The sequence below is a fragment of the Rhamphochromis sp. 'chilingali' genome (genome assembly GCF_963969265.1).
Source record: "Rhamphochromis sp. 'chilingali' genome assembly, chromosome: 15".
NCBI classification, from domain to species: Eukaryota; Metazoa; Chordata; class Actinopteri; order Cichliformes; family Cichlidae; genus Rhamphochromis; species Rhamphochromis sp. 'chilingali'.
In genome coordinates, this window is record NC_137942.1 from 21,399,332 (window position 1) to 21,471,420 (window position 72,089).

The following is a 72,089-nucleotide window of genomic DNA, read 5'->3' on the forward strand; positions in this document are numbered from 1 at the left end:
ACCCTGGACCCCCACCAATTCGCATACCGCCGGAACAGGAGCACAGAGGATGCAGTCTCCATCGCAATGCACTCTGTCCTCTCACACCTGGACAACAACAACACCTACGCCAGAATGCTGTTTATAGACTTCAGTTCAGCGTTCAATACAATCCACCCCTCACAACTCATCAGGAAACTGACAGACCTGGGCATCAGTTCCCCCATCTGCAAATGGTTACTGGACTTCCTGACCAACCGCCCCCAACATGTCCGGCTGGATAACCGCTGCTCATCTACCATCACAATGAACACCGGTGTACCACAAGGCTGTGTGATGAGCCCTTTCCTCTACTCCCTCTTCACCCACGACTGCAGACCTGCTGATGGTTCCAACACCATCATTAAGTTTGCAGATGACACCACGGTGATTGGCCTCATCAGTGACAACGATGAGGCCGCCTACAGGGAGGAGGTGGATCGTCTGGCTGAGTGGTGCGACAGAAACAACCTGCTGCTTAACACCGAGAAGACCAAGGAGCTCATCGTGGACTACAGGAGGAATGCTGACCCACATCCACCCATCCACATTAAGGGGACGGCTGTGGAGCGTGTGAGCAGCTTCAAGTTCCTGGGAGTCCACATCTCCGAGGATCTCACCTGGACGACCAACTGCTCCAAGCTGGTCAAGAAGGCTCACCAGCGCCTCTTCTTCTTGAGGACTCTGAGGAAGAACCACCTGTCCTCAGACATCCTGGTGAACTTCTATCGCTGCACCATCGAGAGCATCCTGACCAACTGTATAACAGTCTGGTACGGGAACTGCTCTGCCTCGGACCGGAAGGCGTTGCAGAGGGTCGTGAAAACTGCCCAGCGCATCGCCGGAGCACCACTTCCTGCCATAAAAGACATCTACAGGAAGCGGTGTCTGAAAAGGGCTGGGAAAATCATCAAAGACCCCAGTCACCCATCACATGGACTCTTCACCCTCCTGCCCTCTGGGAGGCGCCACAGGAGCCTCCGGACTAAGACCACCAGGTACCGGAACAGCTTCTTCCCCACAGCTGTCAGACTCCTGAACTCTGCCTCCTGACATCTGACCCACGTTAAACTCATGGACTGAACATACACACACCCACAATGGACAACTGTACCCTCAAACACAATAATAACATGGACTGAACCACCACTCACAACCACTAGCACTTTATATAGCCTCTGTAGAAACTATCTACACCCTCACTTATCTTAACTGCACTACTGTATAGCTCTGTGTAAATAATCATTCTGTACATTCGATAATTTTTAATCCTACAACTGTTTACAACTTGCATAGTTCCCATTTCTGTATAGCTGTATATCCCAGATTCTGTAAAGTTATTTATTTCATATTCTGTATAGTTTTTCATATTTATATCCTGTTCATATCCTGTACATAGCTTGTACTCACTACAGCCTGTACATACTTATAGTTATAGAATATTCACAACATACTTCATACCGTGTACATTATAACATACCATAATAGACCCATTTCTGTAATATACTCACATATCTATATTATTGCTAATATATATTGTAATATATCTATATCACTAAAGCACTTCTGGATGGATGCAAACTGCATTTCGTTGCCCTGTACCTGTGCATGTGCAATGACAATAAAGTTGAATTCTATTCTATTCTATACACACACACGTACATATACGTATATACACACACGTGCACCCATGCTATCTTGCATAGATAGAGCACTTTAGGTTGAAGTTGTAAAAACACACATACATACACACATACATACATAGCCTCTAGTCCAGTGTGACCATCTGTTCTGACAGGATGCTGATGTTATTGTTTTATCTGAAGATGATTCTGTGTCCAGTCCACTCAGAGGCAGATTAATTGTATTTGAACAGATTAATTCAATCAACAAACCAAAAATATCAGACACGATTTCTAACTGCTTGTCAAAGAATGACTCAGAACAGATTTCAGTTCCCACAACCTAAAAGAGCATGCAATTGCAATGCATGCATTTCCTTACCCTTTCTATTTAAATCAAGATTTTTGCTTCTAGTTAGACTTTAAACAAACACAAAAGACTCACCAGCAGTTACTCATGACTTACTAAAGTATCACATGAATGCCGAGTCATACCTACTGAACGATAAAGTAGGAGGTGAGGACAAGTTTTTCACTCAAACACTAAAAGCTCAGAGTACAGTGAAACAGTAAAGGCATCAGAAAACTGGACACGCTGGCCCGATACACTCTATAAAGATCTCTCTTTCACACAAATCAGTGCATTTCTGTTTGCTCAACAGCTCTCAGTGTTTCAGCAAAGGAAGCCAAGCTTGCAGGGTCTGGTTAATGGACAGTAACTATTACTGTCACGCAGACCATTACAGTAAACAAAGCTCTCTTTTCCCAGTGGGGGAAAAAGAAGCTGGCATTTGGAAAGAGCGGAATCCTATTAATAGAGAGAAATTTGATTTATTCAGTTGAAAACTGGCTGATGAGAGCAACACAAATACACACACATAACATAATGCCAAGATAATGTGAGTTCATTTACAAAAGACAGAATTCAGCAATTCTGAATTTCTTTCAGTCTTGGGAGAACGGCCTACATCCATCTCAGTAAAAATAGCTTATGAAACTGAGATCTGGACTACAGTAGCATCATAATGAGAAGCAAGGCACATATAATGACACTGTAGCTTCTTAATAAGATGCTCCACACAAACATGCATGGCAAATAACTTACCATACGGTACATGGAGAGGATGTGTAATTGTATGGCTATAATCACATATGACTATATTTATGTTCAAACCAAATTAGTTCAGACATTTAATTACTTCATTACAATAATAAGATGTGACTGGACCTCTGTTCCATGTGGAAACAATGTCAGTATCGGTCTGTTTACGATTCACTGACCAGTTTTGACCAGGGAGATGATGTCATTGTTTCAGCCATGTTTCCTTAGAGCCTGTGCAAGAAGGCCATGGTCTATTTTTGGTGAGAGAAGTTATTTCATTAGAATACCACTTAGCACTAGTTAGAATAGATCTGTGTAATGCACCCCTACAATCTATGCAAGTACCTTTCTAACCAAGCTTTACTTAATAGGAGAGAATTTAGCAGTACACTTTCATCTAAACACTGTCACCCCTTGCTCCAAAATACAAAATGGGCCAAAACTGAGACTTTGCAAAAGCAGCAGTTGGATAAGATGGACATAGCTACTGTGATGTCACCCGCAGGTTTCTAAAGTCCTGTAGCCTCGAGATGAGACTATAGTTATTAGCTATACCACAGATAATCCTCTATTTTGAAACACAGTATCACTAAAGACCATTAAATTCAGGCCCTTTGCAAAAAAGTTTAGATTTTTCAGATCCAAACTCAACACACTTGCATTTTTGCGGAAAATACGTCCTCAAAATATGCACTATGGACAAAAAAATTAAGTTGGCATCAAGCAATGATGAACTGGTCATGATGTTTCTAAACAAGAAAAGGAAGAAACTGGGATTCTGGGTTCATCCGATTCTCACGAGAAGCCGACAGCAGGGAGAATTTCATGTTTGAGTCCGAAAAATATTTTTAACTCACAAAATATTTGCACAGATTTTTACAGATTTTACAGAGCCAGTGTGTAAAGGCCTCAAGATTTCTGAAAAAGGACTGAAATTTTTGTTCAATATAAAACAAAATGAGTTCTTACACTCAGTAGAAAAGTGTGACTGCTATGGGATGCAAGACTTGTTGCAACCAAAGCTATTGCCATCTGGTGGCATCTGGAGAAAAAGTAGTTTTAAGGCTTGATTTATTCTGTATGCAGTCCATCTTTGATATACAGATTATGGTATGGAATTGGCATTACTTTACTATTTTTGTGGTCAGATTGGCATCAGACAAAATTCAATCAATTAAAACAATTAAGAACAGAACAAACAGCTGATATTTTAAAAAGTGTGCTTTTGCCTTAGGCTACAGTGAATTTTCAGCCCCTGGTTGTAGTGGTTAAAAACAGTGGGGTTTTTGTTTTGGTGGGTTTTTTAACTCCTGTGTTCTGAACCAAAAACATATGAGCAGCCTAAGGCAAAGCAGACTGCTGGCACCCCAGAGGCAGCAACAGAAGTTTCAACAGTGCTAATCAATGCGTCATCAAGATGTGAAACAGCTAACACCACAGCAATTCAGATAAAAGTCTAGAGGTGGGGAAATCTGCCATGGCTGTATCTTGTGGGTGTTCTGCATTACACATTGTTGTTTTATGCCAAATTCTCGCCAAAATACACCATGCACTCATGCCAGTGCTTTTTCACTGGACATCTCTTGATACTTGGTGGAAATGCAGCTGTCAGAGGTGAAAGTGCACAAAAGCCTCTCAGTAGTTACTCTGAGTCAGCATCTGTTCATGTCTGTACCTCAGCATAGTGTAATTAACACCAAGCAAGCAAAGATTAAGAAGAACATAAAAGTTCATCTGAGTGTCACGGTTGTTGGTAACTTGGTCTGGTGTGTGAGCAAGTTTGTTAGAGTAGAAACATTCTGTGCTGAGAGGTTTTTTTTCCCCTCAGTGCCGAACCAGATGGATTTACATCAAATTAGAAACTGAGGAATACGTTTCCAGACTTAGAAGACAGGAAAAAAAATAAATAACGAGGGAAAAAACTGTAGATAAACGCTTTTATTCAGAGCACTCATCTGCTGTATGTTGCTGTCACAACACTTTGAAAAGAGGAAACCGCATCACGGACTACTTCTCCTTCTGCGCACACTTTTCCTCCAGTGTGCGCAGAAGCATTTGCGTGTGAAAATCTCTCATATTCACCCTTTTTTGCTCTCTCCAGTGGTTGCGAAGCTTGTCATCCAGCCGCCGAGCAGCAGAGGCCCACTGTGCTGCCAGCCTGCGTATGCGTCTCTTCATGAAGCTCAAAGATTCCTTCCCGGTGCCCACCTGCTCCATCAGAGCCCCGATGTCAGACTGAAAAACAGCCTGGATGACAGGAGAGGAAAGGTATCAGAAATGGAAGGAAAATTAGATGTGGCTTTTCATGAGCCAATAATTAATTTCATTCTTTTGTTGTAATAATTCCTTACTGAATTTTACACCAGGAAATAGGGATTATGCTGGTATTGAGATGAACGGGTGAGAGATATTAGAAAAACGTTATGATGGCTGTTTTTTCTTAACAAATAAAGCAGTTTTCATTGAATGTAGTTTAAAATCTATAGGTGACAAACAGTGTGCAGTGTCTTGTTATCCACCGTTAGCCTGAGGTAGACTCCTTGGATAGGACACACGAGATTCCCAGATTTTCCTCTTTCACCCACTCTAATCACTGCATTATAAGGCATAACCAGTATGGGATCGTTAATTGAAGGAGAGACTGCATAGAAGAGCTGAAAGGATTTAGAAGCGAATAAGCTGATAACCACAAACCCAAACTGTCTCTCTCTAACACACATATACTATAAAAGAAAAAAAATACATAGAGCTGCACCGTCTTCTCTCAATACAGGTGGATTATTGCTCTCAAGAGCAACTTGTGTACAGCAAAACAAGATGCAGAGCACTGAAGGCACGCATTGGGAGTATTCCCAGTGAGTACCGGCTGGCAATTACAGCAGAAGGCAGAGCTGCAGAAAGACTTCACGTCAGGGCCCATCATGCTGGCAGTGCATTACTCTGGGGAGAGACACGGGGGAGAGGATGGGGGCGAACGGATGGGTAGACCTAGCAGAGCGATTGTAAGCTCAGCGCATCGCATGTTGATGCTGAAAATAAAAATCAAATGAGGCAGGAAAGCAAACAGCAGTGAAAACTGGGAGCGACACCTAGCACCGTTTAAGCGATAATTTACAGCTGCTTATTCTCCTCCGCGGGGAACTTATCAACAAATATCAAATTCAAATTCAAATTTTATTTGTCACGTACACAGTCATACACAGTACGATATGTAGTGAAATGCTTGGACAACTGCTCGTGACCTAAAGAAAACAAAAAAGGAAAAGGCTATGAATAAGATAGGAAATAAATATGAAAAATTAAAAAGGGTAAATTTAACTAGGAAGGAATAGAATATAAATTAAGGTTAAAAATGAAATAACTTTACAACACAAATTAGAATGAAGGGTAAATTTAACTGGGAAGAATAAGATAAAGATAAATATATAAATTAAAGTTGAAAATAAAATAACTGTACAACAAAATACACAATACACAATATAGAACTATATAAGAATGTATGAAGAAATCTAAATATAAATAAATATATACACAATAACAGCAGCTGTACAAGTATTAACTGGAAATGAAGAATATAGTGACCAGTGTTGTGCAAAACCAAAGTCCAGAAAGTCCAGTGTGTGTGTAAGAACTGTATGTGTGGGTCAGTACTGTGTGGTGGTGTGATTGAGAGACCGTATCGCCTGCGGGAAGAAGCTCCTCCTCAGTCTCTCTGTGTTGGTCTTCAGGGAGCGGAATCGCTTTCCTGACCTCAACAGAGAGAACAGTCTGTTGTTGGGATGGCTGAGGTCCTTCACGATCTTCCTGGCCTTGGTCCAGGACGCTGTCGGGCCTTTTTCACCACGGTGTTGATGTGACAGGACCATGACAGGTCCTGCGTGATGTGAACTCCGAGGTATTTGAAGCTGTCCACTCGTTGATGACGGGGGTCTGGTAGTTCCTCTCCTGCTCAGTGCTGAAGTCCACTATCAGCTCCTTTGTCTTACTGACGTTTAGAAGGAGGTTGTTCCTCTGGCACCAGTTCTCCAGATTCCTAATCTCCTTCAGGTAGGCCGTCTCGTTGTTATCAGAGATCAGGCCCACCACGACGGTGTCGTCAGCAAACTTGATGATGGTGGTGGAGCTGGTAGTGGCCACACAGTCATATGTGTACAAAGAGTACAGCAGGGGGCTCAGAACACACCCCTGGGGGGCTCCAGTGCTGAGAGTGGTGGAGGCTGAGACATGTCCGCCCATCCTTACTGCCTGTGGTCTGCCAGTTAGGAAGTTGGAGATCCACTGACACATAGATGAGCTGAGTCCCAGATGCTCCAGCTTGGTGGTGAGTGTGGAGGGAATTATGGTGTTAAATGCAGAGCTGTAGTCTATGAAGAGCATTTTAACATAATTCCCCCTTCTAGTGTCCAAGTGAGTGAGTGATGTGTGGAGGAGATGAGAGATGGCATCGTCTGTGGAACGATTTGGACGGTAAGCGAACTGTAGTGGGTCCAGTGTGTCTGGTAGTGAAGAAATGATGAAGTCTCTGACCAGGCGTTCAAAGCACTTCATCACTACTGAGGTGAGGGCTACAGGGCGATAGTCATTGAGAGAAGCAGGGTGGGGTTTCTTCGGGACAGGAACAATGATGGACTCTTTGAAGCATGTGGGGATCACCGACTGAGATAAAGAGATGTTGAATATCTCAGTGAACACAGGAGCTAGCTGGTATGCGCAGTCTCTTAGGATACGACCTGGGATGCCGTCTGGTCCTGCTGCTTTCCTGGTGTTCACTCTCTTGAAGGCTCTCCTTACTTCATGCTCGGAGATGACGAGCACGTTTCCGGTGCTGGCAGTATCTTCCTGTCTGCAGCCGTTAGCGCCGCTAACACTAGCATTGTTGGAGACCTTAGCTGCAGCCTCGAAGCGAGCATAGAAAGTGTTCAGCTCGTCTGCCAGAGTCACGGCCGCGTTCGTCATACCGGTTGTTGGTGCTTTATAGTCCGTTATTGTCCTTAGTCCCCGCCACAGGCTCCTAGAGTCACTCTGTTGGAGTTGTGACTCTAGTTTCCTCCCGTAGCGCTGCTTCGCCTCTTTCACCGCCCTCCGCACGTTATATGACGCGGCTTTGTACGGGTCCATGTCCCCCGTCATGAGTCCCGTGTTGTAGGCAGCGGTGCGGGATCTCAGAGCGTCGCGGATGGTTTTATCCACCCACGGCTTCTGGTTGGGAAACGTTGTGATAGTCTTTGTCTCCACGGTATCATCCGCTAGTTTCCCGATGAATCCCACAACCGCTTCCGTAAACACGTTGACGTCATCGTCGGAGCTGTTTCTGAACATGCCCCAGTCTGCGTCATCGAGTGCGTCCTGTAACGCGGCCACCGATTGATCCGTCCAGCGCGCGACCTTCCTCTGAACCGGAACTTCCTGTTTCAGCCTTTGTTTGTATTTTGGCATGAGGAAGATGGCGGCGTGATCAGATTTGCCAAACGGGGGGCGGGATTGTGCCTTGTAGCCGTCCTTGACCGTAGTGTAGCAGTGGTCCAGTGTCCTTTCACCCCTGGTGGGGCAGGTGATGTGTTGATAAAAGTTCGGCGCTGCGCGTTTGAGGTTGGCGCTATTAAAGTCCCCCGTCACAATAAGCGCAGCGTCCCGGTGTTGTGTCTGGTGCTGTGTGAGTGCCTCATGCAGCTCGCATAAGGCGGTGACCGTGTCCGCTTGTGGTGGAATATAAACGGCACTTACAATGACCGATGTAAATTCCCGAGGTAGATAAAAAGGACGACACATGATGGACAGTAGTTCCAGATTTGGTGTGCAGGAGCGTGTGAGAGGAACAACGTTCGCACTGTTGCACCAGTTGTTGTTCACCATTAAACACACGCCGCCTCCCCTTGACTTCCCCGAGTCCCGTGTCCTGTCCATGCGGTGAACCGAGAAGAACTCGGCCGGCTGGATGGCGTGGTCCGGCACCGCTGGGTTCAGCCATGTCTCGGTGAAGCAGAGGAGATTGCAGTCCCGAATGTCTCTCTGGAACTTTATCCTGGCCCTGAGGTCGTCAAGCTTGTTCTCCAGTGACTGGACGTTGGCGAGCAGGATGCTAGGCAGAGGTGTGCGGTGTGCACGAGCTCTCAGCCTGTTCCTGACGCCGGCTCGCTTCCCTCTAGGCCGCCGCCGCTTCCCTTTGTTCTCCCTCGAGATCTCACTCGGCCAGCTCGGATCCGGAGTTAAAAACTTCGAATTGTGAGTACATTGTAAACCAATAGAAACAAGAGTGTCACTGTCATACCTAATGTACCCAATGGTGATGATTTTGCCGATTTAGAAACGCTGAAAACTAACTTAAAAAACAAAGACAAAGAAAAAGTGGTCGGAGCAGTCGTGACGGCAGCCGACCTCACCGGCGCCTCTGACACTTGGCCACAATATGGCCACTGAATCCTCGAACATCGAAGCACGAACCACTCACCATTTCACACCATTATTTTTTATTTGCCAATTTCACATATTTTCTTATATTTTTGCCAATTTCAGGCTTATGATAACTTTGAGATCGACACCACAGGTGGCATTTCATGCGAGTGCAGATTACCATGCACTTCCTCAGTGGAGCATCAGCCCCTTTTTTGACCTGCCGGTGAGAATTTCGACTTTAAAAACATTGCACTCCCCCACCCTCTTGAGTTCTTCTTCATCAATGCACAGCCGTGAAAACAACCCAGCAAGATTCCTTAGTTCAGCAACAGGAATTCTCCTTTATTCTGCAGAAAAGCTTCTAGCTCTTGTACATGGCTGGGCCATAGTGGGCGAATGTTTAGCCCCTAAATCACTGTCACTTTGCTCTCTGTTCCAAATTATTGTTCGGCTACCAGAAGGTCAGAAGCAATTGGAAGAAATGATGTGAAAATATTATATTACCTGTCTCTTGGGGGGAGGCTTTAAGGTAGGTGTAGTGGTCTGATTCCTCCAGGCCAGTGGGGGACAGAACCACTCCACCTCACTCAGGTAGATAAGGAAGGAGCAGTCAGAGCCGTCAACGCCATAAAAGGCGTAGCAAGGGTCCGAGGTCCAACGAGCACGCATCCACTGGAAAGAAAAGTTGGGGTTGAATACTAAAGACATACTGGCCCAATACACCACCAACAAAAGAAGCTGTTACAGAATTCAGTTTTTGTAAACTGTCCTTCATGTTCTCCTTGACCTGAGGAAGGCCTCTTGTCAACATTATTATCACGTTATTATTACTTTTTTGCATTACCACAACCTCAAAAATGTTTTTTCTAAAAAGACAAAAGCCTGAGTAAAAGCATGTTATAAACAAAAAACATAACATGTGGAAATACTTGTGACTTTAGCCAAGAATCACCATCTCGTAACAGGAATACAGACATTTCTGTCAACTAGGCCAGTTCAGACGAAAGCATACTGATCAGATAAGGTGATCAGCTGTAAATACAAAACAATAAAAATTTCCAAAGATATTGATGGTTAAATAATCCATAATGTTGGATATCACCATGGGAGTGTGGCTTTTGCCATTTATCAGTGGGGTCTACACATTTCTGCTTCAGCGTGATGCCACTTTTCTTTAGTTAAATTAGTCTGATTGGCTTTGCATCAGATTGGTGACCTGTCCAGGGTGTACCCCACCTCTCGCCCTATGGTAGCTGGGCTCCAGCCCCCACCTGACCCTGATAAGGATGAGAGGAAGAGAATGGTTGGCTAGATAGTCTAATTAATCTTAGATTAAATAATCTAATGATCCCCGTTATGAAACAAGTTTAGGATGCTATTAACTTAAAAAGAAAAAAGCTTTGGAAGTCTGACTCAACAAAACTTTTCACGTCCAGTGTTCTCTACAGTAGGCTGCAGTTACTGAACTCCATCCCAAAGATCAGTTTTTTTGCAGACTCAGTAAATGCAGCGTTCCATACTTCTTCTGGCGTTAACGTCAGAACAAAGAATTTACACCAGGAGCTTCGTGGCATGGATTTTCCTGGCTGAGGAGATCCTCCAGGTGGTCTAGTATTTTTGTCACATAGTCTATATTAAATACATCCATATGGCATATTACTGATGATGGATGAAGGTCTGCTTAATACATACAAATAACTATTTTCTCTGTATACATGTCTGGTACACAGCTATACTAGCACACTTCGTTGCGACAGCAGTATACTGAACAAGCTTAGTTTTTTCATAAAGCACAATGACTTTTTCTTTTATTTACCCAAGCTGTTTTTATTAAACAGTATTTTTTTCCCAAACTGCAATTATGAAACTCTGTTTACTCATCTGTTTTTATAGTCTGCTTTTCTTTGTTTTGATTAGTAAGTGCAGTTCATTGCTTAGACAACCCAGTTTTCTGCTAAGAGCCTTTAGCCTTCACGTGGCCAAATGGGGTTTTTTATAGCTTTTTTTTTTCTCTTTCTTTTTTTTTTTTTTTACATATTGTGATGTTTTCAGTCATAAAAAATGTTTCCTACTTTGAGTTTTTAAATTGAGGTCTCCTGTGCCTTTCATTTCCCCCCCCCACACTTTCTTTAACAAAAACTGTTGTAGTGAAGAAAATGGAAAGAAGTGGTTGTTAATGAAAACAGCTCATTGTAACATATATTTATGTATGTTTAATCATAAAATCTTTTAAATATTAAAGATCTACAAGTATTTAAAGTACAACGAAGCATATAAGTATCAATTATGATCGCTATTGTATTACAAAGCCACAGGTTTTATAAATTTTGCTGGTAAAACAATATAAGCACACTATAAAATACATTTCACACAAACTTCAAATACCTTAAATTTTAAAGTGTATTTTTTTTTCCAGTATTATATAAGCAAAGACATTTTGTTTTTATAATTCGTATTCTTAACTCCTTTTGGCATAAATGGGTTGTAAACCATAATTATAGTAGAACATCTTAGAATATCTATCTATCATAGAGGAAATCTATATGTGTGTTATAGCTTTAAATAGAGCCATTAAATAAAAGGTCTCTGTAGTGTTCTATAGGACCTCACTTTAGACACTAAAATACCTCGGCCGCTTGAAGGTTAAACATTCCCTTATCTTATTAGAGCAGATTTATATTGGCTTGCACCAAGGTGAAACGCCACAACACGACAAATGAATGATTGCTCTCTGCGTTTGGACTTAAGTGAGATATAAAGACTTACATCCATCTTACTGGGGCAGTCTGGATAACGGGGATCTTTAGGAATCTCACACTGTCCGAATGCTCCGTCCCTAACTGGAGAAAAGAAAAAAAAAAGCAGGGTATTTATCAATGCTTAAACACACTCTGACAAAAGACTACACGCATTAGACACAAGCATTAATCAACAAAGAAAAGCTGCATTGTTGAGATTTTTTTTTTTTTCCACGCTGTATATTGCTACACAAAGCCTAACACATATACTAGGGGTTTTTACTGTCATTGGCACAGCTGTATAAAAATCTAGCTATGCAGTCAATTTTATTTATATAGAGCCAAGTGGCCTCAAAGTGCTTGATATTGTAAGGTAACGACCTCACAATAATAGACAGAAAACCCCAACAATCAAAAGTCTCCCTATGAGCAAGCACTTGGTGACCGCGGGAAGGAAAACCTCCTTTTTAACAGGAAGAAACCTCCAGCAGAATCAAGGTCAAGGAGTAGCAGCCATCTGCTGCGACTGTTTACATTTACAATAAGAGTCCTGAAGCGTTCACTGTATTTGAGCATGCTACAGTAATAGGACGCCGCCATTGTAGCAAGTCAGTTTGTGAAATTTTGTCACTCCAAGATTTTCCACAACAGCTGAAAGTGGTATTATTATTGGAAATCACAGAGACTCAGACACAAAGTGGCAGACCAGGTAAAGTTACAGAGCAGGGAGGTCGAGTTCTGAGGCTCATAGTGCGTAAAAGTCATCGCCTTCTGCTGATTCAAAAACCCCAGAACTTGAAACCTACTCGAGCATTAACGTCAGCACAAAACCTGAGCACTGGGAGGTTCATGGCACCATTTTCCATGGCTGAGCAGCTCATGTAGGTGTAATGTGTAGGTGGCCCAGTTCTTTTGTCCATATAGTGTAGAGGAGGATAAGAGAAACATGATGGTAATGTCCAACCAAAATTTCGACTGTTTTCAGACAACCAAAGTAAAATCTTTATATTTCTTTCAAGTGTTTTTAGAAATCCTGTCAATATATTAGATTTTTTTTTTAAAAATAGATTTTATATAGCCCAGCTACATTGAAATGAGGATAAGACTAGCACATGATCTATAGTCTACAGTCTTTCCTCTGGGCTTCAAGTCTGTTTATTTTTTGTATTAAAACATACTGTAAATTCTCCAGCCCTTGGGATGAACGGAGATAAATTAGAGAGAAAGGCAGATAACAGACAAGCTCCTGTAAAAGCTCATATTCCCCTGCTAAATGGCTAAATCTCTTCATCGGCCAGCTCACTGGATTTACTATAGATAGATTGCATTAGTGTGATTCATAAAAATTGGAATCCGCCCCCACCACAATCCTGCTTCCCTTTTCCCCTCTTGCCCCTTCCTGTTGCATTGAGTATCTCTCCCCTTCCTCTTTCCCGTCTAAAATCCCAGCACTAGTAAGCCTAATTAAAAAAAAAAAAAGAAGTTGCAGCTCCTCCACCAGCACCTACCGAGCATCAAAGAGCAGAATGGATGACAAATAATTGCCAGCTACTCTTACTGATTAGCATGATAACAGAGCTCTCACAAAGAAAAGTGCCACTGCCATTCAGCTGTAACCAAAAGTAACTAGATCAGCCCCACTTGAGTGATAGCGCCCATTATGTCAACAGAAAAATGATCTGGCGTATTTTAATCGGACGTCGTGTTGAATTGTTTTCAGTCAAGTGCAAGGTGGGGGTACAGAGGAGGAACTGAGCCGTGCATCAAATCACGCTGATTTCTATTCTTTTCCCAATAAAGTAACTGAGAATGAAGGGCAATAAAGAAAGCTTGGCAAGACCCGGATCCCATTAACGAGGCAGCAATTCATCTTTGTGATTTAGATGTCCTGCAGTTGTGTAGTTTTGATATTGCATGTTTGGATTGCTATTCTCCAGGGTAATGTTCTGTGAATAATGTCTATCATGTTCAATATGACCAACAAGCGAGTGGATGTTAGACATAAATTGTGCAGCAAAGTGCTAAACTGGATCCAAACTTGACAGTTTGGCTTATAGTATGTGGGCAGCAGGAAAGGAGTCTCTGGGATTGGATGGATTGGAGATTGACGGGAAGATTCATCAGAAGGGCTGTATTTGTTTTCTTCGTGTGTGTGTGTGTTTGTGTGTGCATTTTAAATCATACCTCTGTTATAGGCCATGCTGCGCTGCAGGATCTGCTCCACTCTAACTGCCATGTCTGACATGTTCTGGGCTATGGCCTGAATTCGCTCCACTAGACCAATGGGCTGGATCCTAATCAAGCATATGAAACACAAAAACACACACAAACACTTTGTAAAGACCCGAAATATCTTAAATGTGAACCACAAATAGGCTTGTCAATGAAACACAGCGCTATATTTCTGTAACAGCTTCCTTCCATTCAGTTTGTTGTTTTCTCACTCTTCACAGTAAGCGTGAACCAGAAGAAGAAATGTTAATTATCTAGATCTTGAGGCGTGAAATCAAAAAAGCTTTTAAAACACTGACAGATAATTTATTTGCTGAGATAATATAGTAACTCTGCATATTAAAGCGGGTCTGTTGGGGAAATAAAAACAGAAGGCAATTAGGTTGTTAGCAAATGTGTTTCACTCCAATTGACCTCTGTGGCCTAAAAGCTGCTGGAGAAAGGATCAGGAACCAATATTTACAATGGAGAAGACGATGCATTGGATGAACTAAAGAACAACTAGGATGAAGACAAAAGAAGAGTCCGAAATCAGCAACATTATGCAATATCACAATTTTAAGTTGCCATTTCGTAGCATGCCAGAAAACAAGCAAAACTAAATACATAAAAAAAAATAACAGGGGAGTATCAGGAACTTTTCAACATCCAGGATCTTTCATTTCAACACAGAGGCTACAAAAATATGAAAAAGAAATTCTTTCACAGAATTCATTGCTCTATGAAAAACTAGGTTGGTTGGAAGGAGAAAGCCTGTCATCTCTAAGAAGAACATGGTAGCACACTTTAGGTTTGCAAATTTGCATTTCAGCCAGCTGCAAGCCTTCTTGAATAACATCCTTTGTACAGACATAACCTCATATCAGCTGTCAAGCAGAGAAAGACTGCAAAAGAAAAGAATGAGGGTGTTGCAATGGCCCGGTTAAAATCCAGACCTGAACCTGAAAAAAAAAAAAAAAAAAAACTAAATACCAAAGTAAGTTTACAAAAATATAAACTTACTCACCTTGGGAATGCCCCCATTAATTGTTAAAGAATTTGTGCGATGAATTATAAAATACTCTTGTAAGAAACCCCAGTACGCCTCAGCATAAAAATCAATGAGTTTCTGCTGGTATTTGAAAAAAACACTTTTTTAAAGATGTCTAAAATTCATAGGTAGTTATGTACTGTTTGTATGAGCATTCGGTAAGTTGTTATAAACCTGTGTATACATTTCTATAAATTGTGATACATGTTACTAACATTTGCAGCTCAGACATTAATTATTTTGATTTTTAGCTGATGTATAAATCATTTTATTAAAAAAAAATGTCAGATGTCGTAATCTGCAATGTCCCCTGAATTATGTTTTATAATCTCTTATCCAACCAACTATATGAAAACCCAAAGGTATACAGAATTTAATACACAAAGGAAATCCTCAGGTCTATGTTTACAAGAATAAGTGTAAAATCTTTAAATGTTGTTTTTTTTTCCTAAGCATCCACTTTCATCCCCTCACTATGCGAGTCGTTTTCTTTGCAAGAGTTTGAAGTGCACCCAGATTGTCTCCTGGTCTTGCTACTAGAAAACTTTGGAACAGAAAGACTTTTATACACATGGTTAACACCTTAAACAAGTTTGTTTTAAAACTTTTTCACCACATTTCCCAACCTGCAGAACACACAGTTATTTATTGTTCATGCCCTTCAGGAGTACAAACCCTGAAAGGTCTGCAGCCTGTCTTTGATGTCGTTTAGTGGCACTTAATTCAAAGTTTATGTTTAATGCAGGAAGAAATAAAAGTCTAGTTCAACTTATTTTTAAATGGCAAAAAGATGGCACACAAACTCCCTTACATCAAAACCATGAAAACAGCTCAAGGGACTGAAATTGAATCGGTTACAACATAAATATTTAGGCATCATTATAGATCTGAATTTCGTATTTAAAATTCACACTGAAAAGCTTGTGTTCAAGCTGAAACTTAAATGAAGTTTCTTTCTTTGGAATAAATTTAGTTCATCTCTCCAGGCGAGGAAATACTTGATTTCTGCAACGTTTCTTTCCCAGTATTTCTTGGATTACAGTGACCTATTCTTTCTGAATGCATCTGATCAGTGTCTACCATTGTGCTTTATGTTTTATTACTGAATGTGGAAATTACATGACAGTCTCTCTGTATGCCCACAGACTTTTTACCAATTGCTTTTTAAATCATCCCTTTCTGCTTGGGCTGGAGTTTTCTTATCTGTGTACATGTGCATATAAATACATAACCGGTGCAGCCAACACTCTCAAAGTCAGAACACCAGTTGGAAAAAGGGCCTTTAATTATCCTTCACCTTTTAAATGGAATAATCTAAAGAAGGACCCGAAATTGTTAGGCCTGGTTACTATGGGAAGACTGTAGTTCTCCTGTTCAATGTGATTGCTCTTATCATATATGCTCTAGACCAGTGTTTAATAACGCTCTTGGAGCCATGGCACATTGTTCACATTAGAAAAATCATATGGCACACCACCAAACAAAAATGTCACAAAAAACATATTGATAAGTTTTCTCCGTGCACCAGGTACAGCGGAATTGGTTCGGTTTGTTCCAAGCGCACCATTTTTTGCTTTTTTAATGACCACTTTTTTGATGGACTGTTGGGCGTTCATCTGGGTCCGAATTCTCTCCAGGACCCAGGTCAGATTGACTACTTTTTCTCTTCAAATATTTATCTATTACTATTACGCGCACCATCATCTCACAGCATGACTATTATTTCTTCTTCATCTTCTTCTGTTTTACTAACAGTTGGTAACCCATCTCACCAGCTGGGCCCACGTTGTCATTTTAGGTTCAGGAGCATTTTTAGTAGATAAAGGCGAATGGCTTAATCAAGAAATGAGCTGCGGTTAGGGTGTGGGGGTGTGTGTTTGGAGGCGTGGTCCTGCTCCTGGAATTTAGATCATTTACCTCCAATTAATTAGAGCAGGTAGTTGTACTGCCCTCTAGTGGAAGAGAATGTAATTGTACTTCGCATTACTCACGCCGATCGCTTACAGCACTAATCAGGTGGAGCCAGACAATCTTCCATGGCACTCCTGATCATTTCTCACGCACACCTACGTGCTGCGGCACAGCGGTTGGGAAACACTGCTCTAAAAGATGTGTTCACTCACTTGTAATGTATGTCAGGTACATTTGAATGCATTGTGTATTTGTAAAACAAACCACGGTCTTCCATTAAACTTAAGGAAGTAGTTCTGTTGTAGTAATTAACCAAATCAGTTTTCTTAAAAAATACACAAAACACAAAAATAATTCTCCTGATATCTTGCTGGATATTATCTTGCAAGTATAACCATACACAACTAAAAACTAAATAATCCTTTAAGCTTAAATACTCAATTTCAGACATCACCTGAAAACAGCATTACCTGGCTATTTTCTCTGGTTATACATGCAAGTGAGTAAGTAATACGCATTTGTGGCTGAAATAAGTGTTATGTAAGGTAACGCAATGATCCTGCCAAACCATTTGTTTCCCATAAGTATTTAGACAATGACGTGTGTGTGTGTACAACTTTGCCTCTGTACACCACCACAGTGGATTTTAAATGAAATATTCATGATGTGTCTAAAGTGCAGAGTTTCAGTTTTAATTCAAGCTGTTTAGCAGAAGTGTCACATTTAGTTTTTAATTTTATACTGAAGATCTTGATTGTCTAATTAAATCCACTGTGGTGTACAGAGGCTAAATTACAAAAATATCTCACTGTCCCAAAACATGTGGATTAAACTGTAACTAGAAAAGAGGACATAAGTTAGATCTGTATCCTCTTGATTGATTAACCAAATTAGCAAATAACAGCTTCAGCATAGCATTTCGTAGCATTACAATCTGTGTAATAGTGCTGATGCTGTGGAGAAGAACAGTTTTTTCCCCCCACTTATTTACACTTTCTACTTCAGATATGCCCTGTGTGTCCAAAGAAAAGTAGTTAGATAATAAGATTACAGGTTGCTATTACTAGATTTGCCTTGCAGGGTGAGTTTTCACAAGAGTAAATATTTTCTGTTTGCAGCTGCTGGTGAACACTATTAAAACGGTTAAAGGCGATCCTTTGCGGCCTGATCCTCGTCTCTGCACGGCTCAACACATTGCTTCATAAACATCTGACATGGAAAGACTAAGAGAAAAGTACATCGTGACCTTAAACTTTTGCACATCACCACACAACTTGGTTGCTGCTTGCGTTGTAACCAACCAACATTCATTAGTGGAACCACTTTATTGCAGTGTATCATTGCTGTTTTACATGACACTTAAATGAATTATTCAAATGAGCACTTGTGTTATATAGTAGTATTTCTGGAATTTATATTGCTCGTTAAACAGCTCTGAATATGTAAACCCGCAGAAACTCGCAAAAACAAATGAAACAGTGGTCCAGGGCCAGATGCAGATCGAGCAGAAAAAGTCTGATTTCATTTAGGCAGCATTTATTATTTTGTGTGTATGCACGCGTGTGTGTCAGGGGAAAGCAATCATACTGTGCTTATATGCATAACTTAACATAATTCTAAAACCCAATCTCATTCCACTTCAGTCCATACAGAGCCAGCACCCAAGAATACAGGCCATTTACCATTTACCAAGAAGCAAGTGGCAGCCAAATATCTTTTTCTATCCCTTAAGTTGCAACAGGGCAGCACAGATTAATTAGCGGTCACACAGATATACAATCCGGTCGTTAAGTGATGACGTGATGAATCCTACTTCCGGGCCTAAAGTAGTCTGCGTTTAATATGGCTTTTGTGTTGTTAACATGTTTAATGTTTTGTATTTTCTTCTATTTAATCTCAAAAAGCTCCTAAAACAGTCAGTGATCACTGTTGACCTCCCTCGGCTTTTATTACCGCTAATCATTTATTTAAGCTCAGTTTTTAAAACCTTAGGATGGAACTACAGCCCAGCCCATGCAGCAGTATATGAATGACTAACCTCGTATTGTGGATGGATTATCTCAGTTGTTCTCCTGGCTGAAGTTTGGTCCTTTTACAGCATCCTGCCATGCGATTACATTTGTTCCTGACCACCGAGAACTCTCACGTTAACTTTTATCGAGTGGAAAAAAAGTTAGCTTGTTTATATTATGCTAACATAGCTGTGTCGCTAGCACATCATTATTAAATACCAGCTAGCCAAACTTCAGTAACCCTACAAACGTCACTGCTGTTTAGCTTTCTGTCTTCCTTTATGTTGGAAGTGATAACAGAGCTGTACGTTTTAATTTGTTTCCAAAACCCGACAGTCAGGACATGCTATATTGTATTTAGATAGAAGCTAGCGAGCTAACTCCCTGCTAACTTCTAACTCCGTTAAATGTCATAAATTCCGTTTTCATGGATGCCTGGATGTTAAACTCAATTGTTACACCTGGTAGAGTAGAACGCTGATCATTTTATTAAAGATGAAAGAGTTTAGACAGTTTTTCAACTCTCAGTAATGCCACAGTGATCGTTTGATATATGGACCTGCAGCGGAGTTTAGGCCCAGACACGGCTAGTGACGTCAGACTTAACGACCGGATTGAGCACAGGAGTCACACGCACAGCCTCTCATTGTGCAAACATACATTGGTTGTTTCACACAGAAGCATCTATATTTCCATCAATCTGGGAGTGTAAAAGGCTATCAGCTGGTGAAGAGCAAGAGGACAGCTTAATTACTTTCACAGCATTATACTAGGTGAGCAAATTTTTTCTTGCTGGGAGATTTCACGCTAACCTCAAGTGTGAACTTTTACCCAATATGTATCAGCATTTGTGGTTGGTTTTGAAACTATTTGCCCTTTGTCACCGTAACATTTCCAGTTTAGTCCCTGAGAGGCCAATTAAATGATTGTTAGAACTGTGAGACTGAGGGTGTATTCAGGGAGCATTCTGCAGTGGAAACTAAACTGTAACATAGAAATATAAATATGTGGAGCTTTAGCCAGTAAATATTTTCCCATCACACTTGTGAAATCAGGGTTCAGGTTAGGTGAGGCACTATACGTCTGCCTTCATTCATTAAATGCAGATCGAATCGGTTACACAGTGAACAAGCCATACTGTAAACAGAAAATGTCCCTGCAGATCTCTAGAGATCATCAGAAGTGAATTCTGAGAGGAAAGAGTTCCTGTCTATGACGAAGACACAGAGATGATGGACATGATATCTAACAGGGGAACTAATAATAAATGCACCAAAAGGAGGAAGCTTGGAAGCTTCCTATCCTTAAACCTGGAGCAAGTGCAGGCATAAGAAAAGGTCAGTTGCCAAGGAAACCACAGAACACACAACTCTAGCTTGGCATCATATATATGTCTATATACATGTATACACATATACACAAATCGAAATGCAAGCCAGTGCTATACTGTACCTGTCCAGTGCCGAGCTCAGCTCATCCAGCCTGTGGGTGTCAGTTGTGTTGCCCAGTTTTGACAGAACATCCATCCTCTTCATTATTACCTCCAGCATGTCACAGATTTTTCTCAGCACCCCACGAGACTCTTGACCACCAAGTACTAAAATAAAACAAAACAAAAAAATAGAGACAGATAAATACTATGTGACTAATAACACCTCAAAAAAAATCAGAAAGATGGCACAGAGAAGATGAGGAAATCAAAAGCAAGAGGATAAGGCACAAGAATTTATTGAAATAACACAGAAGTCATTCAGGTGTAAACTGCTGCCTCCTTTAGAGGTAACTACGGCAGACCCTCTGCCTCCATCTCACCACATCTCTAGCATCCTCCTCTGGTCAAGCCAAACCTCTACATGTCCTCCTTCAATACGTCTATGAACCTTGTTTGTGGTCTTTTTCCTCCTGCCTTGCAGCTCCATGTTCACCATCATTTGTTCAGTTTACCCACTATCCCTCCTGTGGACATACCCAAACATGTCAGCCATGGCTCTCTAACTTTGTCTCCTTTATCTCAACCAGAGCTGTCCCTCAGATGTACTCATTGCTAATCGTGTCCGGTCACTCTCAATGAAAATGTTAACATCTTGAACTCTCCTGGGTCAACAAATTACCCCTGAAACTCCAACCTTCCTTCATCCTTCTTTACCTCTCGTGTGCACCATCCTTTGCTTTGGATGTTTGACCACATGTAGATAAACTCATCCACCTTCACTTCATCTGCTCCTGGTATCTTCACTGTTAAACCAGTCTCCCTCTCATGTACACAAATGTATTCTGTCTTGCTTCTACTGACTTTTCTTTCTTTTTGTCTCCAGAGCATACCTCCACCTCTTCAGCCTCTTTTGCTCCCTATTCATGGATTCTCAAAGAGCCTGTCTTACTATATTACTTATGATATTACTTTAATTCATTACCCAGTTTACTCTGGTTTACCTTTAACATCATCTCAGTCAATTTTCTATGTACTTTCATCCCCCATAACTAAAGCCAGCTGCTCACTGGGAACCAGCACACCCAGCAAAACAAAGGAATGGTCAAATTAGACTCTCAGTGTTGGACTTATTTGGCGCTTAGTTCAGATTATTAATGACCTGACTGGTGGTAACCCAGAAGGGTGCAGTTTACAAATACCCAGTCAATTAACAGGCTTGCAGAAACAGACAACCAGGTCAAAGCAGAATGCTGAGCCAAGGTCCTGACCCTTTGCTGTTTGCTTCAGTCACACTAAGCCCAACGTCAAGTATTCATTTTAAAATGTAAATGCACGAATTACCAAGAAAACACAAATAGCTCGGCGTGCCTCAGGCGGTAGGTCTTAAGTCGCTTTTGATGAGAAAAAAAATTGAAGAACCGAGAAAAAGAGTGCCACTCTTGGGACTTTGGAGTGAATTTGTAGCCTGAATTCCTGAAAAAAAGAAAACATCCGAAACCAACAATAGCCTCATATTGTTCTCAGAGAGTGAAAATAAAACCTCACCTTTGAGCGTTCCCTCATCAATTGCATTAGGCTTTGGAAACTGCAATGTGTGCAGGCTGCACTTCCCTTGTCAGGGTTCATTTATCACGGGGCAGGGAAAAGTCACCTTTCACATAAAATAAATAAATAAACTGCATTACATCTCCAGTAAATAAAATAAGGAGAGGGGAGGAAAAACTCAACTTCTTCTGCTGTTTGTGAGAGTATGTGTGCCCCCCCCCAAAAAGGAGTGCCTCTCAAAAAAGGTTCACAGAAATGTTGCACTGATATACTTTCCTTCACTGCCTGTGTTTTGTTCTTTGGCTGAGGCTTTTCTATTATCCTCAGTCAAACTGGCCTAAAGACGTCTCCTTTTGAATAATTCAGTAGTTAGACAACAAATTTTTTATTCTACGGGCAGAAAGAAAGAGAATAAATGAATTCCCTTTAAGATTTGGAGCATTATAGCAGCAGTTTAATACTATACTTTTATAAAACACTGAACCAGGATTTTAGTGTTTTTTAAAAAAAAGAAGATTAGAAAGAAGAAAGCTAGTGTATTATCATGTTGTCTAAACTGTAGCATGTAAGGCCACATAAATAAACGTCTATTTGAAAATTGCAACCACTACTTAAAACCATCTATTAAAAACAAAAAACAAAAAGGAAAGTCTGTTTCTTAATAAGGGGGATTCAGACTCCTTGCTAGGTTCAGATGATCCCCTATCAGTTGCCGTCTACTCGCTGCAGTAAATCTAAACAAAGCCCCTGGGCTAAAGTGTGGGAAGAATTCACATTTTTCCACAATAATGATCCAGCTCTCACACGTTGTGCAAGTAAATCACTATTACTGAGACTGTGCCCCACCCGCCACCCCCACCTTTCCTGCACAGTGCATTTTTAGCACTAAACCTTATATATGTTTGCAATCAACTGCTCATCAGATAGCCTTTTGCTCCCGTTTTCTGTCGTCTCTTGGGAAACATTAGCTAATGTGTTATTTCCCATGCAGATCTGAGTGCACCGACAGCGGTGCAGCAGGAGTTGATAGTGTATCTACGTGCTAATGTAGCGCCTCCTCTGTGTCATTCCTCATCAGCTGGTTAATAAAAGGCACATTTAACGACAGCTAATCTCCTTTAAAGGCTCAATTTCAGAAGTGCCACAGCACAATCAATATTCTGAACAAATTCCAGTTAGGTCACCATCTTTACTGTAGCCTGCTGTGTCCAAAGCACTTGCTGACCGGCTATAAACAACTGCCTTCCAATACACCCACAGGCTCCGTGTAGAAGTTCAATACCACAGTTTTTACCCAGCCTGTCCGCCCAATATACAGCATCTTTTTATCTTTGTAGCTGTGGCCCTCGGTGTTTTCCCCCATTCTTTCCCCATCACTTGATCCACAATCATACACAGTTTGCTCATCAGCACCGCGAAATGTGTTAGGCCGCGTCTGTGCCCTCTGGCCATAGTTCTTCGGCAAATTGTTTATGTGCCATCCAAGCCTCAGTGTTTGAGTCTACAATTGCAAACTTTGCTTTTACCCTACATGTTCAGCCTTCAAGTCAGTGGCATTTAAAGCTCGTCCTCTGGGCTTTTTCACAAGCATTTCTGCTGGGCCAAGAAAATGTTGGTATGTTTGGAAAATGGCTGTGAGTGTGTGAAGCCTAAGTTGTTTACAGAGAGTTGTTTACTGATTTTAATACCACCTCAATGTTGAAATCATAAAATTCATACAAATCATGTGTGTTCATTTTAGTTGCAGACATAAAAACAAAAAACAAAAACAAAGAGCCCTGCACTCTTTGGCATAATAGCATAAAAAAAATAAGTAGGACATGTCACGCTCATGTACAGCCCACACCATGCTTTCTGTCTGATTGCCTTATTGAAAGGTTAATATAATGGCCCATACATGTGGTTACCCGGCTAGGAGTAATTGCAGTGTAGAGTAAAATGCTTTAAAGATCATTTATTGATGGTGATTTATTTATTATTTATGCATGTTGTCATATTATATACATGTACTACTTCAGCCGTGTACACCGTTTTGAAAGAAGGAGCAGTGTGCAGATGCTACTTAAAGGGAAAGATGGTGTTTTAACTTTAGCCTACTGATAGATAAAGCTAGAAGGACTCTGCAATGCACCTGCTTCCTCTGAATTATATAAATGTTCTGGAGTCTATACCACACAATAAAAATAGCTGTGAAATGACTATTGTTGTAATTAGGCACTACATACAAGAAAAAGCTGAAAAGACTTTGTATTTTATTACTTAATTTCCAAAAATATGTATTCAATATAAAGAAACGAACTGCAATGATGGAAAACACGTCAGGGAAAAGGTCAAGCCTTGTTTGTTTGCAAGAGCAAGTCTGCTTAAATCAGCAACAAATTTGTAAGTGGGAACAAAAGAGTGCGGAGGCAGACCAGGAAAGGCCAGCAGCAGGTTAGACTGCATGACTGTGAGCAGAAACAGCAGCTTGGATCCCATCTTCAGTGTGAAGACATGGATATCATGATACCATCATTAGATTGATAAATACATTCACTTTGGTTTTAGCTCATCAAAAACATTACAAAAGTCTTAAGCCACCCCCATTTCTTTACATTTTGCCTCCAGACTTTGTACTTTTTTAAAAAAAAATGTTCTCGAGCAATAGTTCTTCTCTGAAGGTCTTTCAAGGTTTTTCTTTGCAAATTGCTGCTTTTTTGCTCACTTGCCTTATATATTGTATTTCTATGCATTTTACATTTTTCAGTAAATCATTGCATTTCTTATGTTCCTAGCAAAATGTAAATAAATGAGGAGTGTTTCAAGACTTTTGCATCTTTTAATCTTGTTATTGAAGATGAAGGCTGGGTTGGTAAAACTAGGTAATAAAGTGATGGGTAGTTTACTATTAACATATGCAACATGACAAATAAATGAGAAGAATTTCCTTTTCTCTGAAAAAAAAAATATAGTGGGTTTAGGAATCATGTTTTAGGTCATACCACCCACCTGTACATTGTAGATCAATGAGAATCATTGATACAGCTTGAAATATTAAAAAGAGAATAAATCTGTGTGGGTACAGAGGAAGAGCAGTACAGCAGAAATGCTCAAAGAGTACCAGAGCTAAAGCTGAAGCTGCAAAACATGCGAAGATAGAGTTGAAGATTTGTCATTAAAAAAAAAAGTTTAAATTGTGTCAAAACAGTAATAGACCAGCATTATACTATTGCATTGTTAGGTGATTAATGTAGAAGCATAAAAGGGACATTGGCAGCACTCTGAGGTCGCTTTAGTTGGAGTGATTTTAATTGCTTTGTGTACTGACATACAGTTAGACCAGTGAGTATTTGTACAATGACATTTGTTGTAGTTTTGGTTTTTTACAGATTGGATTTTTCAATCAATGTGACTAAAGTGCAAAGTTTCAGCTTTAATTTAAGTACTGTATTAACAGGTTCAGAATTACAGACATTTATACACAGTCCCCCATTTTCAGAGGATTTATTGGGCAAACCTAGATCATTTTACATAATAGGACTGTTTAAAATACTTGACAGCCTAAAATCTAACAAAGAACCCTTGCACATAATAAAGTGCTGCGTTTCCTCCCTTGAGATGCTCTACTAGACCTTTACTGCAACCACCTTCAGCTGCTGCTTGTTTGTGAGTCTCTCTGCCTTCAGTTTTGTATTTAATGACTAAGAAGCATGCTCTATAGCCTGAGATCAGCTGACTGACTTGACCATTGAAGAATATCTCATTATTTACCTTGAGAAACTCCCGGGTTGCTTTTGCAGTATGCTTTGGCTCATTATCTAATTGCACTGTGAAGTGTTGTTCAGTCAGTTTTGCAGCATTTGGCTGAATCTGAGCAGAGACTGTAGCTCTGCAGACTTCACAGTTCATCCTGCTACTTCTATCAGCAGTCACATCATCAATAAACACTAGTGACTCATTTCCGCTGGCAGCCATACTTGCCCGTGCTGTACCATTACCTCCACCATGACTGACAGATGATTTTGCATGCTTTGGATCATGACTTGTTCCTTCTCCATACTTTTCCCTCCCCGTCATTCTGGTTCAAAGATAGGGTTGTTGCCTCTCGCTTTAACTGTGCTTTTGTTATCTATATACAGTATATGCTAAAAATCAAACAAATTCAAACTATCAACCAAACTATCGATTGCAGCAGTGTTTAAAGTCTGACTTTTACTCAATAATTTATTCTTTTTCCCCATTAGCACCACAGAAAGCTAAATAAATAAATCCAATCTTCCCTGCTATCCACTCTGGCTGGCAAGGTTTCTCCGTGAGGGAGCTTAGAGCTGAACCTCTCCACCTCACCTGTCACCAGGATAAAAATCATACATTCCCTCCTGCTCTGAACTCAGACATGCTCAGCTAACCCTCCCCCCGTCCTCACGCTGCAGATTCAAATATTCATTACAGAAAAGGCTGATTGAGATTGAGTTGCTCTCTGCTTTTTGGCACATGTGAGGGAGCTGCCAGATCCAGAAGCTATTAGAGCAGAAAACCTTTGTCACTTATCCTGCATGCAGCTCCAACCTCTTATTATGCCCGACAGCCTGGAAAAATGGAAACAACCTGCACTATTTTTTAAAAACACGACTCCCTCTAACTTCAATTAAAACCTTAATCTTCTATCCACAGTGTGCAGATAAACCAACACATTTAGTCCTACGCATGATGATTTTTGGATTACACCGCACGGTGCGAAACACGGAATTTCCACCTTTATCAATTTGCAAATGTGAAAATATATTTTAATTGGATGTTTGATTTTTATGATTTTTATTCAGAGCAGCAGCACATAGGTTGCTAATTTACAGCTTGTAGATATTTAGTTTTTTGTTCCTTGCACTTCAGCACATTTTGAAAAAGAAGTGGAGACTTCTCAGCGGTTTATGTTAATATTGAAAGAACTATGTGTGAGATATAGCCCTTTTAACACAATATATCTAAAGGTTATTGGTGGCAGTAAAGAATTTTACTATTTTGTGGAAAATCCTGTATCTTCAATGAAGTCTGGGAGCTCTTTGTATCTCCCCCTATAATCTCTGAGACCTTCAGCAGAGCAAGCTCCAGCTTTGCTTGCTGTGAAGTCTCACAGCCCAAATCTCCAGCAGATAAGGTGACTGGCTCGGTCAGACATCCTGAAAAGCTCTTTGGATGCATAGGTTGTTGGTTTAGGATTTCTGTTGTCCCGCTGAGTGATAAAATTTGCTCCTTCAACTCTGTCAGTTTTCTGAAGATAAGCTTAAAGAATCCTCCTGTACACAGATCTGCATTGATCCTGAAGCTTGTGTCAGCAGTGTGCCAGTGCCATTGGCAGCCATTTAAGATCCATGCTAGATCCTATCCACGTTCGGCAGATGGGATGGGATCTGTTGGCTCTTTTGGGTCATGGCCACCCCCAGTGCTTTCCTCTTTTTGTTTGCGTTTTGTTTCTTCAGACTTTGATTTTCTATAAGTGAAGTCACTGGGGTTTGAGCTTGCACTGTGGTAACCGCCTTTTTCCATCTCTTCTATATTAGTTTCCCTTACACATGACCAAATGTTTATGCATTGTACTGAAAAGCATCTGAACCCGAATCTAAATAACAACTCTTAACTTTCACTCAAACTCACTCTTTTGTGCATGAACTGACATTCCAGTAACAACCTGCTGCTTATGAACCATTTGGTAAGCATGTCTCCAGGTATGTTTGGACTTCCCAGGAAAGAGGTTCATCCCACAAGCGGCTCTTTGAATAATTTTTCTAATTCTACTCCAATTAAAGCTGATCCTTAAAAACTCTAGTGCAGTCTCCAGTATATTATTTTAAATTGAATGTGCTTAGGCAAAGACCTTGGAAAAAAAATGTGTTTATGTCTGTGGGGAGAAAAATTACGGATTATTATAAGAAAGCTGCATGGTGGTGAATTGTTTTGTACTCGTGCCTCAGGGCCTGAAGGATCAAAGTTAAAACCTTTCTGGATTCATGTTGGAGTCTTCTAGTTTCCTCACAGTCCAAATTCTTGAACATTAAATTAACTGGTAACCTGTATAGTGTGTACAACAACTCTTCGCTTTCACTCCACCCTGTTTTTTAAACCCTGTTCCCAGACAAGGGAACACACTGAGCTTCTCTAATAGCTCCCAGATTGGATAATAAGCAGCCAGGCTATGTTCAGTTGCTGCAGGGAAATTAGAAGCCCCGTAGTAAGGTCATATCATTCTGAAATGGTTCAGTTGAGTAGGGATAGCCAATCGTGATACAAATATGAATACACTGGAGGACATGTGACAAATGTTTCCCATCACTACATCATGACTCCGAGATTGGTCCTTATCAAATAAATTAGGGCAATTAAGATAATTAGTCTAACTGCCAAATTATTCGAAGTGAATAATTACAATAACAAAAACATGACCAACCAGCAAATAAATTCTGTATCTTAGGGCAATTTTTTTTCTTCACTTGCAGTTTTTCTTCAGTTATGTGTTGCGGATCATTCTGCAGTCACCGCAATGCATCAGGTTGTTCTGATTCTACCTTTAATTTTGGAAAAATGTATTGTGATAGCGTCATGTGATTACCTTCTCAAAATGGTTAAAAATATACCAACTGGAGCTGGTGTGTGCAACTGCTTTTGTCAAGGGGTCACATGAGAAACTGGGACTGTTGTGGAGGTCTGCACCAGCTCACAACTGGGACTGTTGCGGAAGGTAACAGTTTTGGTTTCTCATATGATGCTAGTGAGCTGGGACCTTAAGAACTGGGACTTTGCTACTTTAGGAGTGGATGACTAATTTTCCCAAGTGGCCACTTGAGAAAATTGATCACCCACCCCTGGACGAGATGGACCTACTATTAAAAACAAAATCAATTACACTTGAATTTCCTAAATTCACTTTCTGAAACGTACATTTCTAAAGCTCAGTTTACTAAGAAACATACTGTGTGCCTGCACAGCGTCTCCACTTATTTTCCAAGAAGGAAGAGTAGTACTTTTATCCTCTTTCATGCTTTCACTGCCTACTATTCTGCATGAACATATTTCCTGTTTTTGCACAGACACAAAAATACATGGAAGCAAAGGGATACAACAAGAATAGAAAGTGAACTTCCTGACCCAGTTTGCAGCTCACGTAAGTGACAATACTTGATCAGTATCCTCTCCACCCAAAAAAAGCCATTGAAATCAACCAGCCTACCATAATAATTTCATCTAGCATAGGACTCAGTATGGTGTAAGAGCATATTGCTTGTGTGAAATCCATTGCTTCTTTTTTTGCTCTATTTTGACTTTACAAGCACAGATATATTCTGTGGCCACACTCCAATGGAAGCAATTATTTTACTGCTACTAATTTGCAGAAAGTTGTAATCAAAAGTGTTGTACTTATATTTCCCTATAGGTCACAATTAATTAGCTAACATGTACACACAAAATTCAACAGTCCAGTCAACTTAACCACTTAAAACTAATAAATAACAGTTTTCTTTATAGTTCACAGCAAAAACATTGCATGAGTATTATCTCCGCCTAAATCTGTCTATTGTAATACCAAAAAACAAGGGAGGGGGGGAAAATAGCATGCAATAAATCAGCCACAATACACCCTGATGACAATTCTTTAAATAAAAGATGCTCAGCACCAGAAAGCTGTAAATAACAATCTGAGAAAGCATGTTAGCGGTTGAATCTAGCCACAAACTGTCACAAACAGCAATCAGTGTCTGCATTGTCATATCCGCCTCACAATGCAAGCCAAAAAATAAAAATCTGCTTTTTTTTCCTCTTCACCAGGTGAAAGTGTGAATGATGAGCAGTCATCTTTTATCCACACCTCTTCTTTGTCAGGCACAGATCCAGACAGTCACCTGCACAATCATTTCCCATTTCTTCTCAATTGCTGGTGAAGCTCCAGCAGTAGAAAACTTGGGTTTATTTTATTCATAGTACCAATACACACACGGTGGAGGGACAGTGCTTCGATTTCAAGCACATTATCAAACTTTTTATTCAAAAATAAAAAAAAACAAACTCGCATTTTCAGCTTTGCTAGACGTGCAGATGCCACACCCTTGCTTTGCTATGATCGATGTCAGAAAAGGCTCATTTTCATCCATCACGTAGTGAAGATCGCTGATCCATGAAATAAAAAAGTTCCATCAGTGTCTGTGAAAGGATGGCAGTAAACAAGGTGCCGAACAACACTCCCCGCACACCTGCTGCCCTGCTGTAACTCAGCACTTTATGAGGCTAAAGCAGCTTGTAAGCAGCTGATTGTTATTCATTATTATCTTATTTCCTTTTGTATGACTTTATTATTCTTTTAGGAGCAATTTCTGCAAAACTGTTTAATATTCACTCATTAATTAATATTCATTAAATTCAAATTCACAGGATGCAGGAAAAGCAGTTAAAAAAAAAAAACAACTCAGGTAATGGAGCTTGCATGTAAGAATGAAGAGCACATTAACATCCGAACCATTTCGTCTTGCTCTGAACTGGGTAAAAACCTGAAACCGCGCTAGGCCCATTTCTCTCTTTATGGCTAAACTGCATCAAGACCCCCGTGGCAAAAGGACACACTGTGAAGGTGGTCTTCAAAGAGCTTATTAGAAAGCTACGGTACGCCTCTGGAGCCTTTAAGATATCTAGGATCAAACGCCTCCGCCTTTCATGCACCCCACTCTGGAAGAAATGGTCTCCCTCTGACCACCCCCTTCCCCCCCTTACTTTTTCCACATCATTAGTTTCCCCTATTTTCAAAGGGAAGTAATGAAGGAAGTGCATGCACTTTAAATCTGGATAGAGCTTTGCATCCCAGTACATTTCTCCGTCTCTGGCAGAGCCACAAAAAACAACAACAAAAAAAAAAAAAAGAGCCAAGAGAATGATAGAAATGTAGAGGCAGGGGAGAGAAACAGAAGGTAGCAACCCAGTAATTACATATTTTTTTCCACACCTTTTGCTCTTCAGGCAGTTATTGTCATTCACAAGATGAGCAGTAAACAGAGCTGCGGTTCCTGTCAGCACAGCCTGGCCATTTTCATCGATACAAAAGTACTGTGGGCGTTACGGTGCTTCTACTCTTTTTACGAAATGATCACAAAGAAATTGAAAAGAGCTACAATGTGGGGTCCGATGCATCCAGCCTTTGCTCTTGCAGCTCTCCAGAGCATCCCGTGCAAAGGCTCGATGGGTGCGATAGCTACAGTAATCGCCTTCGAGGTGCCGCTCCACTGAGTAACTCATCCCAACTTAATTTATTATGCTAACTCCTGGTCCACTAATCCTCACTCCCAAGCAGGCACATGTGCATAAACACACAAATGCACATGGAGAATGAGCCTTTACATGGTTGGGCTCTCCCTGGTTAGCAGCGTTTAATGAGCCGGAGGCCTCATGGCTTCCCTTGACTGCAGCCTGTGAGCGATTAATTAATCAGACAGCTCTCCTGTCTTACACTCCCTCCTTTCTGGCTTCCTCACCTTGAACCACTTCTCTGTATACCCTTTCATAAACGGGTGCTATCCCTAAAATTATCACCCATGATCACACCTGATACAACATTCCCATCTACACTACAGAATTACACAGATTTTTTTTCCTGGTCTGAGAATTATTAGTTTTAATAACCAAGACGTTTCTAGTACTAATTCAGTCGGCAACATCTTTACAGCTTGCACGCACAAAAACCACAACGGTGTGCCCTTTACTCACCGACCCAGAGCCAAACTGCATTCTTCAGCAGAGATTAAATTCATGCCGTTGTCTACTTTACATAGGAATGAATTGGCATCAGTGTGGTGTGTTGCTAACACAAACTGGTAACAACTGGCGTCCTTGGATGGGTGGCAGTGGATAGGGAGCATTGCTTCTTCTAATGCCAGCTGGTCTCTGTCACAGAGGATGACACACAGTGTCAACATTGTGCCAAGCGGTGATAAAAAGGTTAGAGAGACACAAAGTCCAAAAAGCTAACAATGACTCTCCCAAATGGCTTGTGCTGTAGTGGTTTGTATGCAGAGGCACATAGCACAAACACAGAGGACGTGCCCTGAAAGATAACCGGTTTCTCTGAGGGATGGCTGCGCATAGTTCGGATTTCTTTCTGGAGTGGAATTCATTTGAGGGATCTCTGTGACAGTGAAGCCTTTGTTGGTATTTTAAAATTACCTTGTGAAAACTGTAGCTGTCACCCTGAAACACGCAGCTTCCAGCCCTCCAATGATCAAACTATCTTTGAAATCACCAGTAAATATGATTATAGCGTGAGTCATTTTCTACTTTACTTTTAAATGCTCTGCTTATTCTTGTTTGGCTGAGCTTGCGGGATCTGGCCGACTTGTAGATTACTTCCTCTGCACGACACACCGTGTGGCCCTGCACTATTTGCCCACACGCGGGGTAAAATAACCGGCATAAAGATGGACAAAACCATGAGCCAATTTTCAGCTGCGACTACAACTAAAATCGAGTCCCTCCGGGTCAGAAGAGGGTCATGACGTGAAAGCAGACGAGGAAAAAAAAATGGCGTGTAGATGAGAGGAGCCTCTCCAGGCGATGGTACCCCCTGACGCACTCCTGATGAGCAAAGTGAGCAGGTCTGTCAGTTCACTGGCAGTAATCAAGGAAGCCCCATGAAGCTCTCAGCATGTTTCCAGCCTGTTCATTACAAGTGCAGGGCACAGCCACTGAAGTCACAGGCTGCCGAGCGGCACTGATGTATAACCGCAGGCTTACCTTCAGCTCGCATGGTGAAGGGGGAATCTCCGGGTCGCTTGGCCGAGAACTGGCCCCCAAGAGAAGTCATTAGAAAGCACAGGCTGAAGAAGCCGATCCCCACCACAAAGATCCTGCAGGAGAGGGAGACAGACAAAAGGGCAATTTGTGACATAAGACCAAAAGCCAAGGACAGAGCTCAGGAGACAGAAAGAAGCAGAAGACAAAGGACAGGTGGAGTAATGTCACAGAGGAAATGCAGCAGAGTTCAGTTCAAACTTAGGACACTGAATACTTCATGACATTTTGGACCTATTTTTCAAAATTCATTTTGTCTCAGTCAAGCCAAAACCTTTTTTTTGGGGGGGGGGGCACTGTGTACTCTTGTGTCATTTCAAATTAACCATGACATGTATGGGTTTGCTGCATCACACTGCGCTCAGCGAGCACAAATCCAAAACAAAAGCATTCTGTTACAGGCAAATGACTGCATGTGGGAGAGAAGCACGACATTTCTAAAGCTTAGAAAACAAACGCTTTGGAGCGATTGACTTAAGACAGGCTCCTCTGAACGCTCCAGGAGCCGTGCTGAGAACTGCAGGTCGGATGGTCCTGCACTTCTATCATACACACCTTTTGTTTTTGTTTTCTAAGGCAAGGCTGAAAGCTGACTGCAGCCGCTCAACTACAGCCTCAGTGTCTGTGATAGAGCCGCATGTGAGATAATTGCGCGGGGTCAAGGTTGCTAATTACGCGGGGCTGTTTAGTTCACGAGCTTACGTTCAGCCCGTGTTGTCAAACTCTGAAGTTTTAATGAGTTTCTGTCTGCTGGCTTTGCTTCCACTGCTTCTCCAAGCTGCTTGTGTGGAGAAGCTTTAGCTGAATAAGCAAATCTTAATTGTGGCACAGCGGCCGCTTCTTTACTCCAATTAATCGACAAGCTCTGAACTTTTAAAACTTGCTCTACTGTGGGGGGGGGGGGAAGCAAGAAACACTAATCGGTCACAGTCTGGGAAACACTAAACGATCAATTTGCAGTGGTTTTGCTATATTTCTCTTGAATCCCATTTATTTTTTACGACGTTGAGGCAAGAATAATAAAATAAAGTCATATTAAAAATCAAAAAGGAGAGGAAATGCACTCTCGCGTTACCGTTTCTAAAGTCAGCAGGCTAGTGCTTTAAGCCGTGGAAAAGCCAAACTAATGTGTTCTTACCTGAACGGTTTGAAAGTGAGAAGACATCTCCTCAGCATAATGGAAAGCTCGCTGCTGGCTGCGATCATTTTCCACACTCACAGAAAGCGTCGGCTCTGTTTAACATCGTGCGAGTGTGCGTGCCGAGCGGCGTCAAAGGCATAACTTTCAGCCGGGGTCCTGGACAACGACGGGAAGTGCGTCCAAGACAACGCAACTTCTCAGCCTTCCCGGTTCGCTGGGAACAAGTTCAGCGGAAATCCTGACGGTGAGTCGTGCAGACAGCGGGGTGGATGGTCCTTCTGAGGAGCGAACCGAGACCGATGTAAGCCGTGATAGTCTCTTTTAATAAGTTATGATCGTAGCTCCGGTGCTGGTTAATTGTCCTGAAAATCCACGCGGCATAAGCGCAATAACCCAGGACTGCTGAGTTCATTGAATTACTCTGAGTGGATGGAGCACTGACTCTGTTCCTATTACACGAGTGGCTCTTTAGCTGGGGATGCGTTACTGATAGCGCCATCTATTGATCCAGCCTGATATACAAAAGTTGACACCGTTCTTGGAAATGAATGGGCGGATAAAGGTAAACACATAATTTCTAAAAATGTGAATATTATAGTAATATATTTTTTCAAATCACCACGCCCCCCCAAAAAAATAAATAAATAAATAAAATACAAATAAAAATAAAAATCTGCAATAATTAAAATGAACCTGACTGATGCTTAAATTGCCCAACAAAAAGGAGAAAACACGTCACAGTCCTGTAATGTTTTTCTCAGTTGTGGATAAATCCGGATGGAGCGCCTCTACAAGCACTTTGAAATCGATTGCCCTCAGAAGGGTCCTTTAAGTGAAGGAAAACTAGAAAACATGATGAAACGCTCTGGTGTACAGAAAATGTAATGCGGTTCTCTGAGTTGTTGGCGTAATAAGGGTGAGCTGGAGGTTTTGTATAGGCGCTCTTCTGTTTGGAGAAAAAATACTCTAACACACTGAAGTGTATATTTAGGTGCTCTTTCAAAGCATAATGCCATGACGAGTGGCCTTTCGGGAAAGACAAGACGCGGTGTGCTGTAAGGGAATAAAACACGGTGGAAGTGTCCTTTCAGAAAAGAACACGAGCTGCTGTGTTCTATAAAATACCTTTACGATGGCCATTATGGAGAAGAATAATGTGTCCGTCGTGCAGGCTGGCAACTTGGAAAGACCTTTGGAGTTGTTGTTGGTTTAGAGCAGATAGAGAAGTGTTCTTTACTCATAGACTGAATCCAAAGCTGCAGCAGCAGAGCACAGGGAAAACTTCAGCCTGAGAATGCTGAAAACGTCCATGAAAGCTGGAAAATCTGCAACACAAATCATTTCAACTCGGAGTCAGTGTTCAGAAATACTCATACTACCCCAGCAGCAGGTTTCCGTTTGTGGGGACGTTTCAGCACCCAGGACAGCTCCACTTGCGAGGCAAACAGCAGATCAGCAGCGACACCCAGAGGGCGGAATATAGAATACAACAACAGGAGTGTCATCGTCCTCTTTTGAGCCTCGTTTTGACTTATAGGCCACGGATCATTTTAAAATAAGATGCTGCAGACTAACAGGTTGACTTCATTCTAAACTCCAAACACACATCACCGGGCAGTCCATAGTGAGTAACTCTGAGTTTACAGCAGGTAGTGGCTGGATTGGCCCTTTCAGATGAATAACAATAAGATTTTTTTAAAGATGGAAATAACCAAGTAAACAAGGAAAACAGATATCAGCAGATAAGGTTCTTCTAATACATTATGATCTGGCACCACGAGGAATTCTAGTGAGCTTCTGGAAACAAACAAATAAAATCTGGCACCATTCTTTAGACACTTGAGCCATTTAATTTATTATTACTATACCATTTGGTTTATTACTTTATTTTATTATTATTTCTTTATCATTTATTTATTTGGGGGGGGGGGGGGGGGCGCTCCATCCTAATGAATGACAGACAACAGCTTCCTCTGTTGCCATAGAAACTGCTTTTGCTTTGCTTTGTCTTGTCCAGTTCGGCTGGCTCTGCTGACATTACGAGCCCAAGCTGACATTTAAAATTCATCACCGGTGAGATCACATTCACTTACTGTAAAATGACAGCATGACAGGCCTTCTTCTGACTGGCTGCAGAATGCAAAATCCCAGCAAGGGTTACCCATGACAGACAGCATATTATGTGTCTGTGTGCTTATAAGAGCTAAAATGATGTTTGTTTTATGCATATGTCATTCATATCTTTTTATTTGGAAGCAATATGTAGATGCAGCTGCACAAATGAGCAAAGCGAGCACGGATTTGTGCATCAGCTGTGATTCAGGTATAAATAATCCCACCTTTGCAGTGTCATGTTGGGGTTGAACGGCAAACACAGCGAGGCTAACAGAAGAAATAATTTCTTTATTTAAGAGGTGTTGGTTTCTAAGAGAAACAGCAGCATTGTGTCTTGAGTTTGAACCACATGGTGCAGCAGGCAACTGAAAACACCAGCTGAGAAAATGAGCGCAAGGAGAAAAAGGAACAAAAGCATCAGAGAAGAATATTAGAAGAATAACAGACAGGGAGGCCGTGCTTAAAACCTCGGTCTGTTTTGCATTTCTGGCACATAACAGAGGACTTGAATGTGCAAGAAGACATTTGGATAGGCCTGCAGAGCTCTGGGAGTCTGTTTCGTGGAGGGATTTAAGCAAATTACATGATATGTACATGATAAACACTGTCCTCACAACTGAGCACGAGCAGCTTCGTCCTGTCATCGTGCTGTTTTGGCGCTTTTGGAGTAGTTTAACCTTGCCTGACTTCATGGGATTTTACAGAAAAGGAGTCACTCCGTCTGAAAGTTATGTTTGAACAATGATTGTGAAAGAAACAAAATTGGTTTCATAGACATAGCTATGTGGTGACATAGGCCTGCAAATTTTGACAGTACTGTTTTTGTCTTGTAACATGGTAGGAGAGAACAGTCCTGATCGCATTTATATTGTTAAAATAAAAGGCAAGCTAAATAATAAAACATCCACCATTCACATCAGCATAATGAAAATGAAATAAAGATGAAGATGTGAAAAGGTGAGACTTTTCAAAGCAATAATACTAAAAAGTACAGCCTTCTTATGATGTAGGATACAGACATGTTGCTTGTTTTCCTGCTAAATTACTAATAAATTAACTTACATTTATGTACAGATTAGTCATGCATTACTTAAGATTACTTACACCTTAATGAAACTGACTTGCAGTTGAATTATTTCTTTGTTTCCAGGTAAAAGTCTGACTTGTTACTCACTTATTCCAGTGTACCTACCTGTTAGTATAATTACATTCTATTTTCAAACAGAATACATTGAAATTCCATTTAATTACAGGGTTCCACACCGTATTACATAATTTCTCAAATGCTAATCCTTTTTTAGAAGACGCCCTCTGAGTATTAATCATTGGATTTCCCAGCTTAATTCAGGTTCAATTCAGGTGTTTGTTCATGAAAAATCCTCAAGGGGACATCACAATCCCAGAATCTGGACTCTTTTATGCTTATGCTTTCGGATGGGAACGACATGGTGAAAATCAGACTGAGGGAAACTACTGGTTAATAAAATACTGTAGTTCATACAAAGCAAACGGTTTTTGGAAATATTAACTTTGGGGCACATTTGGAGAAAGATTTATTGACCTGTATTTTCCTAATCGCAAAAAAGTTTCTACTTAGATGTAAAGATTTCCCTCATAAATCAGTGCTAAACTATCTTTGGCTCCACTTTCTTTTAACCACAGAGACCCTCTTAAATATCTCACATCTTCTTTTTCATTACCTCTCTTTTATTTGCTTTCTTCTTCTTCTGGGATTTTTATCAGCTACAATAAATATCTTCTTTTGATTTTCTTCTTGTCATAAGCCATCATCTTCTCACTGACCCCTCCGTCTCCGCACTCTCCACATACAGCCTCTCTCAATCTATCTAACCTTATCTTAATCTCACCATCTTTTCTCTCTGTCTGTTTACTTGTCCCTTGAGAATCTGCTTCCACTGCTGTTTCTCTCACCCTCCCACTGTTTGGTTTGGACTTGCTCTGCTTTGCTGAAAATTCACAGAAGCAAATGCCCAAGGGCGTGCGCGCACACACACACACACACACACACACACACACACACACACACACACACACACACACACACACACACACACACACACACACACACACACACACAAGTCTTAAAAGTATTATACCAAACACCGAGTTAGTATTCGATAGGGATCTATGCACCTGGGGAAAATGCAGAATGTTTTAGGGTATTGGCAGAAAATCAGATGTATTAAGCTTCATATTTGTGATCATGAGAGTCAGTCATAGTGAATATATTACATCTTTTTTTCCTGGTGTCTAGCAGGGGAAGATGTGTGGGAGAAAATCAGGGGACTGAGTGCACAGTTCTTCAGCCCACGTAACTTTCTTTGCTTGCTGAGTCTCATTCAAGGCAGCGCACATACCCGAAGCACTAAAACATCTCCGTATATCCAGCGCCCTTGTGGAAATATCCAGTAATTATTACCGTGATTCATGGGTTTCGACACATACTTAACGAAGGTGTGTGGGCTTAGCGTTGTGCCACTAGGTTAAACCCAGGGCTTTCAGGGTCACAGAGGCAGTATACTTCATAAAAGAGTGTGTCACCATGGTAACTCATGCTGCAGACCTAACCTGCTTTGGTGCGGGTTAAGTGTGAGATAAGAAACCACTATATATAAACCCTGCTGGAAAATTGCTTCATTCCTAGAAGACCCCATGAACCTCAGTGCACGGATAAGAGGGCCTTTAGATTTTTGAGGCCACTTCAACACTTTGACTCTCCCTGACAAGGATCAATGAGAGGCAGACATTTTCCGCAGTGGGAGCTTTATATCTTGCTTTGTTTTACCTGCTTTCAGCGAGCAATTTTAAAGCAATTTCATTGTCCTATAGGTCTCCATATAATCACCGTTGTTGGCTATTTTCTGACTTGCTGAACTTATAAATATTTCCATTTGTAAAGGTGTTGGAAGCAAGTTATGAATAAATCCAAATGGTAATCATATATAGTATTATCTATGGATCTTATACTTAGATGTCGTACCTGTGCTAACATGATTAGTGCCTCAGTGCTGTCTCTCAGTTTTGATATAATTTCTCAATATCAGCCAACTCTTCTGTCTGCCCGTTGTACATGCCATGCAGGGGCCTGTCCTGTCATGATGGTTCCTTTGGCATGTTTAGGACTACTCAAGACTTGTTTACTCTCTGCAGTTTGCAAGTGAAAGGATAAGTTCTATTTAAAAACAATCAGACCTGATTCTCGTATCAAACACTCCACTCTAGGATATATTTGCTACATTCTAATATCTACACCACTTGTAGATTATTCTTCTTATGGTAGAATTATTTATTCCAATCATCTTTATTGAGACTCGGCATGTTGAACTGTTGTTGGAAAAGAGACCCTGAATGTTACAGGGTGTCATTAGTGAAGGAGGTAAATTTGAACCTTTGATTCTAAGAAAGGTCTATCTACAAGCTTTTAAAATGTAGGTATATACTCCCTTTTTAATGTGACTGGGTGGGTTTTTTCACCTAAATCACGACAAGACCTAAAAAAATCTAAATGTCATGAAATGTCACGCGTTATTTCTTTTCGTATGTCAGCTTTATCTGCACTTTTTGAAAGAAGGTTTAAATGTTTGCTCTTACAGATATATGTCCAAATAAAGTTATAGGTTGAAATAGTTTTTTAAGGTCTATGAAAGTATATTTTAAAAGCAGTTACACTGCACATATATCACATTTTCAAAAGCTCACATACATAGCTGCACATTGCTAATCTGAATGAAAGTGAACAACACAGAGTCTTACGGGCTTGTGAAAACGTGTTCAACATGTTTCACTGCCAGTGATTCTGAGTTCATGTCAGAGCCACGGTCTTTTGACACTTTCTTTAGTCATTATTTCATTTAAATTTTTTATTACTTCTTTCCAAACTATCATCCTCATTTCTAGCACCCAGTGATTTATTTCCATTAGTGGGGGTTTGGTCAAATTACTACTCACAAATAGATCCCCTGCTCAACAGAGACATAAATGTCATAACTCCCATAAAAAATTGTAAGTGATACATAGCGCTTGATGCACTGATACTAGTGTTGAGCACAAGCAAAGCACCAGTCTTAATGGTCATTTATACAGTTCCATCAAGAGTCAGATCCATTAAGATCTGAATGACTGTGTATGTCATAGCAAATAAAATATGCATGCAACAAACACAGTGGAGGAAATAATTATTTGTTCCCCTGCTGAATTTGTAAGTTCACTCACTTGCAAAGAAATGAACAGTCTCTCATTTTTATGGGAGTTTCATTTTAATGCAGAGAGAAAGAATATCAACAAAAAATCTGGAGCAAAAGAAATTAGATAAAAGTTTTGAATTGATTTGCATGTTTTTGAGCGAAATAAGTAATTGATCTGCTACAACACAGCCAGCATTCTGGCTCCCAGCACTGGCTGTGCACCGATACAGCTCACAGATTCCAGTCAATATCATTCAATTGATTACTCAATTTAGATACTTCTGATCACAACTCGTTTTGTGTTATCTTTACAGCCCTGGTTTCAGATCCAGTCCCTTACCTTTTTTGGAGTTTGCATAATCTTCCTGTGTCTGCATGGATTCACTCCAGCTACTCCAGACATGTCCTCCAAACACATCAGGTTAATTAGTGATTGTAAACTGACCATAGATGTGAATGCTTAATTAGCTCTCTTAATACCCACTGCATATTTAGTATCTTAAAATGTTTAACTTTGTCGCAGTTTCAAGGAGTACAGACCATATTATTAGATATTTTATCTCTGTTCGGGCCCAGCACCTCCTGATCAGGATGATTTTCTAGGTTCCTTGGAGCCTGCTGTCCAGGCAACCAAAGCCATGTTAACAAGTCCCATGATCAAGAAGCGGGACTAATCAAATTTGACTTGGAAGACCATTCCAGTTTCTTCTTATCAAGATTAGCAGGAAAAACACCTGGACAACATCCAGGTAGGTAGTACTGGGCAAGTCCCCTCACCCACATTGGCTCCAGCTGACCACCACATACCTATTGGGTAAAACCCAAAGGATTGGGGATTAGGACATTTTTTATGAGAGAGCTGAGGCAGACTTCCTGTATAGGGGTTTTGCAGGCCCTGCAGATTGACAGTGTGATAAATGATAAAGCAGTTCCCAGACAGGCAGAAGGCAAAATATTAGGGAATGTGTGGGATCAGACAGGTGTTGGTGCTTGAAATGGAGCAATGCTGTGTGTGAAAATAGGAAGCAGGATGACAAAACACAGGCATGCTATAAACACACAAATACAAACAAATACACCCCCTCCCGTCCAGTGTGTCAGTGGGACCGAACGCTTTACTATATCTTAAAGTGAGCAGTGCCATATTCCCACATTACACGATGGGAGTCAAGCACCAATTTCCCCTTGTGAGTCACCGGGCGGTTAGCCAGAATCCCTCCAAGGTTGGCTAAAAGTCTTGTTCCATGAACTCCTCCCACATCAGAGTTTTGCTACAGCTACTTCAAGAGCTACACCCAGCTTTCATAGTTTTCTTACATACAACATATACATGAGCACTTTGGAAAACCTTAGTTTCAGTTTCCGAGGATTTTGATGTGATTACTGGCCAGATTTTACACACTTCAAACATATTTATTTCATTCATATTTCATGAACTGATTCTGGGCATAGGTGTGCTTTATACATAAAGGTGCTGAGACTATAGGTCATCTGCATTCATGCAGTAAAGTGATATTTACAGATCACTATCACTGTCAACTCCAGAGAGGGATTGACTTATAAATGCAGTTATGTTGGGGAGTTGGCCCTCAGGATACAGCATGTCTCAAACTGTAACATGAGGAAAATCCCAAGTCAAACAGGTCTGAACTTTCTGAACAGTGGTTTTTCTTTTGCCATCACTTGAGTTTGGTGTCAAAAACATTGAGACGAAAATACTGGGTGCATGGTGCTTTACTGTATGAAGGCATGATTCGGCAAAAAACAACTTTAAAGCCAAAATTCCTTCTCTCTGCTCAAACATGTTCACTGCATCTGCAACAAAAGCTGCTTCTTTGGCATTTGCTATTAACTCCATTGCATAATGCATGTTACTGACTGTTCTCCTCTTTTGGTTTATGGATGTTTGGTGTATGCTGCCATGATTAGAGGGAATTTTAAGGCCTTTGCTATAATTTTCAGTTAGATTTTCTAAGTACATCGGTAAACTCATTCAGGTGAGGATACGTTTTGCCTTGGTGTGAGTGCGAGCTGAAACATGCCAGTGCTCATTAAGTAGCTGTGAATCAGTGAGTAAAGGTATTACAATATCAGACAGGCTGCTACTTGGTTGGTATTAAATAAAAAAAAGCCTGATAAATGATATTTAACTTAACCCTTTTTATTATAACATGAAACAAAGTGGAAAAAATGAAAAGTGAGTCCTTTGGATACTCTGCATCACCTTCTACAGCCTGTCTTTGTTAGGCTCTAGTAAGCAGGTTAGCTTGCTAACTAGCTTCCAGTGTTCTTCCTTTACTGGCATGACAACCATTAAAATAAAACCTTTCTATATTATAACTCCAGAGTCTCTGCTGTCAGCTCACTTTTACATTGTCTGGGTCTGTGCAGCTGCAAGACGTTCTGCTGCAACACCCCCAAAAGCCCCAGCTGTCTTCATCTCCAAGCTGTCTGAGATGCTTACCTTTGTATGTCTGACGCCCTCCACACTCCTTGTGAATTTTATATTTCACATCTATACTGACTCTCACAACTACCCTTTGCTGCAGAAATGTCACTCTTAGACTGCTTTAGCATTGGTCACCATGTTTAAGACCCCAAAGATCACACACTGGAAGGATATAGCCCCTTCCGACCTGCACTATATTGACCTCGCTGTCTCTGATCATCATGCCATCTTTTTCTCTGTTACTGTTCTCCCGCCCAGTGTCAGGTGTATCATCGCATACAGGAACATAAAGTCTCTCGCAAGTCACTGGGCTTGGCTTGACCTCTGACCCTCCAGAGCACAATGTGGAAGGGCACGCTACGGTTCTGTGTTGTCTCTGTGCCTTGACTCTGTGGTCCCTTTAAAATCACAACAAATCCAAAATCTCAAACTCCCATCTTCATCCTGCTCTCAATTCCCAATATGAAGGCCTTTGGTTTGGGTTAAATGCACCTTCATCCACAGAAACTATACAAAAAAAACCTAGTTTATAGGTGTTATTAATGAATATGCTCAAGGCTGAAACTTCCCCTCATGTTTGCTTTCCTGTCTCAAAGTGTTCTGTTTACTGAACTTTTAAAACATTCGTTTTCACTTCATTAAAAAAAATGTATGCGTGTCCTTAATTTAAATAGATGGAATGTATTAATATAGCACTTTGCTCATCTCATCCATGATGGCTGACACTAGAATCTCGTGGCCAAGATTCCAGCTCAAGTTATGAAAGCTCAAAAGGATTTAGACAAATACAAACCCTGATCTCAAAATAAAACAAAGACACTTGCCACATGTTGAGGAAAAAAGACATGATGAGTCTTTGTCAGCGCTGTGGTGAAAATCGCCTGAAATGCATTTGTTTTCCGGCACATTTCTTCACTCTTCTTCCAGAGAATAACGGTTTACATTTAAATGGGTCATAGCGATACAGACATTACAAAATCCTTCAAACTTAAATTAAATCACATGATTGTAACAAAACAGTGTCTCCTGCTATGAAGAAAAAAAGTAAGGTGTGTTGACTGTACTGTCTTTTGCTCTGTCCAGTTCACCAGTCGCTATATGTGGTGTACATAGTTACGCCACATATAGTCTTCTCTGTCATTTCCATTTCTAAAGGATAGAAGTTATTAACAATCATTCAAGATCAGGTCTCTGGATAGATCAGACCTTGTGAAAATATGAGTTTCTTTTGTCTGATGCTTGGTGACATACATGTACATCCTAAACGTAATTATTTGTAATCACCAAGATTATTAACTGAAACTAAAACCAGAGGTGAAACAGCATTTAGTTAAGTAAATTGAAATAAAGTAAAATAACTAAAAACTAAAAAAAAAGTAGGAAATATTTCCTTCAAGTATCACAACTTCCTCGATGAAGCATTGATAGACACGATGTTGTGAGACTGGATGTTTACAAGTCTGCGATTCGACTGCTTTTAAAAGGTTCACTGTTTTTATTGTAATACCTGTGCTTATTTTCTTTTGCCTCTGACATATCCTCCAAACATTAATAATTAAAGTTATAAGGCGAGTAAACACGTGAGTTTAAGAAAATACCATTAGCCAATGATACGTTTAGGGGAAAACATGATATAGCTCTGCGTCCAGCTGGTGAGCTGTCCAGAGTGACCTGTCCCCCGCCTTTTGCCCCATGGTAGCTGGGAAGCTGATAAGCATAAGTGAGAGCAAATGGATGGATGGATGGACACATAAACACATAAGCACTCCTGCATTTGCTCAATTAGGTGGGGATTTGATATATTATCAATCAATCAATCAATGAATCACAAAAGAAGGGTAAAGCCAACCAGTTCAAAAAAGATGACTGAAAACTAAATAAACTAACTGTAAGAGTTAGTATTAAATTTGTTCCCTAGGTTGTTTTCTTAAGAAGAGAAAACTCAGTTTGTTGGAGCAGGGCATGTCTGTTCATGTTGCTGAGTAAATATGATACCCTAAGCTGAAGTGTCTTAACAGCAGAGAATGAGGCACTGTGTGTTCCTTCATTCTGCCCGTGTGCTCTGACACCATAAAACAGAGTCAAACTAAACGCCACAGACATCTACAGTGGATCAAAGACAGCAGGGTGGTACGTATAGATAGACTTGTTTTAGCCCATGTAGTAGCTCTCTGTGCTTGGCTTTTATCTGATTCCTCTCATGTAAAAAACATTGATTTTCATGCAGGTTAAAATGATGGCTTTCTTATTTACTGAATGGAGACATGTTACTGCCTTGGTTTCTATTTTCTGGCTAGCTGCAGCAGAAGGTAAGTCTTTGTTTTGAGTTTTGAACAGTGCTTAAAAAGAAGTTCTCACGGGAACTTTTTTTTTTTTTAAGATAAGATAAGACTTTATTGATCCCACAACGGGGAAATTTTTGCGTCACCTCAGCTCAAGTACAGATATATGAAGGAAATACAAAAATACAATTAAGTACAATCAATGAAAAAAGTAAGATAATACACTATATACAATGGTAGCATACACAGTATGTGATTATGGATATAGTTGGAAACAGGGAAGACATAAACTATATAGCTTGGAAGGTCATGGAAGGTCCATTATGCATGAAACAGTATAAAGACAGTATAAAAGCCTTCCACCTCCAACTGAGGTAGTAAACTTTACTCCATAATATTTGTCTCTAAGTCAGTTTCCTGTATTTCTGGTAAACTATACCAAACTGGTCTTCTTGCCAGTGAATACAATAAAAATGACCCAATAACTGAGGACGGTATTTATCAAAGGTGTGATCAACCTAATCCCATTCATGCTGTTGATATTGCGGAAAATACTTTCCTGGCATATGGAGGCATTTTGATAACCATGTCTGGGAGAAGAAGAGCATCATCTGCAGATTAGCAACTAACTTGACGGCTGACAGTTTTTACGATGTCCTGTAAAATCTGGATCGTAACATTATGTGTAGCATCCTTGGAAGTATAAGTGAATGCAACTTTTCTGCAGAGCCTCAAGAACTGACAGTAGTTAGTTAAGCTTAGCTTGATGTCGATAAAACACAGTTAAACAAAGCTAGTCTGACACATGGTAATATTCTGCAATTACAACAAAAAATAAATAAATAAATAAACTAAGTGTAAAATTGTGTCTCTGGGACATCAGCCGAGTACATTTTTGTGATCTAATATCAACATAAAGTCTCTATCGTGCCTTTTAGTGACAATAATGAATATGTTAGGTTTCAGATGAACAAGATTCGAATGCAGGATTCAAAGAAAAACTCTATTCAGGTTGTCAGGAGTCCAGAACAGAAATCCAGAATGAGCCAAAACAAACATCAAGCAAGGATGGATACGCTGATGCTCTGACAAGGGCTGAAGAGAGACGACTATTTAAACACAATGAGGGCTAATCAGGGGAAGGGGACACAGCTGGAAGAAAACTAGACACAATATAGTCATAAAGACAAAACATAAGTGAAATTAAAAGTAAGATACACAAATGCACAAAGTAAAACAGAAAATACCAGGGGAATTACACACAAAGATAAGAAACCTCAAGCAGAGAAGACCCAGGGGCAGACTAGACTTATAAACTGAAATGCAAGAAAAACACAAGAAACCAGATATAAATAACTCCAAGATTAGCAATTCAAAATAATGTAAAATATAAATAATATGAAAACTCAGCTTAATGATAAAAAATCAAAAACGAGAGCATGACATTTTATTTATTTATTTTTACAGTTTTTAGTGGGTGGATATTATCTGTTTCACATTATCGACTAACAATTAATAAATTCAAATTTTAAAAAATGAGAATGAGACGAGAGAAACACCCTTCAGCCATGTTATGAGTGTTGATGTTTGTCCATCAGAGGGCACTCAGCAACGTCCCTGTTAGCAGTACATGAGCGCAAGTAAATAAGTTAATACACAAAGGAAATGTTTGGAGAGTCTGTGTCTGAAAAGAAAAAGAATTACTGAATGACAAATCACCAAAAATCAGTATTTGGAACAGCTAAAAGACAATTAAAAACTATTAATAACAAAAATCAAAAGAATAAAGTAAATAAAACTAAAATTACCAGAAAAAAACCCACATTCTGTCATCCTGTGCACTCAGAGTCAGCAGCTGATTTATTAACTTAGCATCAAAACGAGGAAAATCCAGTTGTGTTTAGTAGCCATTCAACAACTCTATTCCTTCAGCTGCTTATTTTATAGTTTATAGTTTTTATTACTTTTAACAGGGACATGTAATAAAGAGGTATCTGTTCCTTATCTGTGCTAAGCTAAGCTAACAGCCTGCTGGTCTTAGCTATCCTGGTACAAACTTAAAACAAGAAAGTGGCTTAAATTTAGCATTTACAAAGTCACAATCCTAAATCTTGTTTCCAGGCAATACTTTGATACATTTTCCTGAAATCCAATTAAACTCTAATCCAGACAGTGAATTCCCACTGAAGACTATTTCTAGTAAATATTTTCATTATAAATAAGCACTCTTTTAAGGATGACAATTATTAACTAATTAAAACATTGCTCCTGTTAGCATATTGAGCTAAAACATGGTAAATGGTAAATGGCCTGTATTTATATAGCGCTAGTCCCTAAGGACCCCAAAGCGCTTTACATATCCAGTCATCCACCCATTCACACACACATTCACACACTGGCTAAAACATGACTAAAAACGTTCAAGTATGTAACTTGAACAACTGATAACACTATGTCCTCTCTCTCTCTTTGGTATTTCAGCCAACCAGAAAATAGAGTTGAAGACTTTGCCCAACATCACAGCACAGCTTGGACAAAATGTGACACTGACATGTGAAACCAACTTAGATTCATCAAGTATTAAGCACTTGTCCTGGTTATTTCCTAGTAAAAATCAATCTATGTGTCAATATGATTATGGAAACACTGTGCTTGAGAACAGATGTGAAGTAATAAATGGGACTTCACTCGTCCTGAAACTCATCAACGTAAGCCCAGCTGATCAGGGATCATACATGTGCAAGCTACGCTCCAAAGTGGGAACACGAGAAAATAACTCTACTGTTACAGTCCAAGGTGAGCTCACTTTAAATAGGTGGTAACAAATTTGTGATTTCTTTTTATTCATTCTAAGAGCCTTTTGTCTTTACAGAGTCTTCCACAAGTTCTCCAGAGGACATCTCCACGACTCTCGGTCAACCGGAAACTCCTGGATCTCACAAAGCAAATTCAGGGTCAGGAAATTTGGTGCAGTCGATGTATATAATGGTGGGAATCATCATAGTGAATCTTATTATGTATTGTTAATGGAACAAAAGTGTCCATTTCAGAATTTTATATGACTCATTTTTAATGTGAACAGCTATAAGTTGCAGGTGGTCGTGCCCCGGAAGCTCAAAAAGAGAATTTTTGAAATTCTTAGCAAATCTTTATCTTGAGAGAAGGATTGTAAAATCACCGTTTAGCTTAAATCTGGACTAATGAAGTGCTGAATGTCTTCATTTAAAAAATCACAGCACTGATTGCTGAAAACTCCCCACTTGATGGCAGCACAGCATTTTCTTTCCCTTGTCATGTGAAGCAGAGGCACAGTACACTTGAGCATTCGGCAGGAGCAGACTGAATAACTTTTATCACAAGTATCTAATTATTCCAGAAAACATGAACAGGTGAATTCACAGGCAGAAAAATCTCCACATTGCAGAAAATCCAGCTTCATTTTCACTCTTGTTTTACTGGCAGTTTGATGCTGACTGTGAAAAGGAAGGTTTGTATGTCACACCGCCACAGTCACATTTACTCAAATACTGCATAGAATTATTTGCTTGTCTGTTAAAAGTCATAATGTTATGTTATCATTTTTTATTTCCATATTACATTCAGCTCACAGTAAATGTGTAGTGATATGTACTCTAAGCTAATGTGCAGTGGATGATGTTGAGTCTTGCTTGGACACTGGATTTAGGGGGACTTGTATATAGGGTTGGAACTTTTTTAACATTTTTATTATACTACGCTTAAAAAAACGTGAAATGCTGTAAATGTGATGAACAATGTGTAAACCTTTTGAGAATAAAGCAACTAAACACCCCCCTGGTGCATTAGCATATTTGACTTGACATACCGTACACTCCGACTGTGGGTGTACATCTGCTGCTGCGACGCACGTGTTTGCTCTGCTATCGTGTGACTGCATGCGAGAGGTTTGTTTTGTCTTACGGGTTTCTCTGCTTGGTGGGAAAAGACAGACAGAGCATTCTGTTTTCAAGCTTTTTATCTTAATTTCTTTTCTTCCTTCGACTTTTAGCACAAGAGCAGGAGTTTCCACTGGAATCGGATGAGTCTCAACAAATAACAAAAAGCCATTAACATAATATCAGCAGTCAGTGAGGAATGTTACATTCTGAGAAGTTACGTAAATAATAAAAAAAAGTAAATATGCTTCACAAAAACTCTCAATCCCAGGGCAGATATGTCAAAATAATAAGAGCTGATGCTGAGCAGACACACAGCACAGATTAGTTTCAGAGGGGAGAACACAGGCAAGAGATAAAAGGCTTACTTAAGATCAATGAGACAGCAAAGCAGGCAGTAGAACTTTTCAATAAGTGCGAGTGTGTGAACACGTGCGTGTGTCTGATCAGGTACTCAGTGAATACAATCTATAGCTTTCATTTACATCTAATTTTTCAATGGCACACTTTGGGAAATGCAAACACAGCTGTGGATCAGCATGCAGCAGCGCTGTGTGTTCTTTAATCTACAGACTGATTTTGTGGAAGGCTCACAGAGGCAGAGGGAGAGTAGCTTAGGGAAGAGCCGGAGTCAAAGGGAATGGTTTCATGGAAAAAAACCCAACAACAATTCTGATGAACGCAGATTAGTGTCAAAAAAACTTTAAGCATGTAAACTGCCTTATGCACTTCTCGTGAACCAGTTAGGTGCTGGTGTGTGGGAAAAAACTTAAAACTGCTCTTTCAGAGGGGTGTTCAGGCTTCACCTCACGAAAATCACACAAATGATGTTGTTTTTGTGTGCGTGTGTGTGTTTGTTTTTATAATAGAGGTACAAAGAACAATGTGTTGTTCACTTAAAAAAGTTTTAATTTTTTATTTAATGTTAATGCTTTATATTTACCCGCTGTTATTATCAGGAACATTTATATGCAAATGTATGTTCTCAGTCAGGGGAAGCTTGCTGGCATTTAGGCTGAATGTCCAGATACACAGAAAATTATAAATGTCATGTGTAGGTGTGTGTTTGCAACACGCCGCAATCCACAAAGTCATGAATGATGATCATCAAGCGATAGATAGATAGATAGATAGATAGATAGATAGATAGATAGATAGATAGATAGATAGATAGATAGATAGATAGATAGATAGATAGATAGATAGATCAAGCATTTAAAGCACTTTTTAGTCACAGTAATTTAACATAGTAACAGCAATAACTTACTATACTATTTTTAGTAGCAGTATATAAGTTGCTGCTGCTATAAACCAAACAGTTCCTACCGCTGCAGGTTCAAGTCACTGTCAGGCATCCACAGAGTGGTTTTCAGTGACTATCTTTTCTCTTTCTGAGAGCAGCAGTCACAGTAAATTGTTAGATTAAAAAACTGCAGGCGACATGCTGGACATCTCCAACTACTCAATGAAGTAACCACCATTCATGTGCACGTTCTTTGCACCCTGTTGTCTGCAAACTCATGTGGTGGGCAGCATAATATCGGATCACAGCTGCTTGCAGAATGAAAGGGAGGAAAAAGCCAGTGAAACAAATTTGCTTTTAGCAGCAGTGCTTACGGTCAGCTCCAGCAGACCTTTAGAAACTGTGAGATTACTCTTTGGGTTTGCAAAACACAAGAAGATTAATTTGATTGTCTCACTATCAGGTAGAACTCAGTTTCCATGGTGATGCAAAGGCACTCAAGTCATGAGAGAAGTATATTGCTATTTCTCTAATTCGTTCCTTTTCATCCTTTGCTGCAGATGAGTGAAGCCTTCTGAAAGCCCAGCAATTACATATGCTTGAAAAGCTCTTAAATTCAAGGAGCAGTATTTGAGCAAACAAAGGTGAAGCTCATACAAGTCTGGGCATTATTTGTAAGAGGATCAGTTACATTTACTTATACAAAGTCAGGTGTAGTTTAAGAGTCAGGCTGTACACAGTACAAGGATTATGGCTTTGTATAGGGTACTCTAAACTGTATTTTCTCGAACCTGTCGACGCTTGATCTTTTATTTTCACTTTCTTGCACTTTGCTGAAAACAATCGACAGCAGTGCAATTTAAACTTTATCACATAAAATAACACTAACGGTGGAGCTGTTTGATGGGAGGTTGACCTCTTTTTGAAATTAGTTCCCTTTCAGTGCAGTGGAGGTGAACCACCCCCTATTGATAAACATCCTTAGCTTTTCATTGGCTGGAAGTTTCACGTCTCTAAAGTACTTTGGGTCATCTTGTGTTGTTTAAATGTGCTAAAAGCTATAAATAAAATAGACATCACAGTCATCACACAAGAGTGTTCAACGTGTATGTTTGTGGCTTTTTTCATTTCCCAAATATAATATATTTAACACAATTTAGTGGGTTACAGACTGAACTTAGAAGATCGAAACACAGTATCGATCCTGCACTTGTATCGATCTAAAACCTATACCAGTGCTGATATTGATACCACTGATACTTGGATTGATCCATCTCCATCTACTGGGGCAAAAAAAAATGTGGCCCACATGAAACTACCAAAAGTTATAGTTCCTTATATATCCACTTGAGCCTGTCTCCTAAAGTGAGTGAATACGGAGTAATTACATCAACAATTAAGGGCCTGACGACTCTGAGTGACAAGTGTGTGCTGTTTCATCCTATTCGGCTGTACTAAAAGAACCTCTGTGGAGTCCGTTATTCAGTTTTCTCTGTAATTACTTTTTGTTTTAAGCCTGTTTTATGTTAGCTAAAATTAACATCCTTCAATAATATCTCTTTTTTCCTTGAATTATGGATGCACTTTACTAATCGAGCGAGCCACCTACGCTTGCGTTGACTTGACTGTCAACATGCTCGATAAAAGCTTTGTTCGTTTTTTACTTTAGCTGATGTCTGACTTGACTGTTAGTCATATTCAGTTATTCTAACAGCAATAAATATTCGAATGCTATTTTTAAAAACAAAAACAGATTGCAATAACAAATTACCAAAATAACTGTTTCCAAAGCATTCTTGTCAAATGTTACCTGTCAGAAGGAGAAAATAAGATCCAGATGGGCAACCCAACTCCCAAATCTTCTAATTCAAATATTGTAGTGGATAGTATCTGATGTAGCAAATCTAAAAGAACTACACCCGTCAGTTTAATTCTAAAGTCATTAATAACTTGAACCAAAGCTGGTTTTTTTTTGTTTTTTTTGGGGGGGGGGTTTCTTGTCAAGCCAAAAAAAGACTAGACTGATTTTGATCATGTTTGCTGTTGTAAGCAAAGTGGCCAGGTAACCTTCTCCCGGACTGCCTCGTTTTTTGGGGGTTTTGTTGTTGTTGTTGTTTGTTGGTTTTTTCAATAAAGAAACAGGAGATTAGAAACCAATCTGTAACACTAGCAGCCGGATGTAGGCTGGACTTCTTTACAAGTGGCTTTACAAAAGAGGATTCCAGCTAACAGGAGATTAAAGGTGTGGCAGAAAAATACCAGTTTATACTTACAGAGGTGTACTTACAGACGTTAGCTACATTTTCTAGCTATCTATCTAATAAGTTGTTACAAAGTTACTAAGTTGCTAAAGCTACAGCCCCATAGACAGAGGCTCCATCATTGTAAACATTAGCTGCTGATGTGTTGGTTATTTTTCAAAAATTTATCTAAATCATTCACAGTCAGCTTGTGTTATCATATATTAGCCCGATGTTGCTTCACCCTACGTCATAGGCACAGTCAGGGCTGCTTAGAGGTGCTGAAGTGACAACATTTGATGACATGACGATGGTCGCTGGACTGGTTGAACCCAGATCTGTGCCCACAGCCCCTCCTTTATCCTGATTCTTAGAATAGCACGCTTCTCCAGGAGCGTCAGTGGTGCATGTTATTTACTCTCTCCCAAGAGATCACAGACTGTTCACAATCACTCAAACGTTGTGGTATTTCTTAACATCTAAACATTACGCTTGAGCAAACCATTTGCATGGAACACGGAAGTCATGTACCTCCTAAAAACATATTTATTTTAGTTCTGACTGCATCAGCACCTGTCTCTCTACATCATCAGTCATGAAATATTGAAGGTATATTCAGACAGGTGGAAAATTAAAGTGCCAGATTTCAGGCCTGAATTTTCAAAACCGCAACAGTAAGACAACCAAATCTACAGTACTTTAAGTACTAATTAAATTACCTTTGCCTTTCGAATGCACAGAAATATCACAGTTCTCTATCTCAGACTCTATTTTGTTAACAGCTTTACGGTCCAGGATAGCGAAGGCGAGGTACACCATATATGAGTTGCCAGTCTATCATAGGACTAACGGAGTGTAAGACATCCTTTTCCTCATCTCCTCCCACGGCCAATTTAGAATCAACAATTAATCCATTTGTTCATTCACTGTGTGTTTGGACTGTGGAAGGAAACTGGAGCACCTAGGAAAAAACCCACGCAGGAACACGGAACATCCAAAGGTTGAAAAAAAAATGATGAGATGTTGAACTCCATTTAACTCCTCCAGTTTTAGGATAGTGATCATGAACCACTTTCATGGCTCATGGATACACTTGAAAACATTTTTACTGGGTCGTCATAGTTGCATAAGCAAACAGGTCTAGATGTACGCTGTTTTTAATGTGCATCAATTCAACTACAGAACAGAACATTTTAACTTTGGTGGCTAAAAAAAAATCCATTTGACGATGATTGCAGGTGATATTTTTTATGAGTCACGGTGGAAATTTTGACATAGAGGTGAACATAATGCATCATCAGTAAAATGCTTTCGCCTGCAATTAAAAAGATAAGTGGAGCACAGCTGCAGGGCACTTATTTTATGTAAACGGTGGTTGCTCAGGCTCCTCCCCTTTTTTCCGTCTGTGGAAGAATCCATAACTTACACTTGCTGCACAAATTACAGGCCTACAGAGAGCAATGCGGGGGGAAATGGCAACACCAGCAACATAACACAAACTCTAATAGCTATTCTGCGCATTGCGCGGGACTCATCCAGTGACATTAATTGGCTTGATCGGGGAACGGGAATGTGTTGCGTGTCTGTACAAGTGCACGCATAAAGTTTCTCTTCCTCTCAGAGTACTTCGTCTCCCTATTGCTTAAACTGTGTCTTCAAAATTGAGCACAAATCAAGGGTTCAAAATGTGTAAGGCAATGACCTTAATTTCAAAGATGAAAAAAAACCCATTACAACTGACTTTAAAAAATGTTGTTAAATCTTTGTGGAAACCAAAAACTGGAACGTTACTATACTTGTGGTGACCACCAGGCCTTATGGCGACAAAATGCCTGTGCCCTTGAGTTTAAAGGCATTTTTGAGACTCAAAATGTGGTTTTAGTGTCAGGGTTACAATTAGCTTATGGTTAGGGTTGGGCTAAAGGTTAGGGTTATTCATTCATTTTTGATAGTTAGGGTTAGGGTAAGTGGATAGGGAAAGCATTATGTCAATTAGATGTCCCCACTAAGATATGAAAACATAACTGTGTGTGTGTGTGTGTGTGTGTGTGTGTGTGTGTGTGTGTGTGTGTGTGTGTGTGTGTGTGTGTGTGTGTGTGTGTGTGTGTGTGTGTAAGAAGATATGTTCCTAAGACCACTCTGTATGAAAATGTGATTTTTTAAAGTATGCTAACTTTACTGTAAAACTTCATTTAGAATTTCAATTACTCGTCCTCCTATCTTTGTAAACACAGTACACTGCATATAATACACCTTGAAAGCATGTAAAATATAATTCAGGCAATTACTGTAGATAAATTATTTACCATTCAAGGAATTTGTACCTGCAGAGGTTTGAGGAAAACAAAACAGAATGGCAGCAATGCTAAAGTAAGCTGATGACCTTAAATGAACACACAGAATTCATTGTGTGATTCTGAGTCAGTCGGTCGACTGGTCACTGGTCACATTACTATCCATTATCTCGCTGCATTACACAGTCAAACAAAGCCTCGAGTCACGTGTCCTGGAACCCAAACACAGACTCCAACCACTACACCTTCTCAACGAGGTTCACGACACTCGAGAGTTTTCACACTTGTGCTTTGAAAACAGAGGGTCAGTGTGTGTATGTATGGGTGGGTGGGTGCTTTCCTGTGTGTTTGCAGAGTGCAGCCGGCAGCCCAGTGACATTAGGACCTAAACTGGAAAAATCAGCCAGAAGTTGAGAACAGCTGAACTGAGCGGTGAAGAGACACATGTCAATGTCTGTGTGCGCCATAGCATCAATCCCCAAGAGCTACACAGCTTTTAAAAAAGAAATGATTTTATAGATAGTAATCACTCAGTATGTGATTATATTTTCTTTTCATACACTCAGAAGTTTGATCTAATATTTTTTTTTCTTTTTATCATGAGCAAACTTAATAAAATCGGAGATTTTTCCAATGGCACTTTGATTTCATGAAAACCTTTGACACTTTAAAACAGCACAACGGAAGCACTGAAGCATTTACAGAATTTGACCATTTTTTGCAGGTCCCCATCGTAAACAGAATAAACTATTCAACTGTGATGTTTACATTCAATGGCCACTTCATTAGGTACACCTGGGTTGGCTGCCTATATCTCCGTCAGTATAGAGCAAGTAAGGTGCTGGAAAGATTCCTCAGAGATTTGGGTCCACATTGATATGATAGCATCACACAGTTAGTACAGATTTGCACATCCATGATTTGACTCTCCTGTTCTACCACAACTCACGGGTGCTGTAATTAATTGAGATCTGGTGACTGTGGAGACCACTAGCACTTTATATAGCCTCTGTAGAAATTATCCACACCCTCAATTATCTTAACTGCACTACTGTATAGCTCTGTGTAAATAATCATTCTGTACATACGATAATTTTTAACCCTACAACTGTTTACAACTTGCATAGTTCCCATTTCTGTATAGCTGTATATCTCAGATTTCTGTAAAGTTATTTCATATTCTGTATAGTTTTTCATATTTATATCCTGTTCATATCCTGTACATAGCTTACAGCCTGTACATACTTATAGTTATAGAATATTCACAAAATACTTCATACCGTGTACATTATAACATACCATAATAGACCCATTTCTGTAATATACTTACATATCTATATTATTGCTAATATATATTGTAATATATCTATATCACTAAAGCACTTCTGGATGGATGCAAACTGCATTTTGTTGCCCTGTACCTGTGCATGTGCAATGACAATAAAGTTGAATTCTATTCTATTCTATTTTAATACAATGAACTCACTGTCATGTTCAAAATCACTCTTTGAGATGATTTGGTCATTAGGGGATGGCCAGCAACAAAATGCTATGGTGTTTATATGATGCTCAGTTGGTGCTAAAGGGCCAACTGTAACCCGCACCATTACACCACTAGGCAGAATGGATACACGCTTCCATCTTTACATCAGATGCTGACCCTACCATCCAAATATAAAGCAAAAATCAAAACTAGTCAGACCAGGAAACATTTTTCAGTTTTTTACTGTCTAATTGTGGTGAGCCAGAACCCAAATGTAACCTCAGCTTCTGGTCTTAGCTGACAGAAATAGCACCTAGTTTCCTCAAGGTTAAACATGTTGTGCACTCGTGGATGCTCTTCTACATACCACCAAGGTATGGTTTTTCAAAGTCAATTAAATAATCTTTATTTCACATTGTAATTCTCAACTTGAACTTTGGGTTGTCTTGACCATGTCTAAATCCAATCAGTTGCTGCCATGTGATTGGCTGATTTGATATTTGCATTAACAAGAATTTAAACATGTTTACCTAATAGTGTCCAGTTTCCCTAATTATAGAGAAATTTTGTGACAAAAAAATTATGCATTTTTAAATTTTACTTCATTATCATAAAATCGTGACTTAAAACTAGAAACAAAAAAATGGCAGTACTGGTAGAATCTTCATCTATTTGAGTCATGCTGATGCAAATACCACCAAGGTCACTCAATGCTTGGAGTTATCAGTACTCCAAGAATGAAGTCACCTTGAAGAAGGCCTTGGGAGGCACAATGCAAATGCAGGGCTTTCTAAAAAAAACTGATGAGACAACATGTTTATCTTTCACGCTGTAAAATGTGCTTAGAGACTGGAAGAATCTTACATTGGTGTGGTGATTCACGGTAGTTCCCAATGAGATTTATTATTCAACATTTCCCCCAACATAGCTTGTTGCATAAGACACTAATGGATGACTGGTGAGCGGGTCATTGATGTCACTTCAAATTTGCATAGTGTTTAGTTAGATAGCACATAACCCTGACTGAAGGATGTATATCACCAGAGGGAGACAGAAAAAATATCTAATTGCAAAAACAAAAGCTTGGCTCACAAAAGCGCCTAATGTCCACAGATGCTAATAATCAGCTGGAGAATTTTAACCTTGATTGTATAACAGATTCACAGTTTTTTGGGGTATGCTTTTCAGTCCTGTAAAATCTCTATAAACTCTTAACCTGCTGTTTGAACTGTCAAGCTGTCAGCGTCGCTATGCTCATGTGTCCACAGTAAACTCTTCTAACAAAATGTTTGGAGTTCAATAAACTCATTTGGTCTTCTATGTGATGTTATCGAACAAGACAGGAGAGTCGTGCTTTCGGCTGCACCAGCACTCCTGCTGGTTTAAACCACAGCAAGTAGAAGTCAGCAGAATAAAAACCTCCGCATGCAGTTCTGTATTCTGTCTGTGCAAAGAATAAATGAAAGGTTGCTTGTTCACCTTTCACAGGAAATAAAGTTTAGATGAAACATGTATATATGCACACTGACTCCACCAGAATCACAAATAGACAGTTGAGAAACCTGCCCTTAGTTTTATGTGATAATACATAAAGATGAATTTGAAGATTCTCCAGCATTCACTCACACGGCATTCAGTGGTGGCCTATGTGCAGTACCAATACAAGAAATTAATTCCCCTTGCGGTGTAACATCCTGATAGATCTAAAGGTCAAGTGCTTCTTTGTGCAACATTTCCAGAGCTTCCCATATCTATTCTGACTCATTTTTATTGCTTCTTCTATATGGCTTCTGCCGGTAAACTGCAAGCACTGCCCGTGCTTTCAAGGATTGTACATTTAGATAAAGGTTTCACAAGCAGCAAGAGAGAATAAAAGGTAAGCTCTTCTCTGTGTGCGCATGTAAATACATTAGAACGGGGATCTCAGAATCGTATAGCGCACCCTCATCCTGAGTGGGCCGGACTACTGGACTACATTTAATAACTGAGATGTCATAATATAAAAAAGTGCTTTTTAGGACACAAGTAGCTGTCAATCAACTGCAATTCATGGAACACAAAATACATCACAGTTGCAAAGAGTTAAATTACTGACTGCATTAAATGAAAGATGTGAAAAGCTAATAATGCGCAAAGTTTTCAAAGGTTTTTGTTAGATTGAGAAGAAGAGAAGATTTAGAGTTTAGTAAATGCAGAAACTAGGCTGGGAAGCCTGACTGTAACCACAGAAGAGAAATCCAACATCTGGTGAACTTTTCTTTAATTTATCCCCATGACAGCTTCAAAATCACACTCACAACTCGAATTTTCACATTTAAAGAAAAGGGTAACAGCAATGTGAGGGGCTGAGCTGGTTAAGAAGAAAGACTCAGTTATAGTTTTGATTACAACCTTGGTACTAGTTATTTTGTATTTTTGTACAGCACTTACATAAAAAACAGACAAATGGGGGTTTTATTTAAAATTCAAAAATAAGTCACTCAAAATTTAACTGAATAATAATAATGGTCCCTTAAAAAAGGCCAAGTAAACAGAGCTCAAGTCATAATGCCAACTTAACATAATCAAACTGTGCGTTGTGCATGTCCCAGCTAATGCTTCATAAACATAGCTTGGTTTTGTTAACGTCTGTTATTCTAATAAGCAGCAGAATTAATCAGAAATATGACGTCGAATTTTAATAACCATCCAGACAACATTTGATTATATGAAAAACGTGTAAAATGTAAAGCAGCAGCATATGCTATTTTTATACATATATCTTCAGTGGGACATACATATATATATTTCACATAGCATGTGAAGCAGGTTTAACTCCATCTTCCCTCTGAACAACTTAATTTTGCATTTTGCAAATTTCATTAAATTTAGATTTCATATGTTTCCATGAACCAGAGACAAAACTCAAAAGACAGGTGGAGGACTCCCTTGAATGTGAAAGTCTCATATTTATATTGGGAACCTAATTATCTTTTTTTAAATGAATTATTTTCTGGCTTTGAGACCTCAGGACATATTTCACTTTCAATCCTGTGTTTAATTAAATTTATCACTTTATTAATAACTGAAACTGAAATTAGTTTTGGACTTGCAGCACTAATGAAAAGGTCATGTAGCTTAGAGCTTAATTATCCCATAGTTGTCAGAGAGTAGTTTCTAGCACTTTCTATCAGTAATGCGGGAGCTTAATAATGCTTTTCACAAAGATCAGTTTTCTAATCTTCTCCCTGGTGTTTTAATGATCTACTCTTAGTTTACAAAAAATCGTATGCATTTTTTGAAGCATAAATATATTTCTCTGCTCGAATATCAGTTATTTCCATATCTTTTGTATTACATATTACTATTCAGAAATCCTTAAAATGGCACATCCATCTTTCCTAGTTACATTCCAAATTTATAAATATGTTAATATTTCCAAAGTTGTTTCAGCAACAAATCTCTTTTTTCAGTTTATGGGCAATGTAAGCTTCAAGTTTTATCATACTGTAAACTAGATTTAATGGTTACACTAGATTAATGGGTTTTAACCTCTAATGGCCACTTGAGGCTCCAAAAGGAGTCAAATCTCAAATAAAAAAGTTTGCAGGACTAAAAAGCATGTGATCTGGCCACCTTGATCATGAGGCGTTCCAACACAGGCAGCTGTCAGGGACTCACCTCCTGCACTGTGTTTGTGGTGGTGGCGTTGTTGGATCCTTTTTCTTTTCTTTTTTTATCTATGGTACGATCGTTATAGTAAAATGACCATAAACTCAAGTCAAGCCTATAGTCCTGTAAAGGACCAGAAGTCTTTTTGCAACCCCAGATCTTACCACTGATGGGCTTCAAATATAATTCAGGTGTAGCGCACTTCTACATTGGCTTCATTTTCCAAACCCATATATTTCCATATTTTATACTGTGTTTGCACGCCACCCCAGTATGAAACATACCGACACATTAAAATTAGCCGTAACAGCAGAAGAACAAATTCTGAACATGCATCATTGAGAGACGTGAAGGTGAAACTTTCAAAAGCTCATTGATCAAAGCACATTCCTTTACAGGTCTCTACACGCTGAACATGACAGAGGTCAAGAGTTTCAGGCCTGATTGAATACCAAGCTTTTACAACCCTTTCATTAGGTGGACACTTAAAAGACTCACATGGTTTGTCGCTCAAGTCAATCTGGTTTGAGAGAGAAACCATTAGAAGACGTGGCCTGCTGTTTATATGTTAAACTGATCTCCCGAACACACTGAAGTCAGTTTAGGTTTAGAAATAGCATTAGTTTAAGTGACCTCTTTAGTTGACATCGGGGGGGGGATCACAGCTAGAATGGAGAAGCTCTGCAACTGTTGCTGCAACCACCACTAAGAAGCTTCACCAAAAACAACCCCACATACACTCTATGAGCAGCATTTTAAAGAAAGCTGAATAAAGTTTGAAATGAGAAACTGGGTCAGGAATACATAAACATTTACAGCAGCAAATATCAAGCAGGAACAAAACTGCCTTCACACACCAGGGTGCTCAGAGGGGGGAAAAAATCGATGCAGATTCTGAAAATAATTGCACACTTTCACTCGGAGGTCACTCTAATGCGATATTCTGAAGTTTCAATAAATCTAGTTATTTTCTTCCCTCTGTGTCCCCAGTGCCTACTGGCAGAGCATATAGTAGTTTCTGGCTAAAAAAGTAACACATATTTAAAAATATATATATAATATATATAATTCCAGAGGTTTTAAGGAGGTGTTGTTTAATATAGCAGCTACTCTAAACTCAACACTTTTCATCAAGTGCTGAATCCCGAAACCTCCAGCGAGAAACCTGCACACAATCCTTCAAATTAAAAAGATGTTTGCCGCAGATGGTCTTCTGATGCTTTGGACACAAGGGACAAAAAAAGGCTTAGGAGCTCATAACCTCACAGTACTGAGCACAGAGGAGCATGTCTGAAAAGGTCTTGGCTTATGAAATCTCTCTAAATCTCATTCTGAGATCGTGTTACCACCCTTTTAGTTAACTCGTTAAAGTCAAATGTGGGCCACCGACTCGCACCTGTTTAATCAGATTAAAAATTCTGTAATTCCTCAATAACCTCCATTACTGTGAACTTAGAGTTATTTAACTTTTTAATAGTTATTCTTTAAATAACAATGAATAATCTTTGCTGAACGGTTATTAATGGCATTGTGATCCATTTTCACCCACTCTTTGGATATTTACTGAACTTGATGTGTTTATAATTTTGTAAATTATGCATTATAAAAGGTGAAACTGATTTCCACTGTGGATTTGCAATTTTAATGGCTGCTTCAGTTTAGCCACCAAAACTTATACTTGGACGTTTTAACAAAAGAATATCATTTGGCTTAAAATACAACCGTTCACATGTTGTAAAATGACACACAAATGATATGCACTGCAATAAATTGCTCTTATATGAAGCATCTGCGGTGAAAGTGGCATTGGTGACAGGTGCTCCATGGCTCCGTTGCCAAAGGATACCTTGTGTGTGTCTCTGAGATATCAGCGGCTTCAGCAAAGCTCCAGGGTTTGATGCATTGGGAATGAAAACAGGGACAATGATCAGTAATGATAGCTTTATTAGAAAACAACAATCATATCCAGCGATCAATGTAAAGACTTAAAATAATATAAAGTAAAGTGCTTTGAGTGCTAATGTCATTAGAATGTAACTGTTATTGTCTTGGTGCAGTACATACAGTACAGGGTGGGCCATTCATATGGATACACCATAATAAAATGGGAATGGTTGGTGATATTAAAGTCCTGTTTGTGGCACATTAGCATATGTGAGGGGGCAAACTCCTCAAGATGGGTGGTGACCATGGTGGCCATTTAGAAGTCGGCCATCTTGGATAGAACTTTTGTTTTTCCAATAGGAAGAGGGCCATGTGACACATCAAACTTATTGGTAATGTCACAAGAAAAACAATGGTGTGCTTGGTTTCAACGTAACTTTATTCTTTCATGAGTTATTTACAAGTTTTTCTTTGTTCACAGCCATTGACATTGTTGAAGAGGTTAACACGTGAGGAGCGGATCGAAATTGTGTTGATATCTGGTGAACGCAGTAACCGGGTCATTGCAGCAGATTTCAATGCAAGACACCCTACGAGACCACCCATCTCCCATGCTGCAGTTAGCAAACTGCTTGCTAAGTTTCGTGAAACTGGTCGAACATCCCTTCGGCGGATATTAGCTACTCACAAATGGCACCCTTACAAACTCCAGTTACTGCAGCATCTCAACGAGGATGACCTAACACAACCACCGCTATTGGTCTGACACTAACCCACATTGGATGGATCCCTCCAAGACTGTTGGAACAACAAAAGTGATGGTTTAGTGTAGTATATGGGGTACAACAATAGTGGGTCCATTCTTCATCAATGGAAACCTCAAGGCCACTGGATATTTGAAATCTCTACATGATGATGTGTTTCCCGCTTTATGCACTGAAGCTGGCACGTTCCCTGAGATTTTCCAGCAAGATGGTGCACCACCACATTATGGGTGCCAGGTCCGAGCATTCCTAGATGAACAGTTTCCTGGAAAGTGGATTGGTCATCGTGGGCCAGTTGAATGGCCCCCAAGGTCTCCCGATCTGACCCCCTTAGACTTTTATCTTTGGGGTCATCTGAAGGCAATTGTCTATGGTGTGAAGATACGAGATGTGCAGCACCTGAAACTACGGATACTGGATGCCTGTGCTGGCATTTCTCCTGCGGTGTTGCTATCAGTGTGTGAAGAGTGGGAGAAGAGGGTTGCATTGCCAATCCAACACAATGGGCAGCACATTGAACACATTTTATAAGTGGTCAGAAACTTGTAAATAACTCATGAAAGAATAAAGTTACGTTGAAACCAAGCACACCATTGTTTTTCTTGTGACATTACCAATAAGTTTGATGTGTCACATGGCCCTCCTCCTATTGAAAAAACAAAATATACACAATATAATCCTTAAGTGATTCTATAATTCTATATTTCTAAGTTTAATTTGCATATTAACATTTTTCTGAATATGCAGAATTTTCATATACTACCTGTAACATTATTCTTACAAAGAAACTTGGCTATTTTCTCAGGAGAGTGGCAGGTATTTCTGGGCAATATCTCTATATGGATTTTATTGTTATCATTATTTTTATTAATTAATTTTTTTTTTTTTTTTTAAAAAAGCCTGAGTCACTGCTTACAAACAAATTCAGAGAATAACTGAAGACAGCTGTCCTCTGTTGTCATCTTCAATCAGAGGGACTAAATTGCAAAATTATGATTTTTTTCCCCACATATAATGTTTTTTATATTTCTCTTTATTATGTGCCTTATGACTGTAACATGAACAGTTTGTGAGCTTACTCAATATAAAAAGCACAGCGGGCATTAAATGTACTCATCAGCTCACTCCCTGTTGTCCAGCTGCCTTCACCTTTCAGTGCTGAAGGTTGCGTAACGAAATCCCAGTACACCCAGTCCAAATGTTATTAGCTGTTTCTCAGGATGTTCAAAGATTTGTTGTTGAGTGCATGCAAACACATATTACACACACACACATGCACGCTTGTGTGGATGCCTGCCATCCAGTGGGTTTTTGTAATGCTCACTCAGCCTTGCAGACATCTGATGCATACAAAGGCTCACCTTCAATTATTGCTAACCTTGGCGGGAGAGACATAACTGCCATTGGTGCCTTGGCTGATGTTGAAAAAGAACAATCAAAGCGGCACTGACTAATTCCTAGAAAGTATGAGTGATTCAGAGAAAAAAAGCATTAACTGGATGATATTTTAGATATATCCATGTACAGTAGAAAAATCATAATGATATAGATGAGAGCTTTTGCCTCATGGTAAACAATAATTGCTCAGTTGCTGAGCAGACCTGCTGCTACGGCGAGATATAATGAGACCGCTCGCCATTTGGTATGTTGCTTCTTCCCCTTCCACCACCGCACCTTTCATAATCCAGGACATGCTGTTCCAGAGTCAAAGGACAGTCAGAGGACCTGTAGCCAAAGTTAAAATCCCAAAAGCCACTGAATGAAAAAGATGGATTAAGAGAATGATGAGGTGGAGGTTGGTGTATGTTTTCTGTTCTTTTTGCTGGAATATGTGAACGGTAAAGACGTGTCTGCAATCTGCTGTAAATAAGGTGATCCAGAAGAATTTAGGAACAAATTAAGACAAAGGAGACTGATCGTGCTGTCCTGGAACAATAAAAAATGAATATGCATCTATGCTCTGAAAAAGCTTTTGATTTTAAAATAATTCAGATATGGTCATATTAGGTAAGTATCCATCAAAAAATGCTCTGTCAGATCACTCCATTGCCGTGGTCATTATGCATGTGTGACGCTCTCTTTTGTTTCAGATGGATGATGGAGCAGTATGTGCGACCAACCCTTTGTGTTACCTGTATGTCAGTGTATGTGTTTGTTTAAAAAAAAATAATGACACAGTGCATCAATGTTGAAGCCCTGAAAGAAACTGGTCTGAACAATTGTACAGTTCCTGCACACAAAAACTAAACCAAAAAAAGCTTTAAAAAAGCTGGACTGCTATTACGATCATCCTGGATATCAATCAACTTCTTCTGCAGAGACGATCTTATCCCTCAGGTTCCCTCAGGAATTCCAACTCTACAAAATACTGCGGGTGGTGCCAACAGATCAAATGGTGCCACTCTGCAGGAAATAAAGAACTGATTTACCTGCCCATACTTCATACTTATAGTGGAGACACTCTTAAGTTCACACAGTATTTCAAGGAGGTCTGGAGATCTTGATTGGACCATTGCAGCACCTTGATTGTTTTCTTTTTCAGATATTCTGTTGCAGATTTGTTCCTGTGCTTGGAATCATTGTCCTGTTGCATGAGTCAATTCCAGCCAAGCTTTAGCTGTCAGACCGATGGCCTCACATTTGATTTTAGGAGACTTTGATATACAGAAATCTGAATAGTCAGCTGAGTGACTGCAAGGTGCCCTGTTCCCGTGGGTGCAGAACAAGCCCAAATCATGACCCCTCCACCACCATGCTTAACTCTGGACCTCATACCAACTGTTAAGTACCAATAGGGAATAAGTAGCACAGACACAAAAAAATGTGCTAACATTCAGCCTTGTGACCTACAGCTACCTTTTACCTTTGGGTATACAGCACTGGAGTTATATGACTTTGGTTTAGTACCACGGATGAATGTACTATGAGGGCACATCTTCTTCAGAGACTGGATAATTTGGTATGAGGTATTTGTGCTGATATGCTGTGTTTAGTTTTTGCAACCTTGTCTGCCCAAAGGACATCGCCATATATCTTTTATTTTGTGTATTTCGTCTGTATAGGATAAGAGCATGCTAATCAGATTATGCCAGTGCCTGACTGGTATTGATGTGGCAAGTCTAAAGCATTCAGATCATTGGCTTCAACCTGAGGATTGCACCCTATATATGGAGACAAGATGACCGCCACCTGCTGAGGATAATTTGCCTCCCTTTCACTCAGCCAGCCACAACGGTGGTTATGTAATTGGAAGTTTGATCTGTGTTTAGAAGGAAGTAAGTAGGGGTGAGCTACTATTTTTTTTCTAGGTGTTCCTTATATTTTTGTTAGACTAAGGAGGTAAGCTGTTGAAGTTTGGTTTGCTACATTTGCACAGGTTGGCTGAGCTTGTGTTAAATGGTGCAATTTATATATCATTTTGGCCTTAGCTCACCCTGATGTTATCTTACACTCCTCTGTTTGTGAATTCACTGAACAATAAATAAAGTTGTTCTTTTTTTCAGCTATATCAACATCTATATCGTTGCTCCCATCTAAATTTATATTGGCTCTTACTACGAGCAGTTTTTTGGTACAGGTTCTGGCATGAAGTGCAAACTTTGCAACTGTAAGTACAGACTACGTACAGAGTACGTGCGTATCCAGCAATGGCACTGGACCAGTGTAGTGTGACAAAGAAACATCTTGTGAAACATGACAGTTTGAGTGTTTGACTGATGGGCGTGTCAATATGACACACCCTGCTGAACTAACAGTTAGAAATAAACAGATAGGCATTAGATATATTATGTACCTTATGGAACTATTATATTATACTACTTATGCAACTGAATTAATGCTCCTGATACCTTTCTCAAAAACTGTTTTGGAAGTTAGGGGAACATTGGGTAACATCGCTCTAAACTGTAACCTTCATTTTGCTTTGGACAGTAAAGGCAGACATGCTGGGCAAACCACAGTTACATGTCAAAATAAGGGTTTTTTTCTTCTTCTTCTTTTATAGCTGAATAATATCAGAGTAACCAGTGTACAAAAATCAGAGTTGCTTAACAGAACACCAGATCCTGTGACCATATGAAAGGCCATGTGCTCAAAAAACAAATTGTTCCTTCCACTGTGACAGTCAGTCAACAGAAACCAACGCCTCCAGGCGACCACCAGCTCAATGCTACATCACTGCTGGTGCTGCTACTATTCTCACATCTGTATCTAACATCCGAGAAGCCTGGAGTGGATGTTTAAAAAAGCAAACAAAAGTAAATCATATCTAAAAATGGATCATGCTGAAGAAAAACAGACCAAAATAAAGTTACTGTTCACGGTCAAGACTATAAATAAAAACTACACTAACTTCCCCAGCTGGTTTGAACTCTCGAATTTAGCATTTTATCAGTATTTTGTTTTTTTAAGCTAGAAATGATCAAAGCTGCCAAAACAAAGTTATGCATCCACAGAATGGAAAAGCCCAAAGACCAAAGCTATTTTTGCACCAATACTCACCAATGAAGTGAAAACCTGAGCAGAGAGAGACATTGCATTCCATCTTTAGAGAAATATGATCAATATGGACATCTAGTCTAAATGTAGCATCCCTAATGAATAAAAGTAAGATCATAAACTGTACTTAAAAAGTATTACAGTTAATATTTATTGCAAAAGAGAAAACGGTGACAGTGTGCTTGTTTTATTTCCTGAATTAGCCAGTATATTACTGGTTATTAACATTCCCCTTTAAGTAGAGTGCAGTATGCATTACAATCATGATGTAAAATCAGTAAACTCAAAAATGACATGAATTGACAATTTATTTTGGATATTTAGAGTGAATTACACAATCCACATATTCTTTTTCAGTCATTCTGTTGTGCATTTGCTGCTGTGCTTGTGATCATTGTCCTGTTTATGTCCTAATTAGAGTCAACCTTTAGCTGTCAGTCATGTGTCCTCACAAGAATCCTTACAATTGAGTTTATGGTCAAAGCTCATTTCATCACACCTCCACTACCGTGCTTCACAGTTGAAATGAAGTGTTTGCACTGATATGCTGCACTTGATTTTCTCCAAATATGCCGCTTTGCATGTACAAACATCTCCAGTTTCCTCTCATGTTTCCCAAAGAAATTTCTCCAGAAGTCTTGCAGTTTGTTCAGATACAACTTTACAAGCCTTAGGACTTTTGGCAACGTTTCCAAACAAGCCAAAATTGTTCAATCTTTTTCTAACTGTCCTGTCATGAGCTTCGACATTTAAAATGCTAACTGAGGCCTGTAGAGTCTGAGATGTAGCTTTTGGGGTTTTTTACTATTTCTCTGAGCGTTCCACAGTCTGACCTTGTGGTTAATTTGCTGGGACATTCACTTCTGGGAAGATTGTGTTAACAGACAACTGAATGCATTAGACTGGCACACTGTGAAAATTATGCCTTTATAGAGGTGCTCACGCTTGCTGATTATCAGTTAATGATGTGCACTTCATTATCACCAACTGGCTGCTAGTTAATTCTTTATACTGCTTCTTATGGAAGCAGTAAGGTTGTACTGAATGCCACAGAATCCTGTGACTACTTTCTTTTTCTTATACCAGTAAATTTAAATTACAATACTTCAGTGAGGACAAATAAAGTCAAACAGTGTTTATTTACAGTGATTTATATTTTTCATTATTGCTCTGTTCTGAGATCTGTGAAGAAGATAAAAGACCATCAGTACCGAACAAAGCAGCAATCAGGTACAATAGATGTGAATAAGTCAGTCACAATATTAGAAGGACAAAAATGGGTAGCAAAGCAGCTTGCATGTGCACAGCAACTTTTAGCAGGCTAAAACAATTTAAACATTATGCTCCATATGAGACTTGCCTATTAGACATAGAAAGCTGATCTGTCAGAACTGTGGCTGATATCGACTTTGTAGTTGCCTAAATGAACTCTAGAAGGCAGACCAAAAGCCTTAAATATTTTTTCTGATTCTGGTGCTACAACAACTGAGTATTAAGTCTTTTATGTTAGAAGAAAAATTCCACTTGAGTGTGAACAATTTATAGTATAAACTCTTTTACAACAAACTTTTAGCAAAAGATGAAAATGATTAACCTCCTTGCTGCAAAGGGAAGTATTATTTTTCAGATAAACAGATGTGTTGAGATATTTGATGTTGAGCCAGCAGTCAGGAATGCTTTCTGCACTGCACACAAAAACTCTCAGTGAAAGTATCTCAGTATCACCTTTTTTTTCTCTTACTGGACTTGATTTACATGTATCTCTGATTGGCTGGTGCAGGTTCAAGATGGAGCCACTGCTCCCTGCTGATTGGCTGGGAGCAGAAGGGGGCAGGCAATGTGTGTAAATAAATGAGCAGTGTAGCCTCACAGGCAGACTCACATGCCAACCACTTCCCTCTTCATCATTGCCATCAAAACACCTTCCAGGCTAAGGATCCACAGCCAAAGAGGAGAAGAATAGAGGGGTGAAAAAAGGCAATTTCTTCCTGTTACACGAAGAAGCACATCAAGATGTCTATTGAAGTGAAAGAGAAGACAGAGGTGCGTCTGGTGTTTTTGGGAGCAGGTGGAGTGGGAAAGACAGCCCTCATCCAACGTTTCCTCAAAGATACCTTTGAGCCAAAGCATCGGCGTACAGTGGAGGAGCTCCACAGGAAAGAATATGAGGTGGGGGGTGTCAAAGTCACTATCAACATCATGGACACCAGTGGCAGCTACTCCTTCCCTGCCATGCGCAGGCTCTCCATCCAGAACAGTGATGCCTTTGCTCTGGTCTACGCTGTGGATGACCCTGACTCTCTGGAGGCAGTCAAGAGTCTGCGGGATGAGATCCTAGATATCAAAGAGGACAAGTACACACCGATTGTGGTGATAGGGAACAAGATTGATCGTAACAATGAGCGACAGGTGTCCAGCGAGGACGTGGAGTCCACTGTGGAGTTGGACTGGAACCACAGCTTCTTGGAGTCTTCAGCCAAAGACAACATCAATGTCCTGGAAGCTTTCAGGGAGCTGCTCCAGCAGGCCAATCTTCCTAGTCGGCTCAGTCCAGCACTGTGCCGGAGGCGGGAAACCTTCCCCAAAGACAGCAACAAACGACCTCCTATGAACAAAACCAACAGCTGCCTCCTCTCATAGCGATATTGAGATGCACAAAGGACAAAGTGAGACTGGGGGGCAGAAAACTGTTGTAAATAGATTTAAAGTTCCTTGTTTGCAAGGGTCAGATTTGGACAGAAGCAAAACAAGAAATGCTGTTATACATCTTAAGCTTCATGTGAGACACTGAGTCAGTAAAATATTTGTCCATCAGTCTTGTAAGCACTGCAGTTAGCCCCACAGAGGCACTGACAGCACAGAGATGCTGCAGCGAGGACCGACATGTGATGATGTAAACAAATACGACCTTAAAGACAGTGTGGAATGTGGCTGAGCTCGAAAATACTTACTGTGAATGTTAAAAATGTAAGATATGGTGACAGTGCAGAGCTCATTTTACATACAAATATATGATAATGTTTGATTTGGGGCCTTTATGTTACTGCTGTTTAAAAAAAAGTGCAATAACTGTGAAACCATATAAATGCAAAAGTGTTTTTGTGTCTGCATATGTCAGTTTTATGAATCAAGTGAACAACTAAGGACAAATTTAAACTTTTTTTCTTGTGAATGCTTGTGCAACCTGTTCTACAGCTCTTAGAAGATTGTTTGCAAAACAGCTAACATTTAAATACACAGAGCACATTCACTGCTGGTTCTCTCTACTTTGATGTTTATTTATGCGAGTTTGTCTTAAAGAATAGCTGACAGAAGTGCATTGCAAATCTGAGCATAAAGGGTTTTTTTTGTTTTTCTTTTCTTATTAATGTGGTATTTTCTATTTATTGTGACACCACAAAGAGCCACAAAGGCATGTTCGATGTATTTATTCAGTGCTTATTTCAAGTTAAATAAAAGATTTGAATTTAATCCTGTCTATCCCGACTATTTTATCTTGTTTACTGCTGTGACTTTGTTATTTGACAGAGCAGCAGAGCAGACAAACAGGAACGGTATGAAAGTTACTGTATAACTAGGGGAAGTTTTCACAGTCATAAGTGAAAAGTTATGAATCTAAAAAAAGCAAAAAATTAAAGTCTAACACGTGAAAACAGGTGACCATTAAATAAATAAAACAACTTTATTTTGTATGTCCTTAAAAAGATTCACACTGCACAGACCTCCTATACTGTTTCTCTTATAATAAGAATTCAAATCAATTCAACATCAATCCATCAATTTTCTTCTGCTGTCCTGATTCAGGGTCTGGGTCTCTTTATTCCAACCAAACTGGTGGGGTGAGACTGTCTAGTCTGTTGGCCCAGTTATCACAGGGCTAATGGTTCAGAGACAGCTACTGCCACTCACATTCACACCTACAGAAACTTTGACCTAACATGCAAATTTTAGTACTGTAGGAGGAAAGCCCAGGCGCCCAGACACTAATTCTTGTTGCACACTTCAATGCATTTGTGGCAAAACTTACAGACAAACTATACCTCCCTTCTAGAGAATGGGGCTGGTCTAACCAGATCTGTAAAGGTTTTTTCATTTGTTTTTTTGTTTTTTATAAGACGGAAATGTAAAAAAAACCTGCTGAATCACCCAACTGACATGTCTTACAGTTTGTTCCTAAGACCCTAGAAAAGTTATGTTGGTACTGAGTGGATTAAATCAACTAATAGGATCGCTTGGTTGGTCTTTAACACAATCTCAACGGCACAAGCTCTGTTTTGTGCTGCATTGCCCTCTGGTGGTGCACTTGGTGATGTGTGCATTGTTTGATGACTTCACTTTTTTAGGTACACATTGTGAGTACTGGTTTGTACCCCCTTTCGCCTCGAGAACAGCTTTGTGGCGCAGATTCAACAAGGTGCTGGAAACATTCCTCTGAGACATGACAACATCACATAGTTGCTGCAGGTTTCCCATAGGTGATCTATTGGATTGAGCGCTGGTGACTGTGGAGGTCATTTGAATACAGGGAAGTCTAAGGAGCTTGGAAAGAAAAGCGTCTGGACTTCTTTGAGTTGCTTGAAGACGTTTCACCTCTCATCCGAGAAGCTTCTTCAGTTCTAAGGGTCAAATGGTGGAGGGTCCCAGATTTAAACCCAGTGGGAGTTTCCTCCCAAAGAGGGACAAAGGACCCCCTGATGATCCTCTACCTAATCACATGAGCCAAGGTGAGAAAGCGGGTGTGGCTCACACCTTGGCTCCTTAGACTACGATGACCTGGATGACTGAGAACCTTCACAGACATGAATACAGGGAACCTATCATCATGTGCAAGAACCAGTTTGAGATCATGATAGTTTTATAACAAGGTCTGTTTTCCTGTTGGAAGCATCTGTCAGAAGATGGGCGCACAGTGGTCACAGGTAGGCCGTGGCGTTTCAACTATGCCGAAATATGGCAAGAAACCTTTACACCACCATGAACTGTGCCAAATCTAGCCTTATTTCATAACTGACAGGATGGCACTAGTATGGTCTTCTGCTCCTGTAGCCCATCTGCTTCAAGGTTGCACGCTCAGTGATGCCCTTATGCACAC

The 72,089-nt window shown here is 39.9% G+C and overlaps 2 protein-coding genes and 1 long non-coding RNA gene across 3 annotated transcripts; 2 read left to right on the forward strand and 1 right to left on the reverse strand.

Annotated features, from left to right (window-relative positions):
• Positions 1-4,749: 4,749 nt before the first annotated feature.
• On the reverse strand, positions 4,750-34,377 carry mgat5b (alpha-1,6-mannosylglycoprotein 6-beta-N-acetylglucosaminyltransferase B; the record flags this gene model as incomplete). The annotated part of the gene is made up of 7 exons (XM_080905274.1): positions 33,974-34,377; positions 32,779-32,891; positions 20,511-20,655; positions 14,058-14,167; positions 11,902-11,975; positions 9,640-9,807; positions 4,750-4,989 (listed from the first exon to the last, which is right to left on the reverse strand). The coding sequence occupies exons 1-7, from the start codon at positions 34,039-34,041 to the stop codon at positions 4,750-4,752; spliced, it is 918 nt and encodes a 305-aa protein (XP_080761400.1). The 5' UTR covers positions 34,042-34,377.
• Positions 34,378-44,757: 10,380 nt separating this feature from the next.
• On the forward strand, positions 44,758-48,833 carry LOC308412017. The gene is made up of 4 exons (XR_013974516.1): positions 44,758-44,875; positions 44,973-45,054; positions 47,509-47,823; positions 47,900-48,833. It is a non-coding gene; the product is annotated as an uncharacterized lncRNA (long non-coding RNA).
• A 20,056-nt stretch (positions 48,834-68,889) lies between these two features.
• LOC308411831 (ras-related protein Rap-2a-like) lies at positions 68,890-70,430 on the forward strand. The gene has a single exon (XM_080905869.1). The coding sequence runs from the start codon at positions 69,011-69,013 to the stop codon at positions 69,635-69,637; it is 627 nt and encodes a 208-aa protein (XP_080761995.1). The 5' UTR covers positions 68,890-69,010; the 3' UTR covers positions 69,638-70,430.
• The last annotated feature ends 1,659 nt before the right edge of the window (positions 70,431-72,089 follow it).

Bases quoted from the DNA above. Each gene is read 5' to 3' on its own strand.
- LOC308411831 (XM_080905869.1), top strand. From the start codon at position 69,011: ATGTCTATTGAAGTGAAAGAGAAGACAGAGGTGCGTCTGGTGTTTTTG.